This window comes from Atractosteus spatula, chromosome 27, assembly GCF_055471065.1.
Source record: "Atractosteus spatula isolate fAtrSpa1 chromosome 27, fAtrSpa1.hap1, whole genome shotgun sequence".
Classification (NCBI taxonomy): domain Eukaryota; kingdom Metazoa; phylum Chordata; class Actinopteri; order Semionotiformes; family Lepisosteidae; genus Atractosteus; species Atractosteus spatula.
Genome location: NC_142732.1, coordinates 9,440,877 through 9,501,824, shown reverse-complemented (window position 1 = coordinate 9,501,824; position 60,948 = coordinate 9,440,877). Strand labels below are relative to the sequence as shown.

Sequence of the window (60,948 nt, the reverse complement as noted above, 5' to 3'; positions counted from 1 at the left end):
AGGTTATCTCAGCCGTTTGTCGAGGCCGAGGTACAAACCATCACACCTGTGTCTGATGGTGTGATGGTTTGTGTGGTACTCCCAGCTCATTCGATTCCCGATCAGCCGCTCTGCAATGGTTTTATCTGGAATAGGGGGTAGGTTGTTTGAGGTGACAAACATCTCAGGCCAAAACTAAAACTCAGGTGCCCTGCGCCTACAGCAGCACCGCGGTGCGTGACTTCGAGATAACTGTTCCAAAGTGACTTTTATTTGCGAATTCTGTAACGTCCCCCTGCGTAACCGAGCGCGTTCTGTGTTGGGAGGTTTCGTGTTTGCGGATGAGGGGAGCCCTTTGTTTCCAAGTTTTAAAGGAGGTCGTTACCCCCTGCCCTTTTGAGTAATTTTCTCATGCTAAGCATTCTTTAAAACGGAAAGAACACGAAAAAGCCGTAAAGGAACCCCGTCCACAAGGAAACATGATAATGTTGCGGGCTGGTATTCAACAGATCGCCCAGGGATGCCCAATCTCATGGGTTCTCAGAATCACCCCATCTCTGGTTACCATGGAAAGCGCCACAGGAACCTCCTCCCAGCAGCGTCACCGAACTAAATCTCGAGCTTAGAGGAAAAAAAAAACGTGGGGGGTGTCGGGAGGTAACTAGCGGTCAAATCCCCAGAAAAGAGTTCACCATAGTTAACCGCATCGCTGCCGGCGGAGTTTTCTTTTGCTCAGGAAATTTTAAAAAACCGTTCTAACTAGGGAATTTATAGCCTCTGAGAAGATGCTGCGTGTGTGTGTTAGGGCGTGCGACCAATTTTCTTTACAGAAACGGTGGGGACCAGGTTAAACTACATGTCTGGAGCACGTTATGTTTATAACTGCGAGTGTGCACCAGATGTGAATTCTCCAATATATCCCAGTCCCCCCTCGCCCACTCAGGACTTTGTGTGATCCTGGATCTGTCTTTTCGAGGCCCTGCAGTCTCCAGTCAAGACCCTCCTGCCAGTAGGCACCTGGGCCGGCCGCTAGCCAAGCGACGGAGCAGGGTTTTGCTCACTGAGGTGGGAATAACGGCATCTTTCCGGCGAGGAAATGGTTAATCGCACGTCAAACCCCTCCCATTATTGTCAGTCAATGTATTAATAATCGTACCACCTTAAATGGCGCTTTAAAAGGCAGGGAGCCCAGGTCGCCGGGGACCAGGCTGCTGTCTGCGGGCTTGTGGTGCTGACGGAGCCGCCTCGTCATGTGGTCCGTCTTCTTCGTCTTTCTGTCGTACCTGGACAGAAACCTCGTCAAGGGCGACTTCCTGAGCCCCTCGCTGGGGGTGGAAGACGAGGGCGGCGAGTTCTTCTACATGTTCAACGGCACCTTCTGCGCCAAGAGCGCCCGCGTCGGCGCCCACGACCTCCACCAGGTGTCCGACGGCGTGGAGGAGGTCCGCTCCGTCCGCGACCCGCGGGGCAGGCTGCTGGACTGCGCGGTGGTCAGCAGCCCGATGGAGGTGAAGTCGTTCATGCACGTGTGTCGCCTGGGGCTGAGGGACCGCCGGCGCCGCGCCGAGCCCGGCGACTGGGAGAGGTGGCCGGCCGACGTGCCCACGGCCAAGGCGCGCTGCCGGGCGTTCTGGAGGGCGAAGCTCGGCCAGGGGGCCGTCAAGGCGACTCCGGCGCCCCAGGGGCAGACAGCGGGCGCAGAGCGGGGAGAGAGCCAAGACGCTGGGGGTGCCCGCACAGCACTTCGCAGAACTAAGAGGGGCTTCACTTACCCCGGTACACTGTGGTGTGGGGCGGGCAACAACGCCGAGCATTACGACCACTTAGGTAAGCGCTCCTGGAGCTCACATTTATTCAATTAGCAGTCAAAGGGTACTTAGAGCTGAGCGAGTAGATGCATAATCTTCAGTATAGTGTCTTCAAATCGGCCATTAATTGTAAACCCCCGCATGCATCCACTGTTAAATGTCCGTTGTTAAACGTCAAGATAAAAACTTTAGACAAACCGCTCATTTTCTCCACTTTTTTAGTAGCAGCAAATAGGAAACGGGAATGACCTTGCCTTTTATCGTAAGGCACGCTTTAGGTATACTATTCAAGCGTTTGAGCGCCCAGGTGAGAAAACGACTCGCTCTCCGTGTCGGTGGTTTGTGTTAGAAGCGAGCGAAAGAAAATGCTAAATAACGGGTAGAATTATTTTGCAAGGAAAAACACCACCTTTGAGCCACTCTGCTCTCTTAGACCGTGGGACCCGTCCAGCGAACGCCTTTCCCATGTCGTACAGAAGTTTACTCCGTCGCACAATGTACTGTCCTCAACTGGTCTCGTGTTAATGGAAATAACTTCCAAACGCAAGCAGTAGCACCCCCTCTGCTGATCGCATAAAACATTTAAACTGTTTCAGCCTCCGAGTTCCTCTGAACACCCGTTGTGATGACATTCTGAAACGCGTGATCGGTCCGTGGGCAAACCGTGTTCGTGTTTCCTCAGGCGAGTTCGCGGACACGGACAGCTGCTGCAGGGAACACGACCACTGCCCGTACGTGATCCAGCCCTTCTCGTCCCGGTACGGCTACCGGAACTTCCGCTGGCACACGATCTGCCACTGCGACTGTGACAACGCGTGAGTACACCGCCACCCACCTGGGGGCGGGCTGCCACTGCCTGTACCGACACCAGCCTTGCCCGGGCTCGACCCTCCATTTCAAACGTTTCTTAGGTCACATGCCAGCGTTTAATAGGTACAAAACACCTGTATGTGCCTACTTCGTTTTCTGAACTACTGGACAGTCATTCTTCTGCGTTGCTTGAGATGAAATGTTGCTACGAAACTCTCTCGGTGGGGGGATTTAATTGAATAAAGTCTGCGTCACACAAAACGAATCCATCCATTTCAGTGTTGAAGTCAGCCCGGTGATTCCGAGCGGCCCCGAATGTAAAATGTGAATGTGAAAGTGGGAAAGGACCGACAGTACAGACCCCGGGTTAACCCCTGTGGCACAGCGCCGTTGCCGTTTACTAATTCAACCTGTACCTCATGAAGGTATCGGCTCCCTCCGTCAGCGCAGTGTCTCTCAATCCGCTCTTTCCCCTCAGGCTGAAGGCGTGTTTAAGGAAGGTGAACGACACGTCCTCCAGGGTGGTGGGGCAGGCCTTCTTCAACGTGATACAGGTGCCCTGCTTTGAATTCAGGTACGAGGAGCAGTGCGTGGAGCGCCTGTGGTATGGGTGGTAAGTGTCCGTTAAACATTTACAAACATTTTAATAAGAGAAACGTTTTGTAACACTAATAAATGAGCACTAACTCGATTTGAATCGAGTTTGAAATTAGCATTAGCCTTCCCCTCGTTTACAACTCTACTTCTGGAAAGCCAGAAGGTGTCTGAGTTGATTTGCAGGTGGGCTCTAAATTATAGAACGGGACTCTATTTATACACTTGTAGCCTCTCCTTGTTCTTGAAAAGATGGAGGTTTAATAATAATAATAATTCCTGACATGTATATGGTGCTTTTTCTGGACACTCCACTCAAAGCGCTTTACAGGTAATGGGGATCCCCTCCGCCACCAGTGTGCAGCCCCACCTGGATGAAGCACCAGTACTCTCCCCACACACCAGCTCTCAGTGGGGAGGAGAGCAGAGTGATGAAGCCAGTTCAAAGGCCAGTGGGGTAACACCCCTACACTTTTTGAGAAACGCCCTGAGATTTTTAATGACCCCAGAGAGTCAGGACCTCCGTTTTACGTCTCATCCAAAGGACAGCGTCTTTTTTACAGTATAATGTCCCCGTCACTATACTGACGTCACTATACTGGGGCATTAGGATCCGCACAGACCGCAGGGTGAGCGCCCCCTACTGGTCCCACTAACACCTCTCCCAGCATTAACCTTAGTTTTTCCCAGGTCTCCCATCCAGGTACTGACCAGGCTCACACCTGCTGAGCTCCAGTGGGCTGCGAGCAGGGAGTTGCAGGGTGACATGGCTCCTGGGGAAGATCAGAGACACTGTTGGACAGACAGCTGCCCTTGAAGACTAGACTTGGGCTCCCCTGAAGGCCTACTCTTTCAGCTACCTTTCAGATGCTGCTGCTTCTATTCCAAATGTACGGTGCGATTTGGGATAGTTTTTAAAAAAAAAACGAATGTCTCTCCCCCCCCAGGTGTCAGAGATACGAGAAGGTCCCCATCGCGGTGGCCCAGGAATCCGTTACTTACGACTTCGGTGGAATAGAGGTCATCGACGAGCTCACCATCGCTCCGCCGGCGAGGAAGGACGAGGAGGAAGAGGGGGCCAGGGCTCCAGCCACGGCAACGCAGGCCCCGCCGGCACTCGGCCACATGGTCACCGCCGCGGAGGACTTCATCAAGGTGCTGGCCACCGTTTCCACCTCGCAGTCCACCGCGGCTGAGAGCGCCAAGGAGGAGAGGGAGCAGGGCGCCGAGCAGAAGAAGAACAAGAAGAAGACCAGCAGGAAGAAGAACAAGAAGAACAAGAAGAAGAAGAAGAAGGGCAAGGGCAAGGGCAAGAGGAGACGGCAAGGAATCGCCGACGTTTCCAAACTGGAGGGGGTGGGGTCCATCCCACGCAGCGTCAGCCCGGCCGACGGGAGTCTCGCCAAGAGCGATTTCCTGGAGGACTCCGGCCACTACGACCACAAGGGCAGGTTCGCCGCCCCCCCGGACAGTTTCCTGGACGCGGGCAGCAGGGACGACCCCTTCAACGACGTCATGCAGGACGAGCCGCTCGGAGCGACCCCCGCCGGCACGAGAACACCACCGCCACCGCCCGCCGTCGAAATGGCCGCCCGTACCCCGGGGGGCGCAGCAGAGCAACAGAGCAACGGCGGGCTCCCTCCGGCCCCTCCCGGCGAGTCCACGCCCAGACCGCCGAAGAGCAAAAGGCCCAGGTCCAAGGAAAGCAGAGGGAAGAAGAGGAGAAAGACGCCCAGGAACAGCACTAACCCCACGAAGGCACACACATCCTAGTGTAGTGCTTTACCCCAGTCTCTTCCAGAGCAGGGGCAGGCCATTCCAGTTCTCCATCCCCGCAGGTCCTGTTCCGTTAGCGCCCGATCAACACCCAGAGAGAGAGAGTGAGAGATGAGGGGCTTGTTACATCAAGCGTGGTGGAGGTGATCAACAATCAAGCTCTGGAGTTACCTACCCCTGCCGCTGGATCCAGACAAGGGGGGCCGGCTGAGCCAGCTAACTGGTGCTGCACAATGTAAGCATGCATGCTCTGCAAGTCTCGTTCTTATTAGAGGTAGCTATGCCGTGATAACACTGCTGTATGTGCACGTGGCGTGACTGCTACAGAATATTAGCCTGCAATGAAAAGCATCGTATTAATTTCTGACTCCCCACCCCTGGAGGTGATGACTGACTGCTTGCATGCTGGCTGCCTGTTTGGGTCGTGACAAGCCTGTGCATTCAGGCGACTGCAGGGTAGACTGTGGCCAAGGAAGCACATCGCGAAGTTATATCAGGTTGAGGAAGAGCAGACCATCTACAACAGGGAATGAAAAGTTTTAACACCAGTATTCCAATGTAAATGAATGTTTTTTTTTCCCCGCGATGCTGTCGCCATTGTGTATGGACAAAAGTGCGAGAATCAATCTAAAAAAAACGCTTTTGGCTGCGCTGTTGATTGATCTTCCCCCTCTGTTACTACATCAGGAGGAAGCCTGGTGAGAGGGTGGTCCGGTGCAATCAAATCACGATTTATTCAATCACAAGAGGAAATTAGTTGCCTTGCAGCTACTTCACCCAATGACAACCAGTTAACTGCCAATTGCAATTAATGTTGCACAGGAAGACCATGCACTCCATCATTAGCTTTGGTAATTCTGTTCTCCCCGTTGTGTTAAGAGACTTTGACTCTGTATAAGGCTGCACTTCTCAGGGAGCAGGAGGGATGAATTCTTCAAAAGGCATAATCCCCCTCAGTTTTGAGCACATCTCTCTCCATGTTAGCTGCGTGCAGATACTCCTGGCACAGCAATAGAATAACGCTTCCAAGCAGACGCCTTCATGAGCCCCGGTCACCTGACCCTCACGTTTTTGTCAGAAAGAGTTGTATTGGCGACGCCAGTTTGAAGGTTGCCTTCCATAACCACCTTCATAGAGGCTCAACAGCCACACTACAACCCGCATAATCGTTTATAACCACTTCTCAAGCAGATAAAACAGGTACACGGTTGTATCCACACATGGCACAAGCAAGGACTTCTGCTGTGGAAAATGTTCTGTATTATGGATACTAACGTGCCTGATGATATCTACTGTATTTTAGAAAGAACCATTATGTTATTAGAGCATCATCCGTAGCTTCTAGGAAGGGGTCATGCTGGCTACCTTAGGCCACATTTACGGTTTAACTGCAATACTTCAATGTATGTCTTGTCAGAATGTACATTAGAAACAGGCAGCAGTGTTCAGGGCTCTGGACTAGAGGATCGGGTGTTTAACGCTGAGTGGGCAGTGCAGTTGTGCCCTTAACCAAGGCACCGCGCTCACATCGATCCAGTGACCGTCGGGCTGTCTAATGAACCTGCAGGCTGTTAGTGGGGGGGGAAAAAGACCTTACATCTAGACTGCTTAATATAGCCAAATGGCTTCTGCTCATTTGTAATGTATATTATGCTCCAGTTGATCAAATAAAGGAATGAAATGACCTTCAGAGGTGTTCTCTTAAAGCATAATTTAAAAAGGTTAATACCGGGCTGAAAAAAACAACAGATTGTAGTGATGGAAAAGGGTCAGAACCTGTAATGAAACTACATTTTGTCAGGTTCAGTTAGTTAAATATATACATTTAAAATATTCTCTATGTAAAGCTGAATTGTATTATCGGATGTATTCCATCTGGGCTACCAGGTTTTGCACAGCCACTACTGACTTGCCCAATGAAAGTAACTCAATAAGCATGTCACAAAAGCAGTTTGAACTGCAGTCAATACGACTGAATGAAACAGCTGTCTGTAATAAGAACTGGGTTACAATACACTTTGATGTCATAGGTCAGTTCCCAGGGACAGAACCAACGAGAAGCCATTTAGAACAGCCGATGTGCAAACAGAACATATAGAACAGAACAGAACATAAGCTTTCAAAGCAAAGAAACAGTTGTATCTCTACAAAACACCATGTACTGCTTTACAGGACAGAATTAAATCAAACTATCAGCTTTATTCAGTGCCATTTCCTGAAAAATACTGTTATTAGCCTAAACATTTAATTACATCAGTAAAGGCATATCTTTAGTGCAGACATGCTTACTTGTTGATAAGAATTCTTACACCCAGATTACAGGAGGAAATGTTTCTCAAAAAAAATTGGCAGGATACATAGCTCACTATGGATAAACAAAGCACTAGAACAGTGAACCCTAGGGCAATGGGATTGGTGCCCCTCACTCAGAGTACAGGCCTGCTTTATAAGGTGTCCATTATGGTGCCACTAACTTCTCCCATCACACGTGAGATTTGTCCCAACTTCCAGACCAGAATCTTCTAGAAGATCAGTCACTGACCACTTGCTGATTAAGACATCTGGTGCCTGTGCTTGTGAGGAGAAGCCAGCACCTGGGAGGATCATGAGAAACCCCCCCCCCCCCCGAGTTCAGAACTCTCCAAAAAGGTGTGGTATATCAAGAGCCATTTGAGCACATGGTTTTTTTTTGCTCTGAGAAACGCAGACGTTCATACACCAGGGAAGTGGGTGGAAACAGGTTTCTGCAGTCGGGGTACTGTATTTGGTGATGAAAGCATCAAAAATTTAAGAGGTTACAAAAAAGAACAAGCGCTAGCATTTCAAGGAAATACTAGAATGATCTGAACTGTGGGATCACTGGGGGCATCACGTACAAATGACGCGAGCAGATATTGATTCTAATGGAAGGGGGGGGGGGGGGGGACACACCATATAACTGCTTGGACCCCAGTGCCAAGTACTTTCTGAAGTGCAACATGCAGTGCCACACAGGAGAAATGCACAGGCAGAGGCTCCAAATGAGAGGCCGGAGACTAGACTGCAATTTCTTTACCCATTTTTACAGAGGAAAACAAAACTCAGAAACGCTGCCCGACAGGAACAAGATCTCCGACAGGCGGCACACACAAGGATCAGCTTTATGCTGTACAGTAGAGATATTACCGACTGCCTGGGAGTTATAGTAAAGCGATAAGTACAATTCACTGGGCTCTCTAGTGGCTTGATGCATCATAAAAAAACATTTAAGGAATAATTAAAAATTGAACCCGTGCGTTTTCTCATAAGTAGGGATCTACTTAAGCCACAGAGAAAATAAGTTCACTTCCCAAAGCAAAATATGTTGTGGTATTTCATGACCATCTCATACAACATCAGGAACAAAGTTGTATATATGCACAGAATAACTTCAAAACGCTTTCAAAACGTCATTACATTTACAACAGCCTTTACCCACAATACATGCCACGGCTGAGAAAGTCAACAGGCAGGAGCCGAGTGGTGCTGCATTAGAAAAACCGACCGACTGCAGTCTTTCCAAATGCCAGGTTAAAAAAAAAAAAGGAGAGGGAGAAGACTGATCTTGTACATCATCGGTTACAAACTGGAAAGGAACTGCTTTCTGCCAGTGTAGAACAGGAAGCCTGAGCACACAAAGCGATTGCTTCTAGCAAAACAATTCCCCGCCAATGTGATTGCACAGGGGAAAATGACCATTTTTTGAACAGGGCATTTTCAAGTACATTATTGCCTTGATTTCCTACTACTCATGGTAAGTGATATGTGGAGGAAGCCACTCCTGCATCCTGAAACACTGCAGGCACCTTCGTTTGGCTCACAGTCATCTTTTACAGCCGCAGAACCTACACCAGGCTCTCACTGGGTAAGGGGGTGAGGCTCTGAAAGCAATTATCAGTGGATCTTGGTTTGTTCAGGAAAATGCAGTTAAAATACAACATGAACAAAATTGACCCCACTCTGCCCTGTGAGGCTCCTCCTAAAAACTCCCTCACAACAGGGTCACCTTCACTATCTGGACCTCCATCAGCCTCTTCCTTCTGAACAAGACTAGCCGCCTGCTTGCGGAGCCAATTTCAGGGCCTCTTAGTAAGAAGCAGACGAACTCCGGATTTAAAAATCCAATGATTGAAGTGAAACTTTCACCAAGTGCTCCAATTTATTTGAAAGGTTATTACAGTTGTGACTGATCTCATTTCACAATTTCCACAATAGCCACGCGATTGCAGTCCGACGAGACCTTCTATCAATCGGGTAACAGAAATATAAATTAACGGTTTCCGATCTCTACAGAAAACTCCCCGAGAGGAGAAATGCTAGTGAGTGTTCATTCCCCCAATGGGCTGCAGGGTGATCAGCAAATCTCCTTGCAGCTGAACAAAGAGGTCAACCAGTGCCATGTCACTTTGATATAAAGGATCTGCAGGTATAATTTGTTTTTACACAAACGTATTAGTCTCTGCTCAGTGACGGGAGCAATTTTAATAAAATTAATAAGCTGGAATAACACATTAAAAATACAAACGGGCAGTAAAAAAAATGCAACAAAGTTAATCCTTACTTTTCTTCCTTTCTGGCTCTCTGCACTGCTCTCCCAGTGAACTGTGGTGACATGACAGGGGCAGAGGCCACCTGAGGCGGGCCCCAGGAAGCAGTGATGTCCATAAATTAAAAGCTCAAAGTAGTGACTGAAATCTAAAGCTCAACTCCAGAGTGGAAAGAGCAGCATAACCGACGGAAGGGGACACGCTTACATCACAAGTAGCGGAGAGCGATTTAAAGCCAATTCACGGCCGTTGGTTGTCAGAGCAAAGACTTAGGTCAAACGGGAAAACACTTTATTCATTTTGATGCATGCATACAGACGGCAGCGAGGGCTGCTTTTGGGAAAAGCGTGTGGGGTGTTTGCATTGCTTTCCGGTACGATTCCCATTAGCCCAGGCTGACAGCGGACTAAGCTGAAGGTGTACTCGAGCTGCAGCACCGTAAAGCCTGCTGTACGTCTTCCGGCTGCTCAAATTGGCCGTGTTTCCCCGCTAATAAAAAAAAGAAAGGCTCCCCTCAGAAGTCAGGGCCCAAATTGCCAGTCACACATCTTTAGCAGGTCCATTTCCTTCAGGTCTGTCGGCTGGCAATTTCTGCAAGAGTCTCACCCTCAGTCAACTATTTCCAGACTCATCATAAAACCAAGGAGCTGCCGGGCTGCACTCCCAGTCGGAGAAAGAAAAACGGGAGACGGAGCCCAGGGAGAGGAAGGGCTGGGAGGCCTCAGGCCGCACCGGCCTATCGGTCCATCTCGTCCAGCAGGGGCGTGGCGTCCCCGGCGATGGACATGGGTGTGCTCTCGATCATGGGGCTGGGCGAGGGTCTCGGGGTCACCCTCGTCTTCTGTTTCCGCCTCTCCGCCTCCTTCTCCTGCAGCCACTGCTCCGCCATCTTGCCCCAGTCCACTGCCGTGTGGCTGCTGGTCCTGTGGGGACAGCAGTGTCCGGACAGCGGTCAGTCTTCACGCCAGACCGCACATCGCACTCAACAAAGACGCGCTTCCACAAATTCTTACATTCGTAAAAAGTAAAAGACTGGAGTGTGGAAGACTAAATGTTAAATTCTGGGTCCACAAAACTTACATTTCCAGTGACAAGTCCTAATAGAACAGGTGTCCAAGATCCAGAAATCTACTTTAATCGATGTAGGAATTAGTATTTGACCTTATCCTGCAAGAATTTTATGAATTCTTGAACATCTGTACCTTGATGTTAAGATCTCTCTTAATGTTAACATCCAAGAGATCTTAACATCAGCTGAGCAGTGCTTCACTATTAATATTGAGGCTTTTGTATTGCTGGGACCTATATGTTGTCAGCGAGACTAACAGTGAACTGGGAGGCTGTGTACAAGGCGAATTAAAATGGTAAGAAAAAGCAGTTCAGCACAGCCCATCATTTAGACTTTTACACAGAAGCTCGGTATGAGAGGAACTGCAGGATCAGACATTTGGGCGCCTGTGCTTGGCCGAGGAGCCAACGGCTAGCCAATACCCTTCGTGAAACGAAATGCCTTAAAGGCAGAACACCCCCGAGGAGCAGGGCTCCATCTCTACTTACTTTGGCTGCTGCCGGTGCCGGGAGGAGGAGGAGGAGGAGGACGACGACGAGGCATGCCCATGGGAGGACTGGGGCGTGGCGCTGCTGGGGTACTGGGGCGTGGTCATGGCCTGCTGGCTGGGGGTCGTGTAGGAGTAGCTGGGGGTCATCAGGGGAGTGGCAATGGGCTGCTGGGCTGGGGTGGCGAACACCTGGGAGAAAAGAGGCCAGACTGAGACAGGGGCAACAGGACTACCCCAGGCTCAACAAAGCACTTTTAAATGGAGTCTTTCAGAAGCGTAAAACACACAACAGAGCAGTACTACTCCACCTGGAGTTCTCCCAACCCGTGACACTGCAGCACACTTATGCATTCGGCTCCTTAAATCGCTATATTTCAGCGGAATTACAGAACAGAGGAACTGGCAAATGTCTACAAATCGAGAGCTGTGTGAAGGTCAGGGCTGAGAAGCCCCTATTTACAGAACACCCATGCGGAAGCCAACATAAGGATGTGCCATTCCTGTTTCTGGGGCGACAGCGATGGCACCAGTCCTGCCCTGTCTGGCGAAACCAGGCGGCAGGAGGGGAGCAGCCCAGAGCTGACAATGCTCCGCCCAGGTGACAGGAAGTGCCCCCCGGCCCCCCCGGCGGCGCACGGGCAGAGACTCACGTGGTAGGCGCTGCTGCCGCCGCCCCCCCCGCTGCTGCCCCCACTGTAGCCGTACTGGCTGGACGCCCACTGCGCCGGCGTGGCGTTGGGGTTCTGGCTCTGCCCCGTGACCGCGGCGATGGCGCTGAACATCTGGGACGTCATGTTCTGGGGCAGAGCGCTGACGGCGCGGGTCAGGTCTGGAGAGAGAGAAGCTCGGAGAGTCACACTCCAGGACGACGCGCGCCTCTTTCAGCCCCAGAACCCTTTTCAGCGACATGCCTTTTGTACAAACCTCAAGGACATGACTGGAGTATAAAACTAAAACTAGAACAAGAATGACCATTTTCCATGAGGTTCATCATTTTGAAGGGCCAAAATGAGAACGGACGGGTTATCACATCGGTGTGCGCTTCAGTAACACCAAGTGCCTTAGCGACCAGAACCCTTTCATGAAAGAAAAGCATCTACTTCTTCCCCAGGATGACTTGCCTGCTATGTTAATATTAGCTGGCGTTGCACCAATGGACGCTGGAGTTCGGGTTCTGCTGCTGCTGCTTGGTGTGATACCTAGAAAAAAAGAATAGATTCCAGCATTTGGCTTGTTTGGGTTGCTAGTAACTAACTGAGCCAAGCAGGCCCATCGCTTCTCGAACCTCCACATCACTGGGATGTGGGAGTGTGGAACAAGCTCCCCACTGTGTAAGGAAGTGCCCCCTGGTCTCAGTCTCAAGTGCACTGTCCCTGGAGCTGCAGTGTGTCCTCCAGGGATTCACTGGGGATTCTGAAGTCGGGCGACTTGACTTGGCCTGTGCCTTTGGGGATTCTGAAGACTCGAAGCACGTTCCACTCGTGGTCATCTCTGCTCAAGGCTAAAGGTTCACTTTGTACCAGATTTCTTTAGTAGTAAGACTGACGGGCTAAAATAATCTTTTTAGACTATCTGAAAAATTCGGAGAATTTTCAGAGAATTTATAAGACAATGATGAGAAAAGAGGACCTCCGGGAAAGAACATGCTCCTGCCAGCAATGGGGTTCTCCATTTCGAGGTTTGCTGCTACGGCTCTGCTGTCAGAGAGGTTGAACAGTTGTGAAACTGGCACATATCTTTCCCATGCTGTCACTTGGCCCAAACGTCAGTGAGATGCTGGAATGAGTGCGGGGAGCACACCAGGTGCCTCAGACAGGTGCTGCTGTTAAAATGGGCCATATCTGACACAGATCTGACACCCGGCTCGCTGGTAAGATCTGCCCATGCTGCACCAACCTGGCACTGGGTCGTGATAGTGGTCCTTGAACCAGCGGAACAGCCCATTCACTGTAGGGAATATCTGCGATCTGTACCTGAAGCCATCAGGTGTCACGGTCACAAACTCTATCCTGTGGCAGAAAAAAATAATTCCTGTTAGTGCCACGTCTCTATCCTGAAGGTTCAGCAGATGCAAAATGCATCTTTGTAGACAAATGCAGCAATTTCCGCATTTCAAACCACAAGTATTACGTCTTTTTAAACGTGACCTCTCCATTTCGGCTGGTTAAAGCCTTTGTTTGAGGGAAGCACCCAAAAAAAAAAATCCAGTTTTCAGTTCATTCGGTTCTCCCACTGCCCGAGTTGGTCACAGACTCAGCAGTCGCCGCCAAATGTTCACATCTGTCACAAGCAGCACAAGAAGTACTGCTCGCACACAACGCCAACATAAGATTAAAATATCGGCACAAAGAGACTCCGGTGTCTGTAAATGAATGCAAACTGGCAACACAATGACCGCATTTGCACAAGACTGAAAGGCTGTCTGGCAGACAGCTACTAACCTTGGCTTTCCGCGAGGCTGGTATCCTAGCAGGAACTTTCCTGGCAACTCTTTACAGGCAGATACATAATAGGGGATAAATGTAGGCTTTTCTTTCTTCGCCTTGACCAGCAGCTCTTCCATTTTCTGTAAAAGGAAACACTCCTTTATTGCAAACTCCCTGCCAAAAACCAGGCTTTGAAAAACCATGAGCCTGCATGCTGGACGTGTAAATAAGAGATTCAAAGCTCACTTCTTGTCCCCTCTCTCCCTTGACATTACCACAGCGAGTTCAGTTTAAGCCTAGTGGACCCAAACGGTGCATTTTCTAAATATGGAAAAATCAGACCACGTTTATACCTTTCTGTCTCCTCCGTTACAGTCTTGGAAATACTTGTGTCCGAGAAGATCCCGCGCAAACGAGGCCATGGGCTGGACGTAGCGCGCGGTGATTTCGTCAAGATCTTCAAACTCCTGCGGAAAAGGACACGCAAAGATCAGTGAACATGGTTTTGCCGTTTAATAACATTCCCACAAGGAAACAACGTCATGGCAAATGTCTGATGAATAAGCAGACTTTATACTATTAGAGACCTAAAATTTGGTAGCCAGCTATTGCTCAACTTGGGAATTGAGGCAGGTTCAAGACAAAGCCTGTAGCTCACAGGCCAACTTTCCATGGAAGAATTCTTCCTATGGTGAAGGCTATTACATTCAGCTCCGTGAATCTTCCTCAGGACACTTCAAGCACACAAAAAGAAGGTCCAGGGGCTGGGCAGGGCCCAGGGTAGTGTGGTTCAGCCCTGGCCTGTCACCCACACTAACCTCATTGTTGATCCAGAGCGTGTGCCCCAGGCTGAAAGCGTTCTCCTTGCCCTCCTCCCTCACATCCACGTGCTGATAAATGCCTTCGGCCACCTTCCAGGTGACGGTCAGGTGGTTCTCTCCCTTGCTGCTGGGCCGGATGATGACGTCTCCCTGGTCCATGGTCTCCATCATCTTTTCTGCCTGCTTGAAGTTGATGTTATGGAAGGACGGGTGGGCAATCACCCTCTTGATATAGGCTGCAGATTTGCACCAGAGAAAAACACTGTTTAGGAGACAGCGAGGCCAACATCTGGCGAAGGATACATAAATGCAAAAACACCAAGATCGATAGGGATGTGTTCGATAAACCTACTGTCTTTTTAGTCTGCATCCAAGGCAGAGGCTGAAGAGTTACTTAAAGCGGTGTTCAATATTAAACACACTTATGCTGCCCCAGAGATATGAACTCACTTGTGCGCTGCTGTTTCTTCTTGGCCTCCTCCTCCTGCTTCAGGTCCTCGGCCTCGGCGTCGAAGTCATAGTACGTGTCCTTGGGCAGCTTCCACTCGTTGTTCTTGTCCATGAGGTCCGACGTCCTGCAGGTGAGGTCCACGCTGAACTTCTCAATGTCAATCTTCATTATCCGGCAGTGGACAGTCATCCCAACCTAAGCAGCCCAGCAACAAGAGAGCTCAATGCTGGTCCTCTCTCGATTTCCCAAGCTACACCAGTTTATGAAATACAGCCATTATGTTATTTCACCAACTAGGGGAAACAACCAGCTTCAAAGAGTAGCAGAACAATCTCTTGTTCTGTGTTTGAGACAGACAGGGAAATATTAAGTGTTAGAACAGGGGTTCCCAATCCAGAGATCCAGAGCCAGGGAGCCCACAAGCCCGCTGGTCGTTGCTCCAACCCAGCTCTGTTACACAACTGAACCCTTGATTCACATCATACTAGGATTAAGTTTGGCCATTGGATTGTTGTCGGTCCTTAAATATGTCAGTGGCCTTCAAACCATTTCATAAGTAACAAGAACCCATATTTTTGAGTAGAAAAAAACTGCATCGTTCAGGACCAAGACCGCGAACCCCCGTGTTGAGAAACGGGCCGTGAATGAGCCATCAGCTCCTCTTGTTACCTTGACTCGCTCTTCAGGGTGCTTGACCACTTTGTCGCTCAAGAACTTGGTGGGGATGAACCCCATGACCCCGTTATCCATGCGTGTCCTCACCCCGATGGCCTGGCCGGGACATGAGCCGCTGTCGAAGTGATTCCAGACCTGGGGAGCAGAAACAAGGGTTTGAGCACCTATTGGTGGAGAGAGACGAGGAAAAAACCCTCCTAAGTGCAGACATTCACATCCAAGTTAAATCAGTTATTCCCAGGAAGGCAGGTGAGCTAAGATGAGCACATAACCATGATGCTACCAATTATAGTCTTTAACATCACTGACAGTATTGATTGACACCACAATTTTGGAAGAAGACTTAAGCAGTATGACAAGTCAAACATTACTGCTACAGAAGAACAGTGACGATAAATACAGCTATAAACAGCTTGCAAAATGTTTTAATATGGAATTGGAGAACGGTTTTGAATGCAGTGAAAACAAAAGGAAGAGCATGTCTTATCAGGCGCCGGGCACGGACGGGCTAGACTAACCTCGCTCAGCTCAGGAAAGTTGTCCTGCTGGCAGAAGGGGCACTGCCACAGCCCGGTCTCGTCGTTCCGGATGGCCTGGTCGTAGCTCTCGCCCTGCGGCCGCCGGTGAGCTATGCCTGTCACCACACTGGTAATGAGTTTTCCTGTGGAGGGGAGACGGCAAGAGACAGAGCACGTTAGTCACAACTTGCACAAAGCATTAGGAAAACTAAGAAGCCCAAACATGGAGAACAGCGGCAAATTTCAAGGATAATATGAATCAAATTAAAACGTCACAAAAATACATCGACTGCAAAAAGCACTGCGATGGTGCTTACCAATATAGAAGGTCTCTGGCGTCTCCTTAGTCAGCAGGTTGAAGACCTCCTCTGTGTTTGGAGGCCGATAGGGGGCTCTCAGGTCCTTGTACCTGCAGCTCAGCTCGGCACGGATATCATACAGAGTGATACCCTTGTTGCCATAGCCCTGTGGAAGGAGGCTGAGGTCAGCACCAGGCAATGATTGGTGTTAAGTGTGTGTTCAGTTTTATTGCACAGGGAAAAGATAGGGGGATGGCAGTGGAGATGCGATTTTAGGCATTGAGCTGCATGAACAAATGTCACAAGACCAGCAAGCGTCCCCCCCCCCCCCCCCAGAAACACACACCTGTCTCTCCAGCTCCTCGGCAAAGGCGTCCAGATCCAGATCCTTCAGCCTCTCCGGGTTCTCCAGGATCTCCTCCAGGGCCCCTGCTGGGTTGGCGTCTTCGGCCGACTCGTCGTACTCCAGCGCGTCTACCGCCATCTTCCGCGCCCACTCGTATGTCTCGGGGTGCACCCGTGAGCCGTCCAGCACCTCGATGTAGGAGTCCGTGCTGAAAACGCAAGAGCAAGTGGGCGGGTAAGAGGGCTGGCAGCCTGTCAACAATCCACGAGACCCCCGAAGGACGAAGGTGAAGACTACACTAAAAAACAGTGCTTAGACACGCTCTATTTTGACCACCTTTTAAATCTAAAACGTGCCTGACAAACAAATGCCCCACACACCTGGTGCCTTAAAAGTCCTGCTTTAGAATCCCAATATAAATACTGCAGCAGTGACATCAAGTGGCCCCCTTCTCACCTGTCTCCTAAAGATGCCGTGTCGATTTTGATAAAGCCGGCGCAGTTGATGAACACTTTCGGGCCCATGTGACACATGGTGACAAGCTGGGTCCTGTTCTCCAGACGGGTGTTGTTCTGCTTGAGGATCTGCGCAGAAAGAGAGAAGAGGGGACAGGGGTTTCAGCCAGGTTACAGATTCTTTGGAAAGCACCTGCGTTACCTTGGTTTTAAGAAAGGTTTTGCAGGAAGTGGGAAGAGACCATTCAGCACAACTAGCCTGTTTAGTTGCAAGTAGCCAAGTAAGCCAAGGGTCTAATTAAGCTGCCGCTTAGAAAACAAACTTATGACCTGTCCATACACACACATGTATTTGGACAGCCTCGCGGATGGCTAGAAGACCCTGGAAAAGCCTGGCTAACCTTGAGCAGGTGGGAGCCCTTCCTGGGCCCCAGTCCACACACGTACTGCACCAGGCTCTGGGTGTAGGGGTGGGCTATGCCTCTGTTCACATCCACGCCCACCTCGTTGACCCGGTTGATGAACTCGCAGTACAGCGCGTTCAGAAGGTCCTCCTTCACGACATGCTCCTGGGGGGAAAAAAAGGTCAGGTTTAGAAAAGAGCTCAGTGACGGAATCATCAGCAAGGGGAAAACAAGCCAAGGGCCTTCTTTCAGAATAACTGCCTCAGAAATATTCACATGCATTATAGCTCCAGTCACACAGAAAAGATCAACTGAGACTGAAACAATGATCCTTGTCTGCAGAGAAGACCGTGGTCTGCTTGGGCAACACGGGAGAAACCTACCTGCAGAGGATGCATCTTGAGGCACAGTATGTCCTCGTCGGTGCTGCACACCTGAGCATACTCCACCAGAGGATCCTGGATCTTCCGGGCGATGGACACTGCTTGGCGGAGCAACGGGGGATAGTCCCGGAAATCCACCTGGAAAAACCGACCGTGTTCTGAGAAATCCTTAGCGGGAATCAAAGGGATTCATCGCCTCCCCATCAGACAAATTCCGAGATGCTGTTATTTTTTTACTTTTTTGTGCAAACATTGTTTTCTTAAGCAAATATAATTGTCCTGAACTGTCAGCTGTAAGAATGTCACCCTATTCTGCAAGATCAGGATTCCTGCAGGTTAGATGCGCCTATTAACCTGCTGAAAAGAGCCCATTTCATTTTTAGCCCCACCCCCAATAAAAAATTAAGTGAATATTTTAAGTGGAAGAAGAGCAGATGATCCTGCAGCTTCTGAGAACTGAGTTCCCCCCTGCTTGCTCGGCAACAGCTAGATGGAGGACTCTGGTTATAAAGGACAAAGCAGAGCTTTCCGATCATGCCCACTAACTCCGGCATGACAAATGGACACAGAAGGAGGCGGCGGCGCTCACCTCCGACTTCTTGCTGTTCATGTAGAGCACCGCCAGCTCGTTGTCCACCAGCTCCACTCCGATGGAGGGCAGGGACATCTCCTGCTCCAGCTCGCTCACCACACGCTTGATGTCTTCGATGATCATGTGGGCGTCCCTGCGGGGAACACGGCGTGTGAGTCGGCGGCTCCCGGAAGAGGGGGGGGGGGGGGGGGGAAATTCCTCACACTCCACAAAAACAGAAAAAAGATCCGGCAAACCTGTTTTCCCCGGCAACGGCGATCACATGAGGCTTCTTGCTGACGAGGAACTTCTTCAGGTTTTCGATATCTTGCATCTGGTGGGAGGGGAGACCAATATCAACACCTACGCTTCAGAGAAGAAGCAGAACGGATGTCCAAACTCCCAAAGTCAAATAACAAAAGAAAGGTTTCAACCCCGAAAACATAGGACAGTCATTTGGGGTGAAAAAACATATTGAACATCATGTGGATTTTTGTTTCGAGTTTGAGAGTGCAGATATCCAGTGGTCTGTCAGCTGATGCCTAATGTGATGTGCAAGTTTCAGAACAAAAAAGGAATTAAGACCAATAAGCACCTCAGCAGATGAATACCCAGAGGAAACAAAATACACCATCTACAATGGAGAAGTATTTTTTAAACAAAAGGAATTAACAGTGCTATCTAGAAATGTAAAAGTAAAAAAAAAAGCATCTCAGAAATCGTTTTCAGTTATTGTATAATGAATAGGGACAAAGCAAAAGCAAAATTTCAGTGTAAACAAAACATGACTGTGAGCAGGTCAGAAGCCAACAACCCAATCAGTTCTACCAGAAACACCATGGGGGCATTTAAGTATAACTGCAAACCTGGTTTTAAGTCTCAAATCTACCTTTTTCTCTCTCTCTTCCTCCCGCCAAGCGTTTCGCCTCTTCAGGAAGTAAGGCAGGCGCAGGAAATCGACGACTTCGCCATCACCGTTGACGAGGGAACAGAACACTGGAGTGTCCCTGAGAAGACGACAGGCTGCCCTTCAAAATGTGAAGTTCCACAACAGCACACCTCTGAGCCAGGCACTCCTCCATAGCTAACGGACTCCCGGCACCCTCGTAAGAAAGCGGGCTGCTAAGTTTAATCACTGCTTGTGCCTTTTCTGGGAAACAAAATTAAGGTGCTACCATAAAAAATGCCCAGTCTCTTCCACACACCGAAGTGTCTCCGCCCCCCATCGGCACTGGTGCTACAAGGTGGTGGTGTACGGTTAATAATGTGGACTCAGAGCTCCAGCTCGATTCTCTCTTGGGGTTCCTGACGGCCTGTTCTGCATGTTCTTCCTGTGACCCCAAAGACACGCTGGCTACTCCAAAACTTCCCCCATATCATAACGCATCATAAAGAGTGTTTCAAAGTCATTAGGGGTGTTTAAGGAAACCCAGATAAGTTAAAATATTATTCTAAGAAAAGGAAACCTGTAATTAAAAAATAAATACTCGATTTCCCCATGTGAAACTCATGTCACCTCCACGCCAGCCTGTGCTGGATCGGCTCTGATCACACAGTTCATCGGAAATGTTTCTCGTCTTGGTCAAGAATTATTTCCTGCTGCAGTCTTGGATGTGCAACCGTTATCGTGCGGCCAAAAGGCATCCTCCGATTTGTAACCTTTTTGATGTTCGTGTTCTGATCGCCCACAGGGATTAAACTTGGGAACGGTTAGGCTGGCAAAGTGTGACAGAACAGGACAAAAAGAGCTGCTCCATTCCAGCTGCAGCACGCAACTGAACTCTGACGGAGGCCAGGATGATCGCCGAGAGATCGGCTGGCCCCGAGTGCCCCGGGTGAGAGGGTTACCTGCCCGCTGCGAAGGCCACCCCCAGCACGCGGATGCCCTTGCCCTGGTTCTCGTCCATGAGGTCATCGTCCTCCTCCACCTGCTGGTCAGGGCGGTACGGCGCCACCTTGAGCCAGTTGTACAGCTTCCGGCTGCAGCCCTACAGAGAGAGAGAGAGCGCGTGCGCATGTTCTTCACTGCCAAAACTCTTGGGAAGCATGCTCAATACACCATGAGTGTTACTTTCAGTCTATAAGAACTTGCACAAAGCAAGGAAACAGGCACTGACTTTCCAGCACGAGGCAGGAGCTGATACACCAGAGCCGGCAGCCTGCTGAACCAGAAATGCATTTCACAACTTTCACAAATTGATCACCTTGATAATGTTCTCCTTGGCCTCTGCCATGAGCTTGTTCTTCAGCTCCTTGGCCATCTGCGGGTACAGGAACTGCTTGAGCGAGCGCTCGATGGCCAGGGTTCGCTGGCGGTTCCACTCCTGCACCTGGTGGCTGAACTCATCTCGGTAGTAAAACTGCTTGATCTCATCAAAGTACGTCTGGTCGCTGCCGTACCTACAGGCCCAAAACGCAGGAGATGTTTTTCATCTTGCAGTGGTTAACGACTGACTAATTCCTCCTTCGTAAACTGAATAAGGAAAGCAGAGACTCTGAATAGCTATAGTGATACTATAATTATTAGTATTTGCAATCTTGCAGTGTTTTAAACAGCTGATCATAAATTTTATTAAACTCACAATGTTATGGAAAATAAAACTTAATCAAAAGAATGTTATATTAAGTATATTATATAGGTATATAGCAATTTAAAGTATGTCAGTAAGGGGGAACAGAAAACACACAGGAAGGCAAGACAGCAGCAATGACAGCGCACCCCTTCACTCCCATCAGATCGATGCAGATGTCTATGGTTAACAGCCCCTCGTCTTCAGCCAAGCACATCTTCAGGAACTGGTCACCATTCAGCTCCTTCACAGGCTTGTTCTTCAGGTATTTGAAGGAATAGGCATAGTGGGCTTCATCTACATCCTGCAACCACAGGGCAACATTGACAACCGAGAAGCACTGCCACGCCCCTCCGAATGGGAAGACATTCTCCCGAACATTCAAAAAACACTCAGAAGTATATTCTTCTTATATCCGCAAAAAGCTGTAGTCCATGTAAAGGTGTGAAAATTGATCAGATCAGCTTAGCAGATGCACGATTTAAAAGGGGGAACTGGATGGTTTTTTAAAACAAGTGGGCTTAGTAGAACCAGGAGAAGAGCAAAATTCATGTTCTAAATGCAGGAACCCAACCGCTCCTGGCCTGGAAGTGACATGTGTGCATCAGAAGGACCAGGGAAGAGGCTCGTACCTTCTTGCCTTTCTTGGTGGGCTTGATGTTGATCTTCGCTCTCTCCTGGAAGGTCTGCCGGAGCACGTGTCTGACCAGCGGCTCCCTGGCGATCTGCATGGCCACCATGTAGCGCGTCCCCTCCAGCACCGCCTCCGGCACCGAGAACTGACTGTGAGGACACAGGGGTTTAACTTGGACCGACGGGGAACCCCAACCCAAGTCCCCGCTGCCACCTCAAGACCTTGACGTCCACAGAGCAGAACAGAATGAAACCACAACAATCTATATACTACACGCACACACCACCAATGTAATAGAAGAAATCCAGATTACGCAAATACATAAAGTAGCAACTGTACACAGTACGGGCAGGGCGGTTCTCGCCTGTGCATAAGCACACAGCGGCCGGCGCAGATGCTACCTGCAGACATAGTCTTTGGCCAGCTCCAGCGGCTCGGCGGGGAACTGCTCCGTCTCGTGGCGCTGGTAGCTGTCCCGCAGGTTCTCCCCAAACTGCTCCGGGGTCAGACCAAACTTCTTAGCCAGACCGTCTGAAAAGGACGATTTTGCCAGTGAAATATCTTACGTTTGAAGAAAGAAACCATTTCCTGAATGGGCTGTGCATTTTGCTATGATTTTGCTCCGCGGTGATGAACAAAATGCATTTTCTTAATGATTAAATACAGCATCACAGGCACTGCGGGGGTCTCCTCAGGTCCTGACACCCTAACCTCAAAATCAAAAGATCACGAAAGCCCAAGCCGTTCAATTTGCCCAGAAGGCAAAGCGCCCCCTGGTGTTGACGTGACTCACCCAGCCCGGCGCTCTGACAGATGCTGTACATGTCCCTGCGGGAGGCCAGCTTCAGATCTGGCCCCTTCTGCTCCTCTTCCTCCTGCTCCTCAGCCTCAATATCCTGCTCACCTGCACAGAGGAAAAGGCACACCCTCACACTCGTGATGGGGACCCCAGGCCACAAGTCTCTTCCAGCCCTTTAATGAGCAGCTGTGTGTTAAATGTGCATGCTGGTAGCTTACATCTTACATTAATATCAATGACAAGAAGAAATTAAAGTACGCACATTTTGAAGCACTGCAACATTGTTTACTATAATGAAACCTCGGAATTCACTATAATCCTGATCCAACATAATTAGTTCAGTAAAAGGAGGCTCTGCCTATATCTCACCATCTTCTTCTGAGACCTCTTTGATTTTCTTCAGCTTCTTTTTGTTGGCTTTGGCAGCATTTTGCATTTTGGGGATGTCACGGCCGTAGTACAGAAGGAAGTGGTTATACACATCGCTCAGCTCCTCGATAGACTGGACATCTTTGAGCCTGAGCAGCAAACAGGCTTTCAGTCTTTCATGCAAGAAATCGGCTGGACAGAAAGTGCCTCCTATTGAAATGGGTGATTCTATCCCCTTCCCTTAAAAAAAGATAACATGTCCGTGGCCAAAACTGAGCAGCTGTGCGTTAAATGTGGATGCTGGTAGCTTACAGCTTACATTAATATCATATCAATGACAAGAAGAAATTAAATTACGCACATTTTAAAGCACTACAACATTTACTACAATGAAATCGTGGTGTTAGCTGTGGTGGATATGGTCTCCTCTAGGATTTTACACTGAGAGTCGATCAGGAACGCATCTTCACAATTTAAAAGGGGTCCAGTCCCATCCGTTTCAAAGCTCCTGTTATGTTCTACGAAATATTTCTAATCTCCTCAACACCAGGGTCTGAAAACGGGCTTTACCTCTCCATATCCGCAGTGTCCAGAGGCCGGATTCCATCGGCGAGAGGCTTGTCGGGATCGGCAGAGATTTGTTCGAACTGGAACGCCTGCATCTTCTGGAAGAGCCGGGTCAGGTTCTGCTTCCGGGTCTTCAGCTGGGTCCACTTGAACACGCAGGAGACAGGCAAGTCAGCGGCTGAAGAAACCTACACTGCACAGCTGAGACGCTCGCGAGTAATAGTGACATTCAGAGATTCTCAGCTCCTCTACACAACTGCACATACTGCAACGGACTAAAAATGCAGAGATATTTGTAATTAAGGTTACTAAACGAAGGTTTGTACTCAACCTATTTCAACCTAATAGCACTACCTAAACAAATAGAAAAATATCTAAAACCATTATAACATGGGTAATAAATTACCTTTTCATCCCACTGCCAGACTTTCCACAGATCGTTGATATTAAGCTCTGGTTCCACATACTCCTTTCTGTAGAATGCTATAAATGGAACCTAAAAAAAGACATGGACATGCACGTTAGATGACATGACAAAGTAGTATTCTGCAGCTAGTGTGCTGCAGGAGCTCTGAGATGTTGTAAAGGTTTGGAGGCAGTTTGCTGGGTAGAAATCACTTCAAGTAAAGCTTGGGAGCAGTTAAACTGCTTTATTCAGTGCAGGGACAGCTGAACTGAATAAAGATCAAAATCCTCCATATTTCTGTCTCGAGAGTCAAAATCACCACTACAGAGTGGTAGGAGGTGCTGTCTTTTGGATGAAATGTTAAACCAAGGTCCTGAGTATTTGGCCTTTAAAGATCTCATTAAATCTTCCTTAAGATGAGGGCTGTTTAATCCAGAAGTTCTGGCTAAACTCCACTCTAGGTCCCAAACAATCTGGCCTCGCCAAGGTTTCCACTTGATTCAACTGCTGGAGCAGTTGCTCTCTTTTCCACCCCAATGACTCCTTCAGCAGTTTCGTGTGCACCCTTCCAGATGTGGAGCACTTCAGGATCCTTTGGAATGGAAAGAGCTAGACAAAGGCCAGCAATGTAATAAAGACCAAAGAACAACACTGAAAAACCCAGATGCATATTTCAATTAAAATGCAGCATTTAATCACTGTATCACCCATTCGTGTTGCCTCTTATGAAAGGCAGTGCACTACACACACTGCCAGCTGCACAGGCTATGCAGCCAGGACCCTTCCATACCTCAAAGTGCTGGTTCCTCATGAAGTTAAGAGCTTCCTTGATCTTCTGGATAGTGCTGGGGCCCTTCCTGCTGAAGCTGCTGGTTGAGCCACGGTCCAGGTAGTCAGAGCTTTCCTGGAAGGAATCCAGTGCGAATAAGTCAATGGAATGACCGCAGAAATCCACTTAACCTCCCGCATCTGCGGACGGAGTTTCAGTTCTTAAAATAATAAAAGAGGAACTAATGCACTCTCATTGAAACACGCGCTCCCATGACATAACCAGCCACTAGATCAAGGCAGAATTGGAATGAACCACATTTTAAAGAAAAGATTTGGCCCCGGTTCAAATGAAACGGCCAGCCATCTTCACCTGAAGAGAAGAAGGTTAGTACCTGCATGGAGATAGTGGGAGTGGAGAAGGCATTCCTATAGATCCATTCGGACTCCTCCTCCAGCTCATCGTCCTCTGCCGGCTTCACAGGAATCATTCGCAGCTGGAAGAGAGGGAGAAAGCCACAAGGAAAGCGAGCAGTGAGATACAGTGAGCAATGAGAAAGGAGAACCAACAGCTCAACCAACAAGATCTGTAACCCCTGTTAAAGGCCTGAGCCATGTGCCCACCTGGAACCTCTCAGGCATGTCAGTGGAGCGGATCTCGTTGTCCTGGTCCGTCAGGTGGCTGCTCTCCAGCTCACTGGGCTCGTAGATCTCAAAGATGCTACGACGCCCCACCCTCTTCTTCGTCTGCTTCTTGGGGCGGTCCCACGCCTCGTCGTCCTGGTCCTCCTCTTCCTCTTCCGCGTTGTCGTAGCCCTCGTTATCGAACTCCGCGAAGTCAAAGTCCCCGCCAAATATTTCCTGGGCCTCTTGGAGAGCCCTGCGCAGTCAGAAAACATTCAACACTCACAACAGAGCACACGCGCTATACTACCATTAAAGCGTCTCCTCAGTGTTCGAGGAATGATCAATCAGCTCTGGATTTTCCATCACTTACGCATCAGTATAACCAGGAAGCTTCTTGCGCCATTTCGGCTTCTTTAGGGGCTGCCCATCGTCATCCACGATAAAGTCATCGATATCTAAAGAAATCCCAAAAGGTGCTTTAGGGCAAAACCGAGAATCACATGGTCACCTGCTAGACACGGATACTTTGTCAAGCTGGGTGGTGCTTCACAACCCGGCAAGCCACCAGCCCTGCCCTCACCCGACTCTTCCTCGTCTTCGTCCTCCTCCTCATCGACCCCATGAGGCGGCACGTCCACCGGCTCGCCATCCTCCACGCCCCCGTCCGTAAAGATCTCCTCCGCAATCAGGTCCTTCTCGTGGCCCTCCCGCCCATCCTCTTCCTCCTCGTCCTCGTCGTCGGACATCTTCCGCACGCGCCGGAATTTTTGCTGCGGGGAGGAAGAAAGCCGGTTAACAGGGGTGCGAGTTCAACGCCAGTGTTCTCCGCAGGAGTCCCCGAGCACCAGGTGGAATTAAACCATTCCCTTACTGGAGTGCACTCAGAAATTTAAAACTGAAGACAAACTGTTAAATAAATGCAAGGTTAAGAGGAGAATCCTTTTATCCCCAGCACAAGCACAAACCATTATAGTTTTTCTTAAAATAGTTCTAAAACCCATATACTGGAAATAAATAACTTCAACAATTATCACATCTACATGTAGGCTATGACAAGGATGTTTCAAGGCACTTAAACTAACAGTGACAAATGAAAGCACCTAGAATTTATTTTTAGCTTCGTTCAATACCAAATTCAACGCTAAAGAAAATGTGAAAACAAGAACCGGTTCCATTTTTTCATTCCATCTTTGCCATGATTTTCTCCAGGCAATGCGTGTACTTCATGCTTCAGTGTAGCGCGCAGAGAAATACACAAAACAAGGAGGCTACAGTTCAGTTTCTATCCTGGGAGAGCGTGACTAAATAAACCACTTTGCATGCATTAATGCACGAGCCGTGGCACTGCAGTCGAAGAAGAATTAACTGGACGATTTAGTCTTCCACGTGGTGTAATGATGTCACACCCAGAGTCCTGAAACGATCATCAAGGCCCAGCAAACTATTGAATATTGCATTTCAGGACTGACAGATTAAAAACAACGCAAGCCTCCGCAGTCGATGCCAATCAATAAAAACTGGAAGCCTGCTTTAAAAGAATCTCACCCTCTTGACTTTCACTCCCAAGTTCTCCTCGATGAGATCAATATCATCGTCATCCAAGCGGTCATCGAAACCTGAGCAGAAAGACCAGAAATTCACAATCGCTCAGTGCTTCCCAAATGATTAATTACAGAGTCCGGACAGCAGTAGGATTCCTATTTCTCTTTAATCTTGAAGAGGGTTAAAACCGGCAGAGGAACCGTAAGGTATTGACAGCTTTTCAACTTAAAAAGGAAAAAAACCTCCTAGACTCAAGATGAATTCTCCAGTTGAGAATCCCAGCAATAGCTTTTATTTAATCAATGTCAAACAATGTCTCAGGTTAAGGTTCGCTAAAATACAGACCAGTCTGCATTTCTTTTTTAAGAAATATGAGGATCAGCCTAAATGGGGGGGGGGGTATAAATGAATGATGGAACACAATGTTTCGGCTGTGGAGCCTTCTTCAGGTTCACACCTAAAGAAGGCTCCACAGCCGAAACATTGCGTTTCCTTTTCAGCATGGAATAAACCTGCTACCTGTTCCTCTGCAGCCTACGCATGCTGACGCAGCTCCCTACTTGAACTACATATATGAATGATACTGACTGGCATCAGTATGCCTGGAAATGAAATCATTGTGTTCCTCTGTCTATCACACAAGAACTACAGAGCTTTGCTTGCGTGGCTTAGCTGTCTGCTGCTGTGGCGTCAGCGCCAGGGGACTGCGGTGCTTACTGCGTTTGCGCTTCCTGTGGCCAATCTCCTCCCCAGAGTCGCTGTCCCCTGCCCCCTCCCCTTCGTCGTCGTCGTCCTCGTCCTCCTCCTCCACGTCGTCATCGATCAGCCCCAGCAGGTTCCCGTGCTCGTCCTGCTCCTCTGGGTTTTCCTCTTCCTCCTCCTCCTCTTCTGAGCAGGGGGAAAAACAAGCCGGCATTCAGCTCACAGCGCAGGACCCAGACGCCCTCATTCCTCCAGCAGGGCTCCTGGCAGGACCTGCTCAATCGCCTCTTTCCCTCCGAAACAATTCCTGACCTTCCCGTCTTAAGGTTAAGATCAAACAGGCACCACAGGAAAAAAAGAATCTTATTCTGAGCTATTAACTGCATGATCCACTACTGTTTAAACTGGTGTCAATTCATACTTTTCCTCCACTGATAAAGCAGATCACTGTTGTGCGGGTCTGGATCAGAGATACTGGACAGGTACTGCAGGCTTCAGACAGAAAGTGATAAAATATTAAAATGTGATCATCTTGATCAGAAAGGCACAGGAGCCTGCAGCTTGGAACACCTGACTTGTAACAAAGCTGCTCTGCAGTGGGAGACCCTTGGATGTCCGTTGACATGAGCCAGAGATCAGAACTGCGGTGTGTGCTCTACTTCGGAGCCAGACTGCTGTGGGATAAATACGTACTTGGGATGCGGAGAACATGGAGTTCTCCGGGACCAGTTCCAGGGACTGAATGTGCAAGGCGCCTGTCCGCTTAATTTTTCCAGGCAAATTTCGGTGGGGATTACCCCACCCGGCTTACCATCATCGACTTCCACAAACTTCTTCGTCCTTTTGGGCTGGACGTCGCCTTCGTCATCGTACTCTTCCTCGGACTCCTCAGCCTCACTTTCCACGAAGTCGGACATGATGGCGGGAACTGCAAGACATGGAGCTGGGTCAGGACCACACCAGCCACTCGAGAGGCAGTGGCCAAGTGCAAAACAATAAACCCTCAGCCCAGACAGGACCAGGCGGCTGTCTGGACTCTATGTACAGAAGCTGCCGCTGTGGCAGGGGAAGGGAGTCTCACTGGAGCCGCTGTCTACTGCTACAGCGGTACCAAGTGATTCTCACCTAATAACCTAGTTGCGTACCTAACGGTAAAACGACATAAACACAGAAAATGGACTTAATTTTAACGGGGGGGTCAGAAAAGGTTATTCGATTTCGAAGTCTCAGGCCGCAAAGTTGAGAAACGGTCGAAACACCAGACACCACCTAAACGCCCAGCTGAAATGAGCCGAAACCGTACCTCGGCGATGTGGAACACCGCACATCAAACCCGGTTTTGCGTTTAGTTGTAAAACGACGCTTTAATATACTAGAAACTTATTCCGGGCAGGAGTGATGAGCGTCGATGCTCAAACTAGCTCGCACCGCAACCCGGGGCGCTCGGCTGCACTGCATCATGACGCACCTACATGAGGATTCAACGACGAGAAAAGGCAGTGGCCGCGTTAAAAACTCGCCATTTTTCCCAGCTTCGTACACGACTTGCTTAGCAGTTGCACGGGTATCGTTAACAAAAGAGCCGGCGAACTGATATCCCTCAGCTCATCCAGCGCTGACTGTGAAAACGCTACTCTCGCCTCATCGGGTTGATTATGTAAGAGGAGTACTGGACTACCTGGTTTCTGAATATCATCATAAACAGTTACGCATTTTTCCATGCGATCTACCGTGCACGGAAATCCGACCAAACTGATATGACTTTCCCGGGTACAGATGTCGCCAATATTTTTGGGTGGCTCAATTTCTTAAACGGAGCTGCTCTTGTGCTTAATCAGAGGCAACAGCCGCTGCGGCGAAATCCCAGCAAACAAGCTGGAATCTACTCATTTCTGAGATGTCAGCATTGACGCAAATACTGAAATACAAACTCACTGATCTATCTTCGGGAAATAAAATAGATACTGGATGTTAATGCGACTGCTCGCCACGGGTCTTTTGGGGAGGAAAAAAAAACAATGGGGCCTATTTCGCAAAATCTCAGAGAAAAGCCAATGGCGAAAACATCACTGCATTTCGACTGCAACGGCTTTTACGGCTGTAGCCTAACGCCAATTTAGAGTCAACTGCTTGATCTATATGGCAAAACTAAAGAGCACAAAAGAAGCAAACACACTTACGTCCCCTCTCACCGAGTATTCCCAAAAAAAACACAAAAATAAATCACCAAAACTATGTCAAATACGGAGCCGCAGCACCTTAATGCAGCTTTAAAGAAAAATGGCTGCCAGCTTCGGCGTGAAACAATGTAGTTCCGGGATGCTGGAGAGACACTTCCGCCCCTAGATCATCGGAAGTGGGAAGGAACGGCTCCACCTGGTGGCCCACGGTGTGAACTGCTTCAGGAAATGAACTGCCAGCGTGCAGGTGGAAATACAGCAGATCAATGGTGAGCGCTGTCAGACAAGACCCACTGTCTGAGGGTTGATCGTACATACACATAGCGTGTGGGGGAGATGAAAACGTTTCCTTTATTTCTGGGGATCCCCCTGGACATCATCTTGAGCGTTCCTGGCTAGACCCTTGGTTGAACCCCCCTTACTTAGCTTTAACATTTCCCTGCTTTATTTTAATAACCAATGGAGTTGAAAATTGTATGCCATATAGGCTATACAATAAAAAAGTGAAAGAATCTATGCGGATTCGGTTATAGAACACAGGCATGATGAGGACCAACTAGCGAGAAGAAATACGTAATTGTGTAATGGGTACGCCGCCGCAGCAGAGGGCGCTCTGGCAATAGTCGTTGCTCTAGGAACCCCGTGTGCTGGGCACCGACTGTTTGCTGGTGACGTAGGCAGGGCTGAGGAGTGCGGCGCTGGCGGTAGTGATGGGCGATTCGGGTGGTGTCGGTCCGGTCCTGGCGCTCACGCTGCTGTTCTCGTACCTGTGGACCCTCTCGCAGGGCACGGAGCTGAGGTTCGTGACGTGCGGGTCCATCGTGAAGCTGCTGAACGTCAAGCACAACGTCAGGCTGCACTCGCACGATGTCCGATACGGGTCTGGTGAGTACAACTCACGTCCGTTTCTCGCTGCCGATGACAGGGTCCCCCGGGGTGCAGTTTATTAAAACCACAGTAATACTGCAAACGTTTAACTTAACTAAAGCAGGCGGAATTGAACAGCACCATAACACCTAACGCGACGAAACGTACCTCAAAAGTCATGTCTTAGTACTGTAGTGTTGTATTTGACAACGTTTCTAAAAAAACAAATCATGAGACCAGAGCTTAATCATTCATTATGAACACAGTTTTCTTCCTGTGAAGCCCGCATTCCGCCGGCCCCCCAGGTCCCTATGATCAGTTTCTAAAAAGACGTAATGACTTGTGATCAGTTCATTTGTGAACGCAAATCTCAAGACATTCAGCCCTCAATTACTACAGTTGCCGTACTTGAATAAATGACTTCGCACAGCAGATCAGTAACTTCCAGGTCTTCCCAGGTGTTGGAAACAGGTCATGTGTATGAGAGGCTGGACTAGACTAGTGTAGAGGTGCACAACACCGAGCTGATTAGCTCTTTAAATCGAGGATGGGCAACTGCAGTGAACGGGAGTCCTGCAGATTCGACTTCTGCCTTTCACCTATCGACCGACTGACATCAAAGAAAGCACTTCTTTTACAGATCAACAGTAAATGAGTGCGTAATGGAGTGAGGACTCTAGATCTCGACGACACGGGGAGTTCCCCAGCTCTTATTTAAATCAGCCTGCACAGCAGTTGACAGAGATGCGTCTGTTCTTGTTAAATCCCGAGCGCGCATTTGTACGCTTGGCGCACCTGTGTTGCAGCCAAGCGCGCCCGTTCCTGAGGCGCCGAGGGCGCGTCAGCCTGACTGTGCGCTGTGCTCTCCCCTGTGCCAGGGAGCGGCCAGCAGTCGGTGACGGGCGTCACGGCCGTGGAGGACAGCAACAGCTACTGGAGCGTGCGCGGCACGGGCAGCGCGGCGTGCCAGCGCGGCACCCCCGTGCGCTGCGGCCAGACCATCCGGCTGACCCACGTCAACACCGGCCGCAACCTGCACAGCCACCACTTCTCCTCGCCGCTGTCCGCCAACCAGGTGAGTAGACCCGAGTGGGGGCAAGCTGGGAAGGCCCGGGGGTGGTTGAAAGATGGCACCTTTTTTTCGGGCCACGCCGCGACGACCCCCCCTCCGGGGGCCAGCGCCCCAGCTTGTCCCGGGCTGACGGGCGGCTGCGCGCCTGTCTTGCAGGAGGTGAGCGCGTTCGGGGAGGACGGAGAGGGGGACACCCTGGACGAGTGGACGGTGCTGTGCGGGGGGGAGCTGTGGGAGCGCGCGGAGCCCGTGCGCCTCCGCCACGCCGCCACCGAGGGGCTCCTGTCCGTCACGGGCGAGCAGTACGGCCGGCCCATCCACGGGCAGCGCGAGGTCCACGCCATGCGCCAGGCCAGCCAGCACAACTACTGGAGGGCCATGGAGGGCGTCTTCGTGAAGCCCAGCGAGGTCCCGGGCAGGGACGCCAGGAGAACGCTGCACACCGAGTTTTAACTCCTCTGCGCAGGGCTCCGGCTCCACCCCGGTCTGAGCCGTCTCGGGTTTTCACCAGCTCCAGGCTGGAATGGCTAGGAACTTTTATCTGGAGTACGTGTGGACACACATTAGTTCAAATCATTATAAAGGTATTACTTCTGCACAAGTAACACAGGTTCCTGCAATGCAGTGCGAGCTGTCGATTTCCATCCCTGGCTCAGTCTCATTGCCAGGACTTTATGAGAGGGAGGACTGGCTTTTGTATTTCACATCTCCTAGGGGTTTGGGCTGTAAAGGCGCTGGGACCCAGACCCTGATCTTTGGATTGTACGAAAATAGTTTTAAAAGCAGGGAGCGCCACTGGAGCACCATTGCAGGACGGGCCCTGGGATGTGTCCGTCAGGTCTATGGAGAGCTTGTAGTACCGCAATCGGGTCGCACCACTGGTGGGAGGGTTTTGGGGTGCGTCTGCCTGCGCTCACAGTTTGGAGCTAACCCATTGACGACCCACACACGGGGAAGAGAATTGGAAAAAGGAAACTTCAGGGCGAGGCAATAAGCAGACAATCAGACCCAGCTTGTGGATGTCAGATGTACCGGGGGCAAAGGCATTTGTGTTTTTGTTCCTGGAAGAACCTGTTCTTGTTTTTTTGTTTTTTATTTCTTGATTAGAAGTATTGACTTTGCAATTCTCAGTATTAGAAGATGATATCACTTTTTTTGACCATGATACAAGGTTTTGGGTTGATTTACGGATCTATACATCATATTTCCGTGCTGGGATGGCACAGCGGTTAGCATTCAGCCCCCTGGGGTGCTATCTGTGTGGGGTTTGTATGTTTTCCCCTTGTTCTTGTTGGTTTCCTCCCACAGTCCAGAGTTGTACTGGTAGCTTAATTGGCTTCTGGGAGAACTGGCCCAGGTACGAGTGTGTGTATTTGTGTCTGTGGCTGTCTGCCCTGTGATGGACTTTGGACGCCCGTTGCTTGCTGGGATAGGCTCTGGCTCCCTATCGACCCTGAATGGGATGAACTGGTTAGAAAATGGGTGGATGAAACATGTTCCAAAGGCTTTCAGCTGCTAAAGCACACGATACGTCTCTTTTCATAGAAGTAGGGGTATGGGGTGCGATGTGACAGCTGTGTAAGAAATAAAAAGGGTTTAGAAGTTTTTATTTTGCAGTTTTGAAATGTTGTTGTCGTCTTCCCTCTCCTACCTTGTAACTTTCACAATTCATTTATCAGCCATAAATGAACAGTAAGCCCTGCATTAAGCTGTACAGCCCATAGGCATGTTACAGTGGCCCCCACGGGTAACCTTGGATTAGAGTTCTTGTGTTCTCAGCCTCAGTATTAAGAGTGAACGGGAAAAGTGCCATTTGATCAACTGTGACTTGTTTTTCACCCCCAAAAGACATGGAGACATGACAGATGCACCAGCAGGAATATAGAACAATTCATCATCGGGAAACTGCACATTTCCAGTAGTCATCCCAGAAGCACAGGGCACAAGGCCGGACTGCGGCCAGGAATGTGTGCCTGTCCATTGCAGGGCACAGACTCGGACAACTTAAAAGCACTAATTAAGCCAGCAAGCATGGCTAAGGAGGAGTAGGGGGGGGGGGAGGAAGAAACTGAAGTCCCTGGAAAAAAGGCGACCACAAGAAGAACGTGCAAGCTCCACACAGACGTTGTCTGGAATTGAACCCACGACCTAAGAGCAGTGGAGCAGCAGTGCTGACTGTGCCACCCTTGCTGGTAGCCGTTATCTTTTATTTCAAGAAAAGAACAAAAACGGCTTCTACTACCATCCAACCAAAGCAAATATGACGTGCAATAAGGCAGTTCCATTATATGCAGTGTTAACACTAAAGGAGTACGGTTACTTGTCACCAGCAACAGGGTAAATCTGGTTTCACAAAAACGACTTTTAACGTTTGTGAGGTTGTCTTTACTTTTGGAACATGAGAGAATATGAACTGTCAGGTTATTTTCTTTCTTGTTTGATACATATTTGGATTTTCACATTTTTTTTTATAAGAAAGTGTAATGTTCAAAATACCTCAAATAAAGTAATTTACCTTGTAAACCCCACTGTTCATTTCGCAAGCCTGTGGTTTATGAAGTGGAGGCCCTGTTGAAAGCATGAGATCGCACTTTGTAGCCCATGGGTTCTCAATCCACACACACCCGCAGGTTAATGTTGGAGCTCCAGCCCTCAGGTACTCAGTAGAACCCATACTTGTCTTATGAATGGGGTCATTATGACCTGCTGGATTGTTTTTCAGCCCTTTAACATGTATGAGGCCATTGCACTTCATAAGTAACAAAAAAAAATGCAAACGTTTGAGTAGAATATGTTCTTATCACACAATTTATTAGTTCAATTAAGGCTAATGACTCATAATAATAAACTTGATTTTATCTAGTGCCTTTAAAAGTGGATTCTCAAAGCGCTTTACAGAGAAAGAAACGCACAAGGAGAGGAGGCAGCAGGATGACACAGTCGCAATGAGGGTCTGAATACAGAAGGCAGGCAGTTCAATAAAAAGCCCTTCTAAAAAAGGGTTTGATTCTAGTTTTTAAGTACTCTGGGAAGGTGGCTCTGTGATTTCTATAGGGATATAATTCCAGAGCTTTGGGCAGCAGCAGGAGAAGGCCCTGTTACCCATAGAGTGTAGACGGGCTTGGAAGACAGGATTAATTAGAAGGGCGAAGGTTGCGAGGTGGGGAGTAGGATGATGGTAACTCAAACAGGTACTGAAGTGCCAAGCCATGCAGAGCCTTATAGGTGAGCATGAAACTTGACAGGAAGCCAGTGCAGGGACTCCAGGATAGGAGTAATGTGATCAATACACTACACATAATGACTTATTTGTATAGCTAAAATTAAGTCATTCTGCAAACGAATCAATTACTGGCAGCAATTAGTCCTGGTGAATAAAAAGCCCGGTTGGAACAAAAAAGAGCAGACCCAGCAGTACTCCTGCGCTGGGGCTGAGGTCCCCTGTTCTGGTGCTAACGACACAAAAGAGTTCTGTCTTAGCAAGGCATGGAGGCAGGGGCAGCTGTCTGCAAAGCCATTGAGCCGGAAATTGAACAAATTACAAGCCAGTGGAATCAATGTCAAATCCCTTCTCTGCATTGGTAGTAAATGTTGCAAGTTTTCATCTTGTTGAAGTAAAATCAATAGATTATTTAGCACCTTTACATTTTAATCAGAATTAGTCCTGGAACAATAAGCACAACTTAAAACACAGAGAGACCAAGGGAAAGTGAGGGGATTGATGGATAGCTGGGGGATAAAAATCCATTTTCTACTTCAACAGACTTTCCATAAACTGACAGGTCAGCTGAGTCATAACTTGGGATCAGAAAAACGTGTTGAAGAGGGATTTTCTGTTTAGGCGAAAGAAACCTGAATATTGTTCTGGTGTATTTCTGCTCAGACAACATGGTGGGGAGAAGGAGTTCATTCTGACACTGTTCTGAGATACAAGTCTTCATGCCATGCAAAAAAAAAAATGTAATAATAATTTAAGCTCATGATAGGGCTTTAGACTTGTGAGATTTCTGCTGACTAAAAAACTTGTGATCACCTAAGAGCTTCAGGTGACTGGCTTTTAAATCGCTGAATTAAGATTTGGAATTATTTTAAGTCTCCTCTGCTTAAATTGTGAGATAGTAAATGCTTTTCTGTGCATATGTTTGACTGGGACAAATGATCTGTACAAATTTGACAACACACCTCTGTGAGCGTTTTTTCTGGAATGCTTTTAATGGAAGAGACCAGTAGGGGGCTGTATTGAGCCACTTTTCTTTTTGAAGAGGGCTGGGGTGACATTGAGGTGTTCAGCACCTCAGACAAACCGTAGCCAACCGACTGAGAATTTAGAAATTGAACCCCAGAAGTAAAATGCAGAAAAGCGGAATTTGGTTTCTGAGTGTCACTGCCCTGAAAAAGCCATTGAACTAAAGGAAATAATGAATATGCAAAATGAATAGAAGAAATTAAACATGAAGCATCTAGAAAGAGAACTGACACTGGATAGTATTGATTTTATCTTCCTTCATTGTATGTTTTTTACCCAAGGGGAAGGGGCTGTTTGGTTCTGATTTTTGAAGGGTGCAGTCTACATTTTTATATCGCCTCCTGTTTCAGGCCCTGAACAATTGGTTAAATGAGGTCAACATAGGCTTTAACGACTTCAGTTTAGCTAATAGGAGCGTTGCCGAAAAGACCAAGAATCAAAACTGAAGGACTCCTCCTGCACAGAGGAAGGTAATTTATTCATGAAGACTTTCCTGATTTGTCCCTGCGTTTCCAAGCAGTGCCATCTGTAAATGCATTCGTTTGCCAACAGCAAGCCTCCGTCGTGTGTAACTCTGCCGGCGCTCGGTGGCTGTGCAAAGTGGTGCTGACTGATACGTGGGCGATAAACATCTGATCAGTGCCAGCAGTGTGAGGATAAGAGTCTGGGACGTTCTGTCAGAGCCTGACAATTCACTGGCCTTGCGTTTGCACATGTGAGGGAAGGGCTAATCATGACATACTGCGCTGCTCAGGATTTTCTCTGCCAAGCTGGCGTTAAAGAAAGCTTTTGTCAGACTGCGGGTATTTGAATAGCTTCGGCTGACGCTGAAAAAATACACAAAGAAGGAACAGAAAGGCCAGCCCCTAACCCAGGCATACTATACTGTACATGTGATTCTTCTTATCTGCTCCGTTCCAGAATTCTGATACAACCGGCACCTTAATAGCTGCAGCGATCCTGCTAATTACCAGTGGAAGACCTCAGGAGCAGGTTGGAGCTGAATACTGGAATGGAGCTGACTGGTTGAGTGGCCCTGCAAGTTCAAAGGCAGATAGGGCTGGTTAAGAGTCCCCTACTGGCAGATGGAGGTTCAGGAATCAGGGCAGGTGCTCCAGGGTTAGCAAATCTGTGATCGTTTTACTGTGCTGCTCTGCTATCTTATTTTTGTTATTTATGCACTGTCAGTGGTTATTAATGCATCAGTAATCCCAGGCGTTCAGTCCACCCCCTTCTCCATTGTTCTGGGCTGAAATGGGTTGGCGGTGTGCCAGTGTTCACCTTTCTATTCTGACAACAGAGCTGCGATTCCTCTGGCATTTCCCTTTCAAAGGGTCCCGTTGTTTCAGCATCTGCCTGTCCTGCTGTTCTTGTGGAGTTCCTGGGGGGGGGGGGGGGGGTGCAGCACCGGCACTGTTTTAGGGAAATTCAGAGAACATTAATCCAGCGATTTGTGGACCAGGAGGCAGAAGTAGCAGCTCATGCAGTTCAGGGCCTGGAGACCCTGCTGCCACCTCATATCCGGTCCACTGCAGTCCCCTGCTCCAGTCATTCCCTCATACAACCAGCACCTTAATAGCTGCAGTGATCCTGCTGAGCACCAGTGAAAGAACTCAGGAGCAGGTTGAATACTGGAATGGAGCAGACTGGTTGAGTGTCCCTGCCTTAGCCCAGGACTGCATTGCACGTTCAAAGGCAGATACAGCTGGTTAAGAGTCCCCTGCTGGCAGATTAGAGTTTCAGGAGTTAGGGCAGGTGCTCCAAGGTTAGCAAATCTCAGCAGTGTTCTCCAGCTCCAGTCTCTTGGATTGACTCCAGTCATCTAGTACTGATGAGGGTGACACATCGCCAGTTTTCAAAGACAAGGAGCGCTTGTAATTGAATAATTGCTCAACCTCAGCCTGGAGTCGGGAGTGTACTGAACTGGCCTCTCATCTGCACATGGGTAGCCGAGTGGTCAGTTCAGGGTAGGGTCATACCCTCCACCCCAACCCTCCCAAGTCACACCTCTCACCCTTCGCCATGGGCACTCGCACAGTGATGAGAGACAGACCTGGGATCACCTCTCCTCCTGTCTGACACCTGTCCTGAAAATCTGCGAAAACAGACAGATCCTGCCACACTGAAAGCACCACAGTCCCACATTGAACCCAGGAATCAAGGGCTGTGAGTTAGCAGAGCTAGAATAGGCCAAGGAAACAACCATCTTCTTGGAATGCTGGTAATACTGATAATTATCAACTAAATATTTAAAGCTGTGGGTTGTAGTACAATTCTGGCACAGGATTGAAAGCACCAAAGGTCGTTTACTAGCCAGTTAGTTGCCAGAGCTGAAGACCGCGGTGGCCTGTTTGCATATAATGTGGGAGTTATCTGCCTTGGGCGGTCCTTTTATTCTTTTCTTTGGAAAGCTCAGCTTTTATATTTTGGTCTGCTGCAGGCAGGTGCCACCCTCCAAGCAGGTGTCACTAACCCTGGTCCTGGAGAGCCTCAGTCCAGCTGATCTTGAAGGGCACCTGGTTTTAATGATCTGTTGAATCAAAAGAACTCTGGTCCCTGACAGATGAAAAGTACTTGGATTGTAGTCTAAATTACTTCATTGGACAAATTAGCTGTATAATTGACCACAATGGAGCCTTTAGAAATTGGTGATTTAATAGTGACCAGTAAAACCAGCTGGTCCGATGCGGCTCTCTGCTCCATGAGACAGAGACAGACACAGGGTGTGCTGGTTGTGTGCTCTGCTTCAGGGCAACACATGTCTGCTGGATGCTTAATGGGTTTCAGGGCTTTTTTCCAAGACACACATTTATTCAGGCATGGAGCCTTTTCCTTCCTAGTTCCTGAATTATAGATAACATTGGGGGCATATCTGCTTCTTCTTTAATGCAGACCTCCAGAATGCAACCACCTTGTTTTTCATAATCTGTGTTCTTCGGAGCAAACACAGTGGGGTACCCAGACACACTCGCACCAGACATACTGGGGGGTTAATTAGCTTTTGGGAACATCGGCCCTGGTGTGGGTGTTGTTTGTGCCTGTGTGTGCTCTGTGACGGACTGGCGTCCCATCCAGGGTGAACCCCACCTTGTGCCCGCTGCTTGCTGGGCTCGGCTCCGGCTGCCCCATGACCCTACAATTGGATGAAGCGGTTGGAAAATGGCCGGACAGATGAAATTAATTATCCACAAGGCTTTTTAGCTGCAAGGGCACAATACTTCTCTCCTCATAGAAGGTGACAGTTGTGTAAGAAATTAAGTGAAGAGCAGAAAGACTGATCAACAGGACAGCAACACAAACAACTCTCCTCAAGGCACAGAGAGGACTAGATCAGCAAAGCTTGGTGTGAAGGTGGAGACACGGTATTTACAATCCCAAGCTTGATATGCCCTTATAGGAGCACTAAATGTAAAAAACTGAGCAGCAGATGGACTGAAGAGTCTGTTTTTGCCATTAGCTTGCTTGTGTGCTTAGATGACAAACGATCTGGTGTTGGTGTGTACTGTACCATGAACCAGGCAAGTGCGTACTGTCTGGAAATGTTCCAGTCTATTTTTGTTGTCCAGTCGAACAATTTGTTAATTAGAGCAATCCATCAGTGGGGTACGACAATCACACCGAACGTGTCCCTTGAGGCACTAGTACTGCGCTTGTCTGTCTTGTCTACTTGTTTGCTACTTCTCCTTGGTTCAACAAAGCTCCTGAAAAAGAAAACTCGTCTTCAGGCATGTATTTCAAAACCCACAACCCTGTGGGTTTCAGCTGCATTCAGTGAATCATTTCAATTGTCAGGGATCAGAAAATTAAGTGCAGTTCCGCTCGTCGTCCCAGGGGCTTTCATTAAGCTCTCCAGCAGCCTCTGCTAACAGCAGGTGCCGTTGTGTCTTTTTAAATAAATGGGGATCGAGCTGACACTTTAATAAAAAGCAGTCTTGTAGGTCCCTGTTTTTATTCCAAAGCGCAAGCTCGCAGCTCATGAGAGGAGACATTATTCAGAGACTTCTGCAAGTGGGTTAGATGTCTGGGTCTGTCTATACCTGACTGTGTATCTCTCTGTCTATTTCTTTTATCGTTTATGCCCCAGTAGATTTTCTGTTTTTCTTCCTTCTACCCTCTTGAGCTGTTGAAAAAGTTACAAATAAATACATTGTTCTTAATCTTTTTTATATGGATGTATAAAATAATACAGTTTTGATATGAAGTCCCCTCTTAACCCTTTCCTTACAAGAGTAAACAAAACTGCAGACTTCGCCCTCTATTATTCAATCGACGGTAATAAAGATCTGTTGAAATCATCGACCTGTTAGACACAATTCGTCCGTCAGTTCTCGGTGAGCAACAGGATGTCGCCATTATCAGCTTCCTCACCTCTAGGCGGCGCTGGGTGATCAAGGATTGAGTAGGAGTCGTGTGAAGACAGGGGTAAGAACACCTGTTGTCTTCTCTGTTCATATTTGATTAACCTGAACATTAATTGTGACCAATTCTTGATATACAGCAGTAAGGTACTATAATATGATTTTTACGCAGGTATTAATTTCTAGTACTCATTAGTAAATGCTTAAGATACGTTTGATAATGTATACATTATTATTTAGAAATGAAGTAAGGTTACGTATATTGGTAACAGTCATATTGTGTTTAAAAAATTGTAACGGGATTTGTGGCGTTTGTGTGGCCTAGAGCATTATCAGTAACTGAGGCGATATTGTATCTTTTCGCGCAACAGTGAACACTTCACTATTGTCCAATCAGTATGTCTTCACAGCTGTTTCGGATTTTACGCAATGAATGTAGCGAGTCACTCCATTTTTGATGAAGTAGAGCGTCTCTACAGCGACGTGCGATTTTGCCGTTTTGTGTCCACAGAGCGGGAAGCGCAGGCCGACATGGGAGGGAAAGCAGAAACCGTCTCTCGCTGCACGGGAAGGACTGGTTCATCTCTCTCGCCTCCGGGCCGTGTTAACCGCTGTGTTCACTGAGAATTCACGAGTTTAATAAGACAGATTTCATCACTGCGTGTCTCCTCCGACTCTGCAAACCAGGTGATGTCCACTAATTAGCTAACGAATGTTGTTACACGATATATTGGATAATTGTCCCTGTCGACGCAATTGCGCAGGCAACGGTATGGCGCAGTACTCGTCGCAGATAACATACTCTCTTACTAACATACTACCACTGGTACCGGGAGACAGTATTTCCCGGGACTCTGGCGTGGCTGCCTTCTTATTCAAGTGTAAGAAGCACCCGTGCTGTACTGGGAGAAGATGGAACAGAAAATGTAATTAACTTGCGTGGAGTTTCACCTCTATACCGTTCTGTGTAATGAATCACAAAAAGTGACTTCATAATCTCAGGTAATCGTTAGTGAAATACTTAAAAATATTTTCTCGTTTTGAAGCCTCCAAAGATGTTTCTGTTGCAGATTTATTAACGGATTGTCAAAGTTTTCAAAATGGCCGACTAAACGGCCCTAAACTATAAAGTCCGCTTTGTTGGGCGTTTGGGATTGCTCCCCGTTGACTGAGAGATGCGTTCAGACTGAACAGAGAGACAGTACAGTACAGCTGGGGTCTGCATTGCCAACAGGTCGGTTGGTGTGTCTTGAAAAAACAGCGATCGTAGTAATGCCTTATGAGCAGAGAGACGGAGCACTGAATGAATATTCACCCAAGGGCGCGATTCCAACAGCGAGAGCCTTAAAAAAAAATCTTATTTGAAGACCTAAGGCCACGCATCTTGAGAATTGTCCCATGGCTTTGCAAAGGGCTTGGAAATGGGGGAATTGTTTTCAAGAGAAATGAAAAGAAGAAAATGTTGAGGGGAGCAATACTACTCACCCCAAATTGGCGCAGGAAGAACAGCCAGTGCTTGACTACAGAGACAAAGGTGACGATTTAATCAGTCCGTCCAATTAACAGCAGAAAAACTCTCGCTCTGAGGCACTAATAGGGTGGAAGGGGTGTCCGTTATTGTAAAATGTCCAGTTACTCATTAATGGTGTTCTTTTATCTCAAAACATACTATTACAGAATATAAGTATATATATATATGGTTACTGAATCTTTCAAGTTATTTGTTTAACAGTTGCAATCAGTGGGTGAATGAAAATTGTTTCTGTGCCTTTTTACGAACTCTTTATTTCATGTGTCATCAATATGCTGCACAAAATTCCCTAAAACATACGAGTCACAAACAACGCCCAGTGTAACCAGCTGACCTACCACCTTAGAGCATCATTGATATTCCTAAGTTTCAGACCTATCTACCATCTGTTTCTGCCTTGTTTTAGTATTTGTATGTTTCATCGTGATTGCGGGGGAAGTCTGGTATTTCTGATTTTACAAACACAGCATGTTTGTTAAACTATGGCAGTCCTGCAAGTGTTGATCTCGTTCCATCTTTTGAACGGGAGGCAGAGATAACACAACATGCCAGCCTCCTTTCCTGCCCTGCCCTCTCTTCCCACTTTCTTCCTCTGCACGAGAGCCTGTGGTCTTGTTTTGGAATTAAAGGGCATCTGCTGGACTAGAATAAATCGACAGATTAAAGTGACCATGATTGATCTGAGATTAAAGAACGTGTTACAAGCATGGGTCTTTCCTTGTCTAAGATCTGAGGGTCTGTTCTCTTTACCCTAAACCCAGGGTGCCTTGGGCATGGTGCCTTCAATTATAGTGACCAGCAGTGTACCATATGTGTTCCTTTATCAGACTCTTATGGGTCTGCCCATCTTTGACATGCTGACCACTGAAAGCTTCAGCACATGTTAGGCTATGTGTACTAAAGTATTTGTGTGCCCATCGGTAATTGCTACAGATGTCATTTTGATGCTTTTTAAAATAAGGGGGCCGGGAGCAGTGATGTAGCTATGAGTTTCTGTGTGTTTTTCACTTCTGAAGCTTTTGAAAACCTGTTTCGTTTCCCGATATCTTGGCAGAAAGGTACGTGCATGCCGCCTGTCGAGAAACGGCAGTACAATGTGCCTGCCAGTCAGTGTAACTATCCAAGCCCACACTCCTCTATTAAAATCTCCATTAAAAAATAAAAGAAAGAAGCTTTCCGTGTTCAATGAGGGTGTTTGATGACAGATTGGTTTAATCTGATTTTTTTTTTAATTGTGAAAGCGCCTCACTGACACAGTGAAAGTAACATGCCATGGTAGGCTGTTCTGTGGCAGGTCTGTGGAATAGGTGAGGCTAAGTGAATCCGGGAGCAAGGTTTTGCTGAACTGGTGACTCCTCTCTTTGTGAGTGCATTGTATCCAGTGCCCGAAGACGCAGTTGGTGCCTGTGTTGTTGAGCTGGTCTCAGCCGACACAGTGAATCAGACATGCCCAGGGTCTTCTTATGCTATGAGAAGAGTGGGTCTGAATTATGAGGAAGGTGGAATAGGTTAACTACCTGCAACTCTGTGGGAGTTAGAATGCAGGTTTGCATCTCATGATAGGCATTTTACTTTCCAGTCCGAATTGATTGTGATAAATACAGCAACCACAGCAGATGCAGCGTGATCATACAGTTCTGGTCTCCAAAACAGCATTATCAAGTATATGGTATTCTGCTTGTTAAGTTGTTTTGAAAACCAGAATTCGCTGCTGTGGGCAGTGCTATTTTGTTATTCTGTGCTAAAACTGGATGACTCCTAAACGTTTGCCAGTATAGATGGGTTTTCTGTACAGAAGAGCTACCTGCACAACTCTTTTTTGCCAAGATTACAGGCTCTTCTGCAGCTCTCCCTGATGCTGGGCTGCAGTCCAGTGTGGAATGAGTTATTGGTAGCTCAGTGGGAGGAGTGAAATGAGCCTAATTTTGGATGACTAAGCGCTCCAGAAGAACAATGTAAAGAGAAAGCTGAGTCGCTGTCGGCATTTTAAAAGGTTCTTGCTGACTTTGTATTGACTTTCTTTGCGGGGAGGGGGTTAACATTTGAAAGCAACAGTGAGTCATGAAATATTGAAAGGAGAAAAAGTTTGGAAATCCTGATGCAGTATCGCATTTGAAATGAACTTGTGAGGAAAGATCTGAGCCTCGGGCGAGCTCCCCGTGAAGCTGAGCCAGATGTCAGCCTCAACAATGGGGGTTGCAAGATCTCTTCCAGAAACCAAAGCTAACCAGGTCCCTTGGAACAGGTTGTCTGGTTGTTTCGACTCGGAGGATGTCAAATGCAAAACCTTACTGTTGCGCGGAGATTCCTGCTCTCGGTGGTAGGAAATGAGTTTCGGCTTGCTCTGAGTTGAGGTCCCAGTCTTTGTTCCTTGATGAAATTGAGATTGTTGGCAGCTTCTTGAATTGTGCCTCTGTGGGCACTGCAGTTACTGATTGGGTCCCAGAAGAACGCAGGAGCCCTGTATTTTGGGGATTTGCATACAAGACAAATGACACACGCTGTTCTAGTCTGATCTTTCCATTCAATTCCACAAGAATGGGGTGATAATCACCTTAATAAAGATTGTCAGAGTCTTTAGGAATGATTAAGGAGAGCAAGGCTGTCTTAGGGCTGCTTGAACCGACGTAGCATTAGTTCTATATAGGCTATTAATGCAGATTTGTTCCTTTCTAAACTTGCTTTGCCGTGGATCTTTCCTGTTAAATGTCACTTGAATAGTCATTATAAACTTTCAGCTGCTTTTTGTAGGACACTCAGCAGCCGTCTGTCTGCAGTGAGAGATCAGTGCAATATTGACCTGAATATATTGACCTGCTTTGGTTACAATGACGAGCCTGGCGTTCGGGTTAGTGTAAATAGCAAAAGCCGAGTTTAGCAAATGTCATCTTCACCACCTGCGCTTAGCAAGGTTTTAAGGTGGCACAGAGATCAAATCTAGTTCATGTAGGTGGAAGCTTTATTGTACTGTACTCAAGGGCAGATTTCTGGAGGCGTCTGTTCGGCTAGATGCTGCTGTGCATCTTCTTTCCTCTTTGTGCTCTAGTGTCGTCTTTGATGCCGGCACTGTGAGACACGTTCCAGCGTTGCGGTGACAGCAGTCCTGCCAGTGCTGATCGTTCCTCCACTGAAGGCTGGACTAAATGAAGAGCACAGCTCCGATCAGTAAAGCCAGGGAGGGGGTCTAGCGTCCTCAGCGAGGCCGTTTCAGCACGGCTTTAAGCGGTGGCGGTTTTTCATTGCGTTTGATCTCTTTGCTTTCCAGCCGTCGGGTGCGGCGCACGCCACCGTGCCCTGAGGATGCTGCGGCGCCTCCTGGTTGGCGGCCATGGGTGCAGGCAGGCGAGAGTCTTCTCTGCAGCCGGCGCGTGGAGGCGAGGAGGCGGGAGCAGACGACGACATGAAGAGTCTACTTTTCCCGGGCCTTATCTGCAAAAGGTCACCTTGCCTTCTTTCAAATTCTCTTTACCTCCCCTCCCTCATTATTTCCAAAATAGCAAGCCTGCCTGGTAAAGGTCATTCTGTGAATATTTAATGGGGTGTGTTTAGTTCGGGGCTGAGACTGGTAACAAAGGTCTCCGTCTTTTTTTCCTCTCCTCTGCAGAGGGTAAGTAGGCCATGGAGGTGTTATAGAAGAGGGGTTCCTGGTCCTGGAGGATCACACAGCTGCTGGTTCTCATTCCAGACCACCTGAATTATCTCATCGAAGGCTTCATTGAACTAAGGTGTTGCTTGATTGGAATTTTTTTTTCTGCTTAAGATATTTTGGATTTTGCTTACAAAAGCCTAAAACACTGCCTCTGACACACTTAACATTGAGCGTTTTATCAGTGTCTGTTATTTTTTTTTAACATTTTATCAAACAGCTCAAATGAATTCTATAATAGTGTCTATGAAGGGTTCAATTCTGTAACCGAGAGCTCGGCTGGAACATAAACCAACAGGTGGCTGTGTGGGCCTCCCGGGAGGCTTAGGAGTGGGAAAAAAATTCCAAGAGCAAAAATAGCGCTCTTTTTACTTGAGAAAATCAATGGGGCTCGTCAGTCAAAGCAATGGATTCAAATATGAAAAGAGTTTAAAAAAAAACCCAAAAAGGAAAGCTCAGTGCAGCTATGGAGATGCTAGGCTGGTGTGTGAATTCATTTCAGTTTCGGAACCCATGGGAGTCCTAAACTCACCCCAGCCTGAGATGGCAGACTGGGGGCTTTGTGGGAGTGAGACATGTGTCTGTTTTCTCATGCCAGGCAGCTTGGCAGCAGTATGGTGGCATCGATCCCTGTGACTCTGTGGTCTTGGGGAGCTCTGCCATTGCGAATTGTTTAAATTGGGTCTTATTTCATGACTCCTGACTTGCTCAGTGCTTGTAATGTGTGAGTGGCTGAGATGTGCACGCTGCTCGGGCCCTCTGTACAGAGGATAAGGGGCTCCAGTTGTCCTTGCAGACTCAGTCATAAATGGAGATTAGCCGTCACTGAGCTGAAACGGCAGCAGAGAATTGCACTGCCTGTGTGACTTCCTGCAGTGACCGAGGGAATGAGTGCACGCTCGCCCCTATAATATTGCTGAATTGAACAGATTTGACAGAACTTGTTTGTCAGCTTAGCTCAATAAGCACGTAATTGTAGCAAGTGTTTGGAGTGAAGGTGCATTTCATCTCCGTGCCAGTGGTTGTTACTGGTCAGATCAGGCTAAGATGGAACACAGATTGAAATTGTGCCGATTAACTCCTCTTCAATCAAGTGACGATAATAGAAGCGCTGTAGAGAGGCTTTGTGGGGATTTCCAGAATGTCCTGTTCAGGGTTGCTATGAGAAAAGCTGTCTTTTCTGGTAAAAAAAACACTTGCTGTGTAGTGCATTTCCTAGACTTGTTTGAGGCAGAGCCAAAAAAACAGTACCAGTATTCTTGATAAATTAACATCTCAATACATTCAAAAAATGCATGAAGTAACAGAAGATGGTGTTGCTGTTATTTATGATGTCATGCCCATGGTTTCAAGAGTTTGGTCAAATCAATGTATAGACCTGAAATGTCAGAGCTGGCTGTAGTCTCTCCAAATTAACGTGTGTGTTCCACTAATTCACACTGATTTTCAGACCACAAGCACAGTTTTGAGGGAATCTTCTTGTTTTTTTGTCTTTATCGTTCAGATTTTTTCTTTACAGAAATGTATATCGGTCGCACTGAAATACTGTTTTTCACGCAGATAGCTGCCCATTTTTTTTTAGCTTCTCAAGAAATGGATTATCCCTGGTTTCAAGTTACTGTGAGTAAATTTAATTCATTTTCAGATTGCTTTTGTGTTCAGCTTTGAGTTTGAAAGCAAAATTTGATTTCCACTGAGTGGTATTACACAGTACTCATTTTTCATTTCTATAAATAGAGAATTTTGAAATGACATGGAATTACCCCCTTTCTGTTATAAAATAACTATTCAAACGTAAAAATAACTAGCTGCCATTCAATTATTACTTAATCGAAAGAAGAAGTTCTTAAAATACGTTTATGGATTTGAGAAAGAAAGAATTAGATTTTGTATGAATGCAGAATGAATTCCAAAGAAAATCAAATGTTGGGTCAAGACGTTTTCTTTACAATTGCAGGCACTTACATTTGAAAAGCTCCTTCGTTATTGTTTATATATCACCCAATCGGTTTGAGACAGATGTGTGGGGTAGAAGATCTTGGGCAAGTTTTCTCATCCTGAGTATTTTTGTATCACTGGTACTGTTAATGGAATGATCACCACCAGTTTGGTTCTTGTGATCCCACTTCTGTTTTTTTTCCTTCTTATTTGCATTTTTTTAAAATTACCTTGTGTTGTTGAGCCCCTTAAAATATCCTGCTGGAAAATCTGAAGTGAGCTGTGAAATGTTTCAAGTAGAGCTGTGGTTTAATTAAGTATATCTGAGTTCTGTGTCGTTGTTAAAAACCCCTTTACAGTACTCTGAGCTGGAACCGCAACTCGTCAAAAACAGAGACATGAGCTAAAGGTTTAAAAGGTTTGAAAAAGATTATTTTATAAATGCATCTCTACTGCATGTTTTGCCCTTTGTGTGTGTACTGTGTCTCCTGACTTTGGGAAAAGGCCGAATCAAGAAATTTCAGAGGGTCATCGTGTTTTCAAGCGCGTGGTCGTGGGTCCTGCAGATGCAGTCCCCCAGTCCCCCTCTGTGGTGGAAATCCAGCCCTGCCAGTGCCTCTTCAGTCAGAGCCCGCCCTTGCCAGCCTCCACAGGTGCCAGCACATGTGAGAGCTCTGTCCCGCTGTCAGAGTGTCAGACCGAGTCGCGGTGTCATCTGGCCACTCGCTGATCCTTCACATCCTGGCCGTGTCCTTGGACAACAAGCAAAGGCACTGGATCACTGCAGTTTTTTTCTTAAAAAAAAAAACCAACTCCTTGTTTATCTCGCAATTCCAGGATGTGTAGTGTTGAGCTAATTAGCACAAACGTGCTTAATGGGAATCTACCAAAGTTTTTGAATGTGTTTTTTGGGGTTTAGATTCTTTGGCGATGCTAAATATGTGTGTCCTGTGCCTGACAGCTGTCGCACTGGTGCGTCATATTTGATCGATGGGCTCAGACCAGAAAATGGAACATCTGCTGCTCTCTGCTGGTCTCGGAGTTGGTTCTTTGCCACCCAGAACATCTGCATTCCGCATGCATGTCAGACCCGCAACTTTGCTCGCCCTGGTCTTCAGGCCAAGTCCCCGTTCAGCGTGCTTGACCAGTCGGCGATGGCTGTAGCCGGTGTTGCTGTGCGTTTCAGTGCTGCCGTGCTGCCATGTGCTGCTCTCTTGCTAATGGAAGGTGTGTGGTGTCGGACGAGTGCAGTACATGGGGGCGGTGAACAGGTTTTTTAAAGTCCCCGGAGGATTCATTAGGTATGGAAATGAGCCAGCACTCAACTTCCTGCTTAATATGGGCCCAGCTGACAAGGCTTTGAACAGAGAATTCACCATATGTGACATCGTTTTCCTCTCCTTACAAAACTGAATGTGGTTTTCTTGCCCCCAGCTCTGCTGTTTGTGAGCGGGAGGATGCAAAATCTGTTTCTGACCCCTCCGTCCTGGAAATCACACTGCTTCAGGGTTGCAGCTTTACTTCCATGGAAACATGAATGGATTTATATTTTCATGTTTATTCATGAATACATCTCCTCTTTTGTGCCCAGTTTTATTCTGAACCATGCCTTTCCTGTAATGTAATGCTCACTCACTAGGTGCAAGTGCCATTAGTTTTGCTTGTCTGACCCATGAAAAGCGAATTTTTCATTATCAAGGCCTATGTTTGTCGCTTTGGCGATAACACAGTGTTTTCTCTTATTCTTTTGAGGTCCAAATTGCAAGTTTGCTCTCGACTGCCACAACAGCAGCTGTCACAGGAAGGGTCCAACACCATCTCTGGTCCAAGCACTGCAGTTCTCCTGGGGTTTAGACAAAGCACACAGATAATCTAATTTCCTTCTTTTTTGTGAGATGCATTCTGAGCAAAGGAGACACACACACTTTCTTCTACCTTAAAATGAACTGACCTTGTCACACGAGATAAATTTGAAATAACCTCATTGCTTTTACCAGCTCACCACACAGTGTAAATTTGGGTTATGTACAGTGTCTTTACTTGGGCTGCTGTTCTCTAGAGTGGAGCACAATAAAAGCAAAATTGCTGGGTCTTTTTGAACTGGAAGTTAAAAGTTTGGAAGCAGCTAGTGAGTATTGACTGAGAGTGAGGCAGTGGGTTAGTGTCTGTTTTATGGTAGGTCGGCTGAGCGGATGACTGAGATGAGAGCCGCTGACAAAGCAAACAAATTGACCTCTTCAAAGTAAAGGAGCAGAAAAGAATTCTCTTGTAGGGCAAGACCTACTCTGGTAACATTTGTTCTGCTTGTAGTGAAAAATTGTAATAAGCTGCCCTGCGCTCATTAAAGATCTGAAGAGCAGGCCCATCTCTTGACCTTTTTGAATGTGTTGGGAGGAGGAAGGCCGTAATGAAACATACAGACCTTCTTGCATTTATATAGTGATAAAATATGGCCAGGATTAGCCAGTCGGTGAAGTCAGTGATGGCCTCGCAGCATTTTAATGTAAAGCTGCTCTTCTGCTCTGTGCTCTTGAATGCAGTGGTGTGTGAACAGCCCAGGAGCCTTTATGAAGGTGTTGGCTGTGTCCCAGGTCTCTGCACTGCGCCCTAAGCACTTCCTCTCAGTCCGCAATTTTGCGACGCGAGCAAGCGTGGGCTTCGAGTGCGCGAGTATTTGAGATGGCGCCGCTATGAAAAGGGTAATGGGACGCCCTCACATGACGGCACTCAGTTTGATGAAACTGAATGTCGTCTCGTCTGTCCCTGCGTGCAAGTAGTGACACATCGGGTTCATTCATATTGAGCTCGACTCAAAAGGGGCAAAGTAAATGAAGGAACATTTGGCGGCACAGCTCTCTATTTATTCAAAGCTTTGTATTATTCAGTACATTTAATCTCATCTGTCCCAGTACAAAAATGACAGTATGTGAAGCATAATGTGTTCGTTCGTGTTAAACACGATTGATTCAAAGTGGTCAAAGAAATCTAAATAAGGTAAACTTGGCAATACCTTAAAGCTTTGGACTGTTACCTACTTTCTCTCTGTAGGTCAACTCATACACTTACACTGTAGGTAAACTGATACTCATCAGTCTATACGTGGTGATGAAATAATAGCTTTATGTCAACACTTCGTACCTTGAATGAGTATGAATGTAAAGTGGCACGTAATGAAATTGATTTACATAAAATATTATGAGTTTTAAAACTGTAAAAAAGGTCATTTTTTCCAGCACTGGGAATGTTTTATTCTCCATGGCAAGTTCACTCTTTCTAACTTTGATCAGTTAGATCACCGTTCCACGTGGAATAGGGGGTAATTCCCTTCAGTGAATTCCCTTCCCTTCAGATCCTCTGTGATTGGTAGTGTAGCAGGGAATACTGCACTAAATCGTCAATGTTATAAAGAGGTCTAGATGGAACATTTTTGCCAGTCCGGCAAATAAGTCTTCTTTTTGCCAGCAGCTGACACAGCTACGACAGAGGCTGTTACTGAGATAGTTATTTTAATCCAAACTGTAAGTGTTGAATCTTTCTTCCTAATGGTGTTTAGTGATCTCACCCTGAGATTCTGTTGTCTCACTGTCAAAAAGACTTGTGAGGGTCTGACTAGACAACCCTCTTTCCATCTCTGTCTTTTATAAGGAATGATGTACACAGGCGCAGCTAATTCCTTCATTTCCTCATGGGAATGCCCCATATGGAATGTCTCCTCACTGTCCCCTGGTGGTTCCATCCTCTTCTCCTAACAAATCTGGCGGCCCTGTTACAGTGGTATGTAACTATAAGAATTTTATGTATAACAAGAAACAATTTGGAATAAAATGTTAAAAAAGAGAATTAGGCCTGGACAGTTTCTGCTATATATTCTTTATTGAACTGGTAACATTCTTAGACCAAAATAGTGTTCTCAGACCAGTCCTCTTCCCTGACAGGCACTCGAAACATTCCGGGTCTCGACTTTGCAAAAGTGTCACAAAGCCAATTGCCTTAAATTAAGTGGTGAAAACCATTTAAGCAGCACTTTTCTCAGAATGACAGGTTGTCTTCCCCTCTGTACCCATGTCTGGCTTTTTGCAGTTTAAACTCAATGTAACAAGCACAAAAAATGTTTGGCTGACAGCTTGGTTTCTAACGATCACTCTGCCACTTGTGAAACGGATCATCTTTTGATGTCAGCTTTATGTCGACCTCATTTTTGTTATTGATCCAGCACCTAGAGATGGGAACGCATTGACTTGCTGCAGTATGAATCTTTGTGATTGTTTGGTATTGATGTAATTCACACTGAAATCTCAGGTTCCCTGTACAAGCTAATGTATGTATTATAATACCGGCACCTGCTGATAACTGATGGGCATTTATGTTTACGTGCTTTGACAGGGTGGTGGTTTAATGATCAGTAAAATAATTAAGAATTTATTTTGTATTCATTTCATTCCTCACATGTATGGGCCAGAAAAGTAGTGCTTCACACCAGCTAAGCAGATTTAACTCCCAAAAAAGAAACAACTCTAAATTGGTGGGATTTTAGTTGACACTGAACTGCTGTTTCTCTCAATGAGAACTAGTAGTTGGAAATTCCATGATTATTAAATGAGAACTGCTTCTCTGCATCGCCTGATATACACACGATGATTTTTTTGCACATTCTAGTCATTATTGTTCAGAAAGGTTCTAAAATTTCCAATTCATCCTCCTGTAAAGCGTCCTCATTATCCTGTTTTGAAATCCGTGGAAGTTGAAAGTATGTACATTTACTTAAAATGCAGAAGACACCTCTTTTGCTGATTGCGCGTGACAAGTGTTTCTGCATGTTTTGAAAGTGATCATCAGCGTCAAACAACAGCAAAACGGATGCAATTTTGCAAGTAATGGATCAATTTATGCTTAACATGTTGGATTCCATACCGCACTCCAGCCCAGGAAGTGGGAGATGTGATTACATGAAGAACCGGCTTTAGGGGGAAGAATGAGCGACTTCTCTGCTCGTCTCAGCCTGTAAGCCTTGGGGAAATGCTGGATTCTTCCCCAGCTGCAGATGGAAGAGGCGAGAATGGAATTAGCGAAGGTTGCAAAGAAGCTCTTGTCAGTGCAGGATATGCCTAAACTCTTCAAGCCCATTAGCTTTGTGCTTTTTCAAGTGTTATTGTTGCCTAATTGAGGAGCGAAAGCCGGCGACTAAAACGGAAGCGGAACATCGCGTTGAATTGAATGAGCCTCAGACGGATTTTATTTGCGTTTGCGAAACGGTGTTATTGTCACACAGCAGGCAGCGCTGGTGGCCCAGTCGCGTCGCCTTAAAACCGAGATTTTGCATGCAAATTCATCCCGTCGGCATCCGGTCTCCTGCATGCACCCTTCTGCACGGCCCATATGTGCAGCCACAGTTGGCGCAGCCCGGTTTAGACCAGGAGTCTTGCGGTGTGCCGGTGATGGCGATGAGCCAGGTCCATGACTCGCCAGTTATCACTCCTTCAGAGGAAAGCGTGATACTCCTTTCTACCTATGGGCCTCACTCTTGACCTGCCTGTGTTCCTCTACCTTCGACCAGCCAGGCTGAGACACGGGGGCCGATTGAACCCTTTTGCTTCAGGTTTTCCAGCTTTTCCCAATTCTCTCTGTGTATACTCAGAATAGTTCTTCCGTTCTAAATCCCTCATCACCAGGGATGGGGCCTCATTTCAAAAGATGGAAAAGAAAAGGGATTGTAGCCTCCATCTTGCATCACGAAGATTCTTAGATGTTGCTCGCTCATCACAGTTGGAGGGTTCCCGCTCTGCACGGCTTGGCAGCGGTATGTCTGAACGTGGGCAAAGCCACCCCATCAGCTGTCTAGACCACAGCTGGCTTTAAATCTAGTGCCTTTCATACTGCGGAGGAACCAAGGTCCCCCAAACTTCCAAAAAGCTGAGCCAGAGCTGACGCAGTAGCAAAGGAGTTATTTGGTGGTGGGTTGAGTTCCCGCTGAGCCCCGACAGAATTCGCTATCATGCTGCCTTTAGGCGACAGACACAACCCGGTGAGTGCTTCCTTACAGGTAGGGATGCTATAGAATAATACAGAGCGAAGAGGTTTAATGAGTCTGATGCAGATTAAATCATGCAGAAAGTTAATAAGATGCACTCCAGCTTACCTCATCCGTTATTCTTTGCTGCCATGGCAACTGTTATTGTTTGTCTTTTATCGCTTCTCCCGGTGCCCCTCTCTCTTCTTTTCTTCTGGGCTTTCCTTTACTTTTGGTTGCTTTATTTTTTTTTCCGGCAGAGCCTACAGGTAGAGGGTGAGGGCTGTAGGTCACGTGGAGGTGGGGGTAGGGGAGTGAGGGACACAGGATCGACTCTCAGCCGTATTTGTCATTGATGGAGGTAGCATGAATTCTCCACAGCAGTGTTTGCCAGCCTCGAAACAGATGTGTTTCATTAGGACTGACAGAGATAGATGCCTGCTATTTGTGCAAATCTGCCGGATGGTGTCTTACAATCTACAGGCGGAATGAGCTCTGTGGAGCTTGGTGTGGACAACCTTTATTGTGGATTTCTTTTTTGGGGTATTTTGTTTTAATTTTCTGGTCTTGTGGGTAGGACTCGGATACCAGAAAGATGGTCATTTTTTTTGTGTGCAAATGCTGGTCAAGGCAAGCTGATCGCCAAATAAAGATTCATTTCTAGTTACTAACTACCAGTTGGATCCTTAGGAATAGCCCTCTTCGCAGTCTTGTCAACAGGGCTTAATTCTGCCAAAATCTGCACTCGGTGAAGTGTCAGGAGCTAAACATTCTCTTTTCTTTTTTGGCTCTTAGCAGATTACAGTGAGCGCTGTGGGCTGGTGATGTCATGGTCACTCATGGAGATACTGGCATTAATCAGCATTGTTTGTTCTGCTGCAGGGGGTCGAAATCTGACCTTTTTGGAACATCGCCGAGCTCCCTGCCCCTGTGCTACAGTGAACGCTTTTGTGGCTGAACACTTTAGCACCAGTTTTGACTTAAATGGGGGCAGAATTTAATGAACTCCCTTGCAACAGAGTAAAATTGCTTGGCTTTTTGACTATGCTGAGGGAACAGCGCATTCCCCCTTTACCGTTGTCTGTGCGAGCTTGGGATGCTGAAAGCGGTATTTCCAGTCAGTGCTTTAAGAGGCCGACCAATTTTAGAATGTTGCCTGCAGGCCTTCGGTGTTTTCAATAGGCAGAACCGGTCCGTACTCGTGTCCACGCTCCACTGCTCCTTCATTAGTCCTGTGACCTGGATAATCTGCAAAACCAAAGAGGTTTTTGCGCTTTGAAGTCGGCAAAGATGGGGCGAATTGGTTAGTGCTTTTATTTTTCAGTACAGCACACTGGCGCTACACGAGAAGTCAGTCCCCAGACAGCGCTCCCAGCCTTGACTCCAGGGCCATTGTCTCTCGTGGACCATCGCCTGCAGCTAGTGGGGACTTGTAGAATTTTCAAAGGACGTTTTTCTTTGCAGCAAGTTTAGGATTGCCAGTTGTTTTTTTTTCATAAACGGATTCGCAATCACCAGTGATGCGTTCCCCATATTGCTGCTCTGGGCGCTGAACCTTGTTGCCGCATATGGGGGAGAGCAAGGCGGTGTAGGCTGTTTAATATTTAATCGATTTGATTAAGCAGGTTCATAAGAAAGATTACAAGCGAGAGGAGACTGTTATGCCCATCTACCTCATTTAGTTGCTCAGTAGCTAATTAATAAATAGCTGAAGTAGAGTAGCAAAGGATCTCATAAAGCAGCTAAGTATCTCGTCCAGCTCTTTGCTTAAAGACATCAGAGTATCCGTTTTACTAATAGAGCAGCTTGTAATCGTTGTGTAAAAAATGCACTTCCTGCGTTCTGTTTTAAATGCACTTCCCTTAGATTTCCACTAGTTGGGCTCTGGCTCGTGTTCCTGAGGAAGTCCTTGGGTTTGATTTCGAGAAATCGGAAAGACTTTAATCGGGCCCCCTCCGGCAGTTCTCCGTTTAAGACTCGAAAGATGCAGCTCTGTTAACCCGTCGGAGGAGGGTGGAGCTCTGGCGGGAGGAGGCCATCCGGGCCCAGCCGGATAGCAGGCTGCTGATCCGAGAATCTCAGCCAGCCGTTCCATGGTAGAAGCCAGGGTTTCAACTTCGACTTTGACCCTCGTCCTCTTCTCTGTTTTCTGGTAAGATGGGCCAGGCTTACCAACACATGCTCTGTGGGAGATCAAGAGATTTCTGCCCTTGCTCCTGCCTCCTCAATTGGAGAGAAATGAGGAGCCTGTCAGGAGCACGAGGTAGGAGGTGGGTGTTTTAAAAGGTGACACGGTGCCAGACGCTGCAGTGCAAAACCTATTTACTCTGTAATTTAGTGCCAAGTGAAGGGAATTGGATTATGAAGCCTGATCCGGAGACATTATAATGGTGATGAGCTGTCACTGGACATCAGTGCATGTGCCTTATCCCTTCCCTGATGTAATGTGTCACAGCAAGCATTAAAGCTTCCTCAGTGGAGAGAGATGGGTGAAAGACCTTTTTCCTTTGAACATCTTTTAATGATATCAACACTTTGCATCTTGCCAGGTAGTGTTTTTTCAATGTTTGTGTATTTATTTCTCCAGTTTTGCATAATGCGTGCGCTGTTTGTGATCATTTAAACCTGACTCAACCACTTCAGTGCTGTTCCTGCTACTCCGGGGTAAGGTAGTAGATTTAAATGCAGATTGGACAATTCTGTTCAGTTTTAATCATAAAAAAGTCACATGGGAAAGTGATTTTTTTTACTTTCAGATTAACCGACACTGAAGTGTAGGAAGTGGTCTCTGGATCATCCTTATTTTTTTCAGTACTGCATTCTTTCTTTAACACGGTTTCATGGGACTCGCGTCTTCTTCAGCTGAACCCTACCCCTGCTTATTGAGGGTCAGATTGTAGCAGAACTTGTCCATTCGGGGAGAATGAATGAGGAACCCACTCATGCTTCACATGGCATAGCCAGTCAGCCTGCCAGCGTAGGTCTGGGAGGTGAGAGGCTACGCAGGGAAGTGGCTCAAGTAGATACCTGCATCAGCATGCGTAAGGCTGCAAAGGAAAAAGTAAAGGTTAATTCGATGCTGAAAAGTAAAGAACAGAAACGCAACGTTTCTGCCACCTGGAGAAGGCTCATCTGTTTTTACAGCCCTCATACTGGGTGTAGCTCCTTTCCAGTATTATAAGTTGCCAATAAGTTAGCGCTGAAGAAGCCCAGCAGGGTCAGTTCTGTTCCTTGACACTCCCACCTCCAGTGATGGTTGTACTGGGTGAGGTCTCCCCTACATGAGAAATCCTCTTGAGCAGTCCCCCTGCAAAGGGACAATACTTGTCTCTTAGGAGGCAGGAGGTAGCCAGGGCTCCAGTGGAAACAAGGAGAGCCCTTGGCAGTGTTACCCTGTAGCCTGACCTCGAGAGGTCTTGGGAGCTAGTCAAGGCCGGGCTCTGGTGCCCCGAGCGGGAATTGATCCCACGACCCTGGAGCTGACAGGCATCCGTGCCAGTCGGCCATCACTGCATTAACTTTATGGAGAGGGGGGAAAGGTTTTTTTTTTCTTGCTACACTAATTCATTGTTCGCAGAGGGCAGGGCCTGAGCGACCCAGCAGCACGGTTGTCGTTTTCTTGTGGTCCGTTCCGCCCGCAGTGCCGAGTGAGGTGCGGCACAGGAGCCTCTTCGCGCTCGAGTCTGCTGCCTTCTCCGGTATTCCCCGGCGGGCCTGCAGGGAGGACTCACCGCAGGATATTCGCTGCACTGCAGTGCCGCCCTGAGCCCCAGTGACGGGGGCCGGGTTCATCTGGGCCACCTGCAGGGCTGAGCCAACCAGAGCTGAAATTTGGTCCTTACAGTGTGAAGCTTTAGCAATCCCATAACCCTCTGCAGCAAAGAACAGCAGTATCGCTCACTGAATATAGTGACAAGATAAATTATAGTTTTTTTCACACTGCCTGTTTTGTGCACTCTGCTATAATTACTATCTTGTGAGGTACATGGCTGTCAGTGCCAGGGTATTTATAGACGCAGTGATTTAATAGATAGCCTGTTTTGTAACCTTAATTATCTTACTTCTCTGTGTTCTTCACTTTTCTTCTGTCTTACTAGTTACCCTATCAGCCACTGACACAGTAATTAGACAGGTAGACCCTGCTCATCTCTTTTGGAGTTTGACTGAGACGTAATGAAATATTTAAATAACTTGTTTTCTCAAGCTCATCCATAACTTTGCATGCTGCCTTATTAAAATCTGGAATATGGCGTAGCAAATAAGGCACTTTCATATCAGAGGCTTTGATGTATAATTTCTTCACTAGGTTTTATGTCCCTTCAGTTGCTGTAGGGACATAGCTGTTTCTTTTGTTTTTTTGTTTATATATATTAAGAATCACTTGTGTTGGAGTCGCCAGTTGTGTGGTTTTCATGTTGTAGCTTAGCAAGATACTTCTGTGTTAGAATGCTGCCCATTCATTGTATTTGAGAATCTCTTGCTTGAAGGTTTTGTTTCCTTAGAACTGAGCCTTTTTCTTACTTAAAGCTATATATCGGTGTTCAAAAATATATATAACAGCAAAATTGTACTGGATTATCTGGCAGGGGCTGCTGATCTCCGATTCCAGGAAACCGTAGTCTTTCTCTGCTGTTGGAAGTTATTAAATTTCCAATTTAATTTCCTTCACTCTGACCTCATTCGTGCTTAGTGAGATTACCGCCTCCTTCTGCAGTCGCTTCTGATTTCCGATGAGCCAGTTTCTCCGGGGTCAAGCGCAGGGGGGCTGGCAGGGCTGGAGATCAGCGCGGTGGGGGCACTGTGTCAGTCATAGGTACATCACTATTGTTATTTTTCTTAACACATACTGCCTGTAATTTCAGCTAAACCTCTCTGAAAAAGCTAAAGGCGGGCTCCAGTCTTGCTTCTTTCTGTACGGTGGTCCGATTGGAGTTTGCAGATGTGTAGGCCGTTTTCTGTACATAAGACGTAACAGGACTGAATATCATACTATATCTGTAATCACACTTTTATCCTAAATATGTGAGTTAGATATCCATGTGCGACATTAATATACACATATTCAGTGTCAACAAAAATCAACAGAAAGAGTTTAGTCAGGTTTAGTCAAGTAGAGTGGTTATCGGTGTAGTTACTTTATATATAGATATATTTTTTTAAGTGTCTTTTAGAGCCCAGACACTTTCAATACTTTCTAGGAACTATGGTACATCCATCTGCCTGTTTTCTAACTGCTTCTTCCAATTCAGGGTCTTGGGGAAGCTGGAGCCAATCCTGGCAAGCAAAGGGCTCAAAACCGGGTACACCCTGGACGGGACGCCAGTCCGTGGCAGCACACCACACACACACACACACACACACACACACACACACCCTGGACGGGACGCCAGTCCGTGGCAGCACACCACACACACACACACCCTGGACGGGACGCCAGTCCGTGGCAGCACACCACACACACACACACCCTGGACGGGACGCCAGTCCGTGGCAGCACACCACACACACACACCCTGGACGGGACGCCAGTCCGTGGCAGCACACCACACACACACCATGGACGGGACGCCAGTCCGTGGCAGCACACCACACACACAAACACCCTGGACGGGACGCCAGTCCGTGGCAGCACACCACACACACACACACCCTGGACGGGACGCCAGTCCGTGGCAGCACACCACACACACACACACCCTGGACGGGACGCCAGTCCGTGGCAGCACACCACACACACACACACCCTGGACGGGACGCCAGTCCGTGGCAGCACACCACACACACACACACCCTGGACGGGACGCCAGTCCGTGGCAGCACACCACACACACACACACCCTGGACGGGACGCCAGTCCGTGGCAGCACACCACACACACACACCCTGGACGGGACGCCAGTCCGTGGCAGCACACCACACACACACCCTGGACGGGACGCCAGTCCGTGGCAGCACACCACACACACACACCCTGGACGGGACGCCGGGATGCCAGTCCACCGCAGACAACAGCGCATATTTCTGCCGAATATATTGAATAGGAATAGATGAGATTTCAGTGTTTTGTATTAAGGTACAGAATGGCATACTGACCGACCTCCCCACCTGAGAAAGAGAAGTGTATAATTATTATGGTTTAAACCCACGCCCTTGACGTACCTGTTAATTAACACCAACACCAAGCCTGACGGGGCTCCTTCTCTTCCTGCATTAACCTCCCTGCACTGCCTTTCTCAGAGATGTGGCAGGTACTGCACTGAGTCTAATTAGTTGTTCTGGTGCTGGTTCTCAGCTACCTGCTGAAACCCAAGAGGAATTTGCATTCAAGATCTCTTTAACTCCAGATTATAAAGCCTAAAACCTTTTTGCCGAGCATGCTTGGATAATGTGCTCATTGAAAAAGAAGGGTGTGAGGGGTCCAGTTCATTGGTTGCAAAGGCTGATTTGATTTGATTGTAATTGTCCTCCCCCATCCCTCAAGAGCTATCAGACCTGCACATGCGCGCCACATAGCGTTGCTTTCAGCGTACCAGAGTCAAAGCATGGCATCGGGGGTGTGCCAAATAAAGGATTGCAGACGTGGTCTGGAGAAGACAAACCAGTAGGCCCTATTCCCCCACAAGGTGTGCAAATTAACAACCTGGGCTAGGCAGCATTGCCAACAGGATGCACACAGAGACATGCCAAATGGCAGCTCTGTTCCAGCCCAGTTAGCCTGGATGTGGGAAAGGCCCTTTTCTGAGGCAGCATTAGAATGTCACACATTGGCGCTTCTGGAAGCAGAGCAATCCTGCCCTGACAGGTGCATGTTTTATAATTACTTTTGGGTAAGCTGGCCCTCTGCGAGTCTGATAATGGGGTTCAGCTCCTCTGACTGGAACAAAGATGAAAGTAAGTAGGTTTATTTTTGCTGCCTTTAAGTGGTAGAAAGTATTTTAGTCCCTGCTGTGTAGATTTAAGTTTTAACAGGAACTTACGCTGTACCTTTTAATACATTTCCACTTGTGTTTTTTTCCATTAGGGCCTTTCTATTCGGAGGACCAGACACTGATTTTAGTTTGCTTGAAAATTAACAAGGGCTTCATGTTTAAAGATCATTGTATTTTGTTTTTAGAAGAGTGCATGCTGTGATTCTCTTTTTTTTTAAGGCTTGTTGCTGCCAGTAGACCAAAGGATAATGAGACCACAGCCTTAATAAGATCCCTTCTATAAAAAAAAAAATCACATTTGGATGTTAAACCGGAAAGGCCTAATGAGATGGGGACATGCTCGCACACTATCATGCATCAGAGAGGGCACGTCAGCGTTTCATAGCAACTTACGTCCGCCTAGTTTAAGAATCGGGAAATTATTCAGAAGTACAGCAGGCATGAATTCAAGCATACAGCTTACCTAATGCCTCTCTAAAATGCCAGCTTCTCTCCTCACTTCCTCGCCTGGCAGGACTTACTGTATTTCCAAGTGAGAAATATTTTGATTAGCTATCTTGAAAGCTGTCAGATTGCTGGATGTTGCTGGCCTGTGATTAGTGAACCAATTTCAGATTCATTTTTCTTGATCCTTTGTGCAGCGGAGTGGTGCGTGTGTGTCTAGGGGGCTTGCTGGCGGTGCTCGCAGCCAATCAGCATTTACTCCAGCCCTCCTTATCCATGGGCGGATCTCGGTGAAGCCGCTGTCCG

The 60,948-nt window shown here is 47.5% G+C and overlaps 3 protein-coding genes across 3 annotated transcripts; 2 read left to right on the top strand and 1 right to left on the bottom strand.

Moving 5' to 3' along the window:
* The first annotated feature begins 1,168 nt into the window (after positions 1–1,168).
* On the top strand, positions 1,169–6,652 carry proca1 (protein interacting with cyclin A1). The gene is made up of 4 exons (XM_088906736.1): positions 1,169–1,806; positions 2,470–2,602; positions 3,076–3,210; positions 4,139–6,652. The coding sequence occupies exons 1-4, from the start codon at positions 1,230–1,232 to the stop codon at positions 4,962–4,964; spliced, it is 1,671 nt and encodes a 556-aa protein (XP_088762862.1). The 5' UTR covers positions 1,169–1,229; the 3' UTR covers positions 4,965–6,652.
* A 1,356-nt stretch (positions 6,653–8,008) lies between these two features.
* Positions 8,009–29,697, bottom strand: supt6h (SPT6 homolog, histone chaperone and transcription elongation factor). Its single transcript, XM_088907024.1, has 37 exons — positions 29,605–29,697; positions 28,236–28,352; positions 27,440–27,610; positions 26,726–26,796; positions 25,761–25,950; positions 25,551–25,635; positions 25,178–25,433; positions 24,949–25,050; positions 24,576–24,689; positions 23,786–23,875; positions 23,383–23,525; positions 22,813–22,961; positions 22,438–22,548; positions 22,046–22,175; positions 21,643–21,793; positions 21,160–21,314; positions 20,645–20,840; positions 20,289–20,428; positions 19,330–19,447; positions 18,698–18,774; positions 18,459–18,594; positions 17,870–18,007; positions 17,484–17,651; positions 17,084–17,211; positions 16,628–16,835; positions 16,300–16,447; positions 15,983–16,125; positions 15,459–15,599; positions 14,789–14,984; positions 14,336–14,574; positions 13,871–13,984; positions 13,533–13,657; positions 12,988–13,100; positions 12,213–12,290; positions 11,742–11,920; positions 11,090–11,280; positions 8,009–10,455 (listed from the first exon to the last, which is right to left on the bottom strand). The coding sequence occupies exons 2-37, from the start codon at positions 28,339–28,341 to the stop codon at positions 10,269–10,271; spliced, it is 5,187 nt and encodes a 1,728-aa protein (XP_088763150.1). The 5' UTR covers positions 28,342–28,352; positions 29,605–29,697; the 3' UTR covers positions 8,009–10,268.
* Positions 29,698–30,259: 562 nt separating this feature from the next.
* Positions 30,260–34,068, top strand: sdf2 (stromal cell-derived factor 2). Its single transcript, XM_088906926.1, has 3 exons — positions 30,260–30,489; positions 31,350–31,546; positions 31,700–34,068. The coding sequence occupies exons 1-3, from the start codon at positions 30,315–30,317 to the stop codon at positions 31,994–31,996; spliced, it is 669 nt and encodes a 222-aa protein (XP_088763052.1). The 5' UTR covers positions 30,260–30,314; the 3' UTR covers positions 31,997–34,068.
* The last annotated feature ends 26,880 nt before the right edge of the window (positions 34,069–60,948 follow it).

Bases quoted from the DNA above. Each gene is read 5' to 3' on its own strand.
- proca1 (XM_088906736.1), top strand. From the start codon at position 1,230: ATGTGGTCCGTCTTCTTCGTCTTTCTGTCGTACCTGGACAGAAACCTC. The intron at 1,807-2,469 runs GTAAGCGCTCCT...GTGTTTCCTCAG, and splicing joins CGAGCATTACGACCACTTAG to GCGAGTTCGCGGACACGGAC. The intron at 3,211-4,138 runs GTAAGTGTCCGT...CTCCCCCCCCAG, and splicing joins GAGCGCCTGTGGTATGGGTG to GTGTCAGAGATACGAGAAGG.
- supt6h (XM_088907024.1), bottom strand. From the start codon at position 28,341: ATGTCCGACTTCGTGGAAAGTGAGGCTGAGGAGTCCGAGGAAGAGTAC. The intron at 24,690-24,948 runs GTACTAACCTTC...GATTCCTTCCAG, and splicing joins CTCCCACTATCTCCATGCAG to GAAAGCTCTGACTACCTGGA. The intron at 13,101-13,532 runs GTTAGTAGCTGT...TTTCTGCCACAG, and splicing joins CAGCCTCGCGGAAAGCCAAG to GATAGAGTTTGTGACCGTGA.
- sdf2 (XM_088906926.1), top strand. From the start codon at position 30,315: ATGGGCGATTCGGGTGGTGTCGGTCCGGTCCTGGCGCTCACGCTGCTG. The intron at 30,490-31,349 runs GTGAGTACAACT...CCCCTGTGCCAG, and splicing joins CGATGTCCGATACGGGTCTG to GGAGCGGCCAGCAGTCGGTG. The intron at 31,547-31,699 runs GTGAGTAGACCC...CCTGTCTTGCAG, and splicing joins CGCCGCTGTCCGCCAACCAG to GAGGTGAGCGCGTTCGGGGA.